Here is a 72,089-nt window from a genome sequence, read left to right on the forward strand (position 1 = left end):
TTATGGCTGGTATATACAGGGATGGTGGCTGGTATATGCAGGGATGATAAGGGTTATATACAGGGATGATAAATGTTATATACAGGGATGATGGCTGGTATATACAGGGATGATGGGGTTATATACAGGGATGCTGGGTAGTATATACAGGGATGATTTGGGTTATATAGAGGGATGATGGGGGTTATATACAAGGATAATGGCTGGTATATATATATATATATGTATGGATGATAGGGGGTTATGTACAGGGATGATGGGGGTTATATACATGGATGATGGCTGCTCCAGCTATCACCCCTGTATATAACCCCATAATCCCTGTATATACCAGCCATCATTCCTGTATAAACCAGCCATCATCACTGTTTATAACCCCCATCATCCATGTATATAACCCCCATCAATTTATATAATCCCCATCATCCCTGTATATACCAGCTATCAGTCCTGTATATACCAGCCATCAGTCCGGTATATAACTCCCATCATCCCTGTATATAACCCCCATCATCCCTGTATATACTAGCCATCATCCCTTTATATAACCCCCATCATCCCTATATATACCAGCCATCACTGTATATACCCACCATCATCACTGTATATAACCCCCATCATAACTGTATATACCAGCCTGGCTGGTATATACAGGGATATTGGAGGATATATACAGGAAAGATGTCTGGTATATACAGGGATGATGGGGGTTATATACAGGGATGATGGGTAGTCCAGCCATCATCCCCGCATAAACCATTATCCCTGTGTATAAACCCGATCATAACTGGATCCTTTTGGGGAAGGGTGCTTGCTCACCATCTAATCACACGCAGGCTTCTTCTGCTCCTGGCAGGCAGCGTCAGAAGCGTGCTCTAGCGGACGTGCCTAGTGTGCGGCACGTCTGCAATCTTGAATAATAATACAGCGTGGCCACGCGCGGTCCTGGTGAGAGCAGCAGGAGCCACCATTTCAGTGGGCCCCACCATCTCAGGGGCCACAACCCCCCTCTGCTACCTACGCTACTGTTTCATTTAGAACAATGAGCTCTGCCTTAGGTATTCCCAGAACGTAGTCACAATACAGATAATACTTTACAGGGGCCTTCTGAAGGAAAGCTTCAGTGTCAGGTAGCTTTCAGCAGACTTCCACACCAGATTCAGAGCCGCTCTGTTCCCAGCCTTAGTACTGCACTTAATCTCGTCTCTCACTCTCTCACTCTCTCACTCACTCACTCACTCACTCACTCACTCACTCACTCACTCACTCTCTCACTCTCTATCTCTCTCTCTCACAGGGTGCCGCAATTTCCCATGTCTACATGTGACAGGACCCAACAGAAAACACAGCACAGGTACATAGGTCGAACACAAACGCCCAATGTTCAGACAGCATGGCGGCATTTTACAGTTCTCTTAAAGGGGCAGTACCAACCCCCTTTAAACTTACCTATACCCACTGTTAGCTTCTCTGTACTTCAGAGCAAGTGTCTGATGCTGGACAGTGTCAGGACCTTACCTAAGGCAGCAGACATAACTAAAAAATGTGTAAAAGTTAATAAAACTATGTCTGAGTGTGCCAACGCTTCCCCGCCTGAGTGCCGTCATAGGCACTGGATTTTCAGTGCTTAGAACAAAATACGGCCCATTTAGGCCAATCCAATTTTTCATCCAGGAGTCTGGAAAAGCTGGTTAAGGGCCGGTTCACATCAGCGTTCGCTTTCCGTTCAGGGGTTCCGTCTGAGGTTTCCGTCGGGTGAACCCCTGAACTGAAAGTGAAACGGAAACCTTAGCTTCCGTTTGCATCACCATTGATATCAATGGTGACGGAAACATTGCTAATGGTTTCCGTTTGTCACCATTCCGGCAGGTTTCCGTTTATTTGACGCAATCAATAGCGCAGTCGATGTGGAAACCGCGTCGGAAAACGCGCCAAAAGATGTCCAAAAATGCCTCCCATTGATTTCAATGGGAGGCGGAGGGTTTTTTTCCCCCGCGAGCTGTAAAAAACGCAAGCAGGAAAAAGAAGCGACATGCCCTATCTTCGGGCGTTTAGTCCTCTGACCTCCCATTGACATCAATGGGAGGCAGAGAGCATATTTCGCTGCGTTTTTGCCCGTGGCGCTCAATGGGCACGAGCGAAAAACGCGGCAAACGGTGTGCAGGCAGATCTGCCTGAGGCAGAATTTTCTGCCTGCAAAAAAAGTGTGAGGAGGAAAATGGAATGATTTGTATTTACTACAATTTACTTTTTATTTATATTACTAGCTAAGTGGAAGACAAACTGCTTCGTCTGCTTTTTCTACAATTTATTTCAATGAAGAACACGAAGAAATCCTAGGGAGTCCTAAAATCACATTGTGCGCATGCGCAGAGTTAATCACTTTCACACAGCCGTCTGACATTGAGCCGCAGGGCATGCGCAGTTTGAGTTTGTAGCACGGCGCCTGCGCAGAGCGACTACAGTACTTTGACGTGTCCCGGAAGCGGATTTGGGAATTTCTGTAAACAAACAACGGGGTCAACCTGGTTCCAGTGATGGCGGGGACGGCTCTAAAACGGCTTATGGCCGAATATAAACGTGAGTCGTGTAGGAAAATTAAGTGGAAACCAGAGCTGTTATTTGTGGATAGAGGTGATATTTATATGTTCGTCAACACACGTGTGGAATATTCAGAGCGGTCACTGTCACTGTCACACGGCAACATCCTATAAAACACTATAATAATAGTGGCAGCCGCAAATTCCGATCCATATTCCATGTGCCCCCCATATATACTTACCATATACCTACCTGTAGCACACTCCTGCTCTGTGCCCTCTGCTGCCAGGAAGCAGAACATGGTCTGTCTACTGTGTCTGTCTACTGTGACTGTATACTGTGTCTCTGTATACTGTGTCTCTGTATACTGTGTCTCTGTATACTGTGTCTCTGTATACTGTGTCTCTGTATACTGTGTCTGTATACTGTGTCTCTGTATACCGTGACTGTATACCGCGTCTGTATACCGCGTCTGTATACCGCGTCTGTATACCGCGTCTGTATACCGCGTCTGTATACCGCGACTGTATACCGCGACTGTATACCGTGACTGTATACCGTGACTGTATACCGTGTGTCTATACAGTGACTATACTGTGTCTCTATACTGTGTCTCTATACTGTATGTTCACACGTAGTCAACAAAAACGTCTGAAAATCCAGAGCTGTTTTCAAGGGAAAACAGACCCTGCTTTTCAGACGTTTTTTTACCAACTCGCATTTTTCACGCCGTTTTCGCAGTGTTTTTTACGTCCGTTTTTGGAGCTGTTTTCATTGGAGTCTATGAGAAAACAGCTCCAAAAACGTCCAAAGAAGTGTCCTGCACTTCTTTTGACGAGGCTGTATTTTTACGCGTCGTCGTTTGACAGCTGTCAAACGACGACTCGTAAATAACAGGTCGTCTGCACAGTACGTCGGCAAACCCATTCAAATGAATGGGCAGATGTTTGCCGACGTATTTGAGACGTATTTCCAGACGTAAAACGAGGCAAAATACGCCTCGTATACGTCTGAAATTTGGCCGTGTGAACATACCCATACTGTGTCTCTATACTGTGTCTCTATACTGTGTCTCTATACTGTGTCTCTATACTGTGACTCTATACTGTGACTCTATACTGTGACTCTATACTGTGACTCTATACTGTGTCGTCTGTCTACTGTGACTCTATACTGTGTCTGTCTACTGTGACTCTATACTGTGTCTGTATACTGTGACTCTATACTGTGTCTGTATACTGCATCTGTATACTGCGTCTGTCTACTGCGTCATGTATCTTCTGTCCTGCTTCTATTCCAATGTATATTAGGGTATGTGCACACGCTGAGCCAAAAACGTCTGAAAAAACGGAGTTGTTTTCAAGGGAAAACAGCCCCTGATTTTCAGACGTTTTTTGAGCAACTCGCGTTTTTCGTGCCGTTTTCGCTGCGTTTTTGCACCTTTTTTTCCTGCCATTTTTGGAGCTGTTTTCAATAGTCTACGAGAAAACGGCTCCAAAAACGTCTCAAGAAGTGTCCTGCACTTCTTTGACGAGACTGTGATTTTACGCCCCGTCTTTTGACAGCAACGGTTTTGAGGCTTTTTTTCAGACATATTTCGAGGCGTAAAACGCCTCCAATACAGCTGAAAATAGGTCGTGTGAACCCAGCCTTAGAGATAGAGCCTGCAGAGGGGAAAACTGCTAAACAATGTAATATGCAAGTCATATAATGGCCAGAAATCGTGTTATTCCTCATGTACACACATATGACAGGTTATTATGAAAAGTCATCTGAAAGTTTATGTGCGCTATATTAAAGAGGCTCTGTCACCAGATTTTGCAACCCCTATCTCCTATTGCATCAGATCGGCGCTGCAATGTAGATAAGAGTAACGTTTTTTTTTTTTAAAAAACAAACATTTTTGGCCAAGTTATGAGCATTTTTATATTTATGTAAATGAGGCTTTCTAAAGTACAACTGGGCGTGTTTAAAGTAAAAGTACAAGTGGTCGTGTATTGTGTTCGTTACATCTGGGCATTTTTACTTCTTTTACTAGCTGGGCGTTGTGACTAGGAGTGTATGATGCTGACGAATCAGCATCATCCACTTCTCTTCGTTACCACCCAGCTTCTGGCAGTGCACAGACACAGCGTGTTCTCGAGAGATCACGCTGTGACGTCACTTCCTGCCCCAGGTCCTGCATCGTGTCGGACGAGCGAGGACACATCGGCACCAGGCGACAGAGGCTACATCGACTTACCTGCAAACGCCGATGCTGCTGCAGAATCAACTGTAGCCTCTGGTACCGATGTGTCCTCGCTCGTCCGACACGATGCAGGACCTGGGGCAGGAAGTGACGTCACAGCGTGATCTCTCGAGAACACGCTGTGTGTCTGCACTGCCAGAAGCTGGGCGTTGTGAAGAGAAGTGGATGATGCGGATTCGTCAGCATCATACACTCCTAGTCACAACGCCCAGCTAGTAAAACAAGTAAAAACGCCCAGATGTACATACATAATACACGCCCAGTTGTACTTTAACTTTAAACACGCCCAGTTGTACTTTATAAAGCCTCATTTGCATAAATATAAAAATGGTCATAACTTGGCCAAAAATGCTCGTTTAAAAAAAAAACAAAAAACGTTACTGTAATCTACATTGCAGCGCCGATCTGCTGCAATAGGAGATAGGGGTTGCAAAATCTGGTGACAGAGCCTCTTTAACCTCTTCCCGACATCCGCCGTATATATACACGGCGCTCGTCGGGTGGGGGAGTATGGAGCAGGCTCACGGGCTCCATGGAACGAGCGTGTCGGCTGTGTGTTACAGCCGACGCTTCTGAGTAACGAGCGCGATCCCGCTTGTTTAACCCGTTAAATGCCATGGGGGGGGGGGGCAATCCCCTGTAATGTTCCAACGCCCCCCCTGCCGCGGCGAGAGCAGGGGGTGCCATTGGTTGGCATGGCAGCCTGGGGGCCTAATGAAGGCCCCTAGGTCCGCCAGCTTTGTACTCCTGCCTCCGGGGCTTCATAGGAGACTGTCAGTATCACGATATGCTGCAATACATTAGTATTGCAGTATAATGTGAAAGCGATCCAGCGATCGCTGGTTCAAGTCCCCGAGCGGGTCAAATAAATAAAAAAACTGTAAAATAAAGTTTAAAAAAAAATAAATAAATTAAAAGTTAAAAAAAAAAAACCTTTTTGCATTTTCCCTCAGGGCCCATTCACACGAACGTGAATCTTGTCCGTGTGCATGGAAATCAATTGATTTCAATTGGGCCGTTCACACATGCAGGAGTTTTCATGCAGCGAGAGTATGCTGTGTGACACTCACTGCATGTCCTATACTGGCACGTTTTCACTCACCTACGCACCCATTAAAATCAATGTGCTGTGCGTCATTTGCGCATCAATTCCATTAAAAAAAAAAATGTGCTTTGCGACTGCGTGAAAAACACATGCCACTCACAAAGCACAGATGCAATAACGCAACGCACACAGACCAGATTTACGCGCGTTTTTTACACAGGTAATTCTGTCACGCTCGTGTCTATGTAGCCTCAAGCACAATGTAAGAAAAATAAAAAATTTACGTAACTGGTATCGTCGCGTCCGTAAAAGTCTGAATTATTACAATATATCATTATTTAGTCCGTGTTTGGTATAAAAAAATGTAAAAGGTCAGAATTGCAGTTTTGTGGTCAATTCATCTCCCACAAAAAAATTAAATAAATAGTCTCATGTACCCCAAAATGGTACCAATAGAAACTACAGCTCGTCCTGCAAAAAATAAGCCTCCCTACTTCTAAATCAACAGAAAAGTAAAAACATTATGGCTCTCAGAATGTGGCGACAAAACTCAAATGTTATTTTTAACAAGTAGTTTTTTCCTTGTGAAAGTTGTAAACATAAAAAAAGTTATAAATTTAATATCGCTGTAATCGTATTGACCCGCAGAATAAAGATAACTTGCCGTTTTTACCGCACGATGAACACCATAAAAACAAAACTACCCAAAGGATTGAGGAATCTCAGTTTTTTTTTCCTATTCCACCCCACATACAGTGAAGGAAATAAGTATTTGATCCCTTGCTGATTTTGTAAGTTTGCCCACTGTCAAAGACATGAACAGTCTAGAATTTTTAGGCTAGGTTAATTTTACCAGTGAGAGATAGATTATATATAAAAGATAAAATAAAAAAATCACATTGTCAAAATTATATATATTTATTTGCATTGTGCACAGAGAAATAAGTATTTGATCCCCTATCCACCATTAAGAGTTCAGTCTCCTCCAGACCAGTTACACGCTCCAAATCAACTTGGTGCCTGCATTAAAGACAGCTGTCTTACATGGTCACCTGTATAAAAGACTCCTGTCCACAGACTCAATTAATCAGTCTGACTCTAACCTCTACAACATGGGCAAGACCAAAGAGCTTTCTAAGGATGTCAGGGACAAGATCATAGACCTGCACAAGGCTGGAATGGGCTACAAAACCATAAGTAAGACGCTGGGTGAGAAGGAGACAACTGTTGGTGCAATGGTAAGAAAATGGAAGACATACAAAATGACTGTCAATCGACATCGATCTGGGGCTCCATGCAAAATCTCACCTCGTGGGGTATCCTTGATCCTGAGGAAGGTGAGAGCTCAGCCGAAAACTACACGGGGGGAACTTGTTAATGATCTCAAGGCAGCTGGGACCACAGTCACCAAGAAAACCATTGGTAACACATCACGCCGTAATGGATTAAAATCCTGCAGTGCCCGCAAGGTCCCCCTGCTCAAGAAGGCACATGTACAGGCCCGTCTGAAGTTTGCAAATGAACATCTGGATGATTCTGAGAGTGATTGGGAGAAGGTGCTGTGGTCAGATGAGACTAAAATTGAGCTCTTTGGCATTAACTCAACTCGCTGTGTTTGGAGGAAGAGAGATGCTGCCTATGACCCAAAGAACACCGTCCCCACTGTCAAGCATGGAGGTGGAAACATTATGTTTTGGGGGTGTTTCTCTGCTAAGGGCACAGGACTACTTCACCGCATCAATGGGAGAATGGATGGAGCCATGTACCGTCAAATCCTGAGTGACAACCTCCTTCCCTCCACCAGGACATTAAAAATGGCTCGTGGCTGGGTCTTCCAGCACGACAATGACCCGAAACATACAGCCAAGGCAACAAAGGAGTGGCTCAAAAAGAAGCACATTAAGGTCATGGAGTGGCCTAGCCAGTCTCCAGACCTTAATCCCATCGAAAACTTATGGAGGGAGCTGAAGATCCGAGTTGCCAAGCGACAGCCTCGAAATCTTAATGATTTACAGATCTGCAAAGAGGAGTGGGACAAAATTCCATCTAACGTGTGCAAACCACATCATCAACTACAAAAAACGTCTGACTGCTGTGCTTGCCAACAAGGGTTTTGCCACCAAGTATTAAGTCTCGTTTTGCAAAGGGATCAAATACTTATTTCTCTGTGCACAATGCAAATAAATATATATAATTTTGACAATGTGATTTTCTGTTTTTTTTTTTATATATAATCTCTCTCACTGGTAAAATTAACCTAGCCTAAAAATTCTAGACTGTTCATGTCTTTGACAGTGGGCAAACTTACAAAATCAGCAAGGGATCAAATACTTATTTCCTTCACTGTATATTTTCTTTCCAGTTTCCCACTACATTATATGGTACAATAAACGGTGCTGTGAAAATCTACAACTCGTCCCGCGAAAAACAAGCCCTCATATGGCAATATTGATGGAAAAAATAAAAAAGTTACGGCATTTGGAAGGTGGGGAGGAAAAAAAAAAAGTGAAAATCTGAAAAATGCCTGCGGTGGGAAGGGGTTAAATACTATGCCAGACATTGACTTCAGCTGCATGACTCCATTGAGTCTGCAACACCGGGACATGCCAATATTGCGCTTTCATGGAACTGGTGCAACGCTTTCTTGTTCACTTTCTATTGGAGCTCAATTTAAACAGGGGAACAAAAATGAATGTCTCAAACCGCAGATGCTTCTTTGTAAATATATCACTGGGGCTAGTGGATAATACAAATTAACATCATCGAACTTGCAGCACATTACCACTAGATGGAGACATCACCCAACTAAGAGTGTGATGTCTCATGTCACATACATTCCTATGTACCGATAGAATCATGAGCGGCTTAGAGGGACAATCTTAAAAGGGGCATCTTGTGTTAAAGAGAAGACTTCAAATATAATTCAGTGGTCAAACAGAATTTAATGCCAAAATTAGTTGTTGTTTTTTTTTGCACAAGCACTCATTCTATCCAGAGGTATGTAGAATGGAAGTGACTGGAGTGACTGGACAAGTTACTAATAACTACATCTGTGCATTGTTAAAGCGGATATATTAGGGCAGCATATTACAGCTACAGGTCTGTGCTCCTAGTAGCCAATAGGAGCGCTGAAAAAGTTAAACGGATTAATTGGGGCTAATGTATAAACCTTTCTACGCCATTTTTCTGGGATAGAATTGTGGCAAAAGGGCCAAAAGTTGCAATTTGCAGTGCACTTTTGTGGAAAGGGGCATTGTTTTGGAAAAACTGGTGCGGTCACAGCAGCATGACAAATTTTATTTTATAAGAAACTGGTGTAAATTATAATGGAAATGTATGCCAGCTCCTAGTTGGTGTACATTTCACTCCATGGTTCATAATAAGGCAAAGGCCTGTGCTGGGCCCTTACCTTGCCCACAAAAAATAAATATAAAAAATGATACTATACTTACCGCTCCTCTTCTTCCCTCCAGGTCTCCCTATCATTACAGCGTGGCACATTTACAACATACTGACACCATGCCCGACTCTAACTTTTCCTACTACCAACGCTGGCGTGTGAAACGCCAGTCTTAAAAAATTGCCCCCATAGTTTCCAGCATATTCATGAGGGCATTGCTCCCCCCACCTTTCACTGCCCCTCTCTGCAGTGATCGACAGGCTGCTGTATATACATGCGTATTCACATCAATGGGAGGAAGTTGTAATAGGGTGAATCGCCGCTACTGCTGTGTCGGTGATTCACAATATGAGCAATGACCGGAATGAAGGGGAAGCAGCGCTTGTACGAGCACTGCAGTCCCTTCAAAATAGCTGATCGGCAGGGGGCCCGGCAGTCGGACCCTGAGCGATCACCTATTGATGGCCTATGCTGAGGATAGGCCATCAATTTTTAGGGATTGAAAAACCCCTTTAAAATACACAGTTTCCTATTGATTTAAATGGAAAATACCCTGTGATGTTCAAGCGTATTTTTACGCTGTTGAATTTAAAAAAAAAACGCCTTGTAAAAAGAAGTGAGATGTCACTTCTTGAGGTGTTTTTGGAGCTGATTTTCCATTGACACTACAAAAAAATGCTTCAAAATACTCTTGCAAACACCAAAAACACTGGAAATCGGCTACAAAAACGCCTGGATTCAGAGGTTTTTTCCTCTTGAAATCAGCGTGTGAACATACCCTAATTCTGATTTGCGTTGGATTTTTTCTCTGCATTTTTCTCCCTCCTCCCCTTCTTCCTCGATCCTCCTCCCCCTCTTCCTCGATCCTCCTCTTCCTCGATCCTCCTCTTCCTCGATCCTCCTCTTCCTCGATCCTCCTCTTCCTCGATCCTCCTCTTCCTCGATCCTCCTCTTCCTCGATCCTCCTCTTCCTCGATCCTCCTCTTCCTCGATCCTCCTCCCCCTTCTTCCTCGATCCTCCTCCCCCTTCTTCCTCGATCCTCCTCCCCCCTCTTCCTCGATCCTCCTCCCCCCTCTTCCTCGATCCTCCTCCCCCCTCTTCCTCGATCCTCCTCCCCCCTCTTCCTCGATCCTCCTCCCCCCTCTTCCTCGATCCTCCTCCCCCCTCTTCCTCGATCCTCCTCCCCCCTCTTCCTCGATCCTCCTCCCCCCTCTTCCTCGATCCTCCTCCCCCCTCTTCCTCGATCCTCCTCCCCCCTCTTCCTCGATCGTTATTTTTAACAATCAGTTTTTTCCTTGTAAAAGTAGTAAAACATAAAAAAACCTATATCAATTTGGTATCACCATAATAGTATTGACCCACAGAATAAAGTTTACATGCCATTTTTACCGCACGATGAACGCTATAAAACCCCCCAAAAGATTGAGGAATCCTATTCCACCCCACAAATATTTTTTTTCAAATTTCCCAGTATATTGTCGACTCCGCTATTGATTCCGTCGGAAAACCGGAAACCTGCCGGAATGGTGACGAACGGAAACCATTAGCGATGTTTCCATCACCATTGAGATCAATGGTGACTGAAATGGAAGCTGTGCTTTCACTTTCCGTTGCGGGGTTCACCCGACGGAAACCTCCGACGGAACCCCGGAACGGAAATTAACAGTGATGTGAACAGGCCCTAAGGCCTTATTCACACGACAGTGACAAACGGCCGAGTGACGGCCGTTCTTTTAACGGCCGTCACACGGCCTTTTTCAGAGCAATGATGTTCTATGGGTGTATTCACATGGCAGTTTTTTTAATGGCCCGTGAATAATGGCCATCAAAAAATAGGACATGTCCTATTTTTGGCTGTTTTAACGGCCTGACGGCCCCCATAGAAGTCAATGGATCTGTTTTTAACAGCTGTCAATACATGTAACAACCGTTAAAAACGGATCAGTGACATGAGGATTTGCAAGGGAACTACTAGTTCCCTTGCTGGCAATCGGTGGCGCAATGACACACTCACCGATGCAGCGCCAACTTCATCTGGTCACTAGTCTCACGGGTTCTGCAAAGGTGATGCGATGACGTCATCGTGCCGCCTTCGCAGATCCCGTGAGACTAGCGACCAGACCAGAAGACAGCGCTGCATTGGTGAGTATGTGTCGTCGCGCCGCCGATAGCCAGCAAGAGAACTAGTAGTTCCCTTGCAAATCCCCATGTCACAGATCCGCTTTTAACGGTTGTTACAAGTATTGACAGCTGTTAAAAACGCCTTGGGCTATATTCACACGACAGTGAAAAAAAATGTCCAACCGTCAGTATTTCATGGCCGTTTTGCATCAGTGTCTCCAAATTTTCATCCATTTCCAGTCCGTCTGTCCGTTTTTAATGGCCGTTTCACATCCGTTTTGCATCAGTTTTTCATGGCCGTTAAAAAAACTGGTGAATTTCATTGGTCAGGCTTTTTTTTTTGTCCCAACCCCCTGAAAACAGCCAAAGGAAGGTCACATGTTCACCTAGATACTATTTACAGCCTCCCTGTATATGATGCCACACGCCTCCCTGTATATGCTACACACCTCCCTGTATATGATGCCACACACCTCCCTGTATATGATGCCACACACCTCCCTGTATTTGATGCCACACACCTCCCTGTATAGGATGCCACACACCTCCCTGTATGTGATGCCACACACCTCCCTGCATGTGATGCCACACACCTCCCTGTATGTGATGCCACACAACCTCCCTGTATGTGATGCCACACACCTCCCTGCATGTGATGCCACACACCTCCCTGTATGTGATGCCACACACCTCCCTGTATGTGATGCCACACACCTCCCTGTATGTGATGCCACACACCTCCCTGTATGTGATGCCACACACCTCCCTGTATGTGATGCCACACACCTCCCTGTATGTGATGCCACACACCTCCCTGTATGTGATGCCACACACCTCCCTGTATGTGATGCCACACACCTCCCTGTATGTGATGCCACACACCTCCCTGTATGTGATGCCACACACCTCCCTGTATGTGATGCCACACACCTCCCTGTATGTGATGCCACACACCTCCCTGTATGTGATGCCACACACACCTCCCTGTATGTGATGCCACACACCCCTCCCTGTATGTGATGCCACACACCCCTCCCTGTATGTGATGCCACACACCTCCCTGTATGTGATGCCACACACCTCCCTGTATGTGATGCCACACACCTCCCTGTATGTGATGCCCCACACACCTCCCTGTATGTGATGCCCCACACACCTCCCTGTATGTGATGCCACACACCTCCCTGTATGTGATGCCACACACCTCCCTGTATGTGATGCCACACACCTCCCTGTATGTGATGCCACACACCCCTCCCTGTATGTGATGCCACACACCCCTCCCTGTATGTGATGCCACACACCCCTCCCTGTATGTGATGCCACACACCCCTCCCTGTATGTGATGCCACACACCCCTCCCTGTATGTGATGCCACACACCCCTCCCTGTATGTGATGCCACACACAAGTCGACATGAATGCCCTACATACTCACCGATGCAGCGCTGTCTTCATGGGATCTGCGGCGACGCGATGACACTCACCGTTGCAGTGCTGTCGTCTGGTCGCTAGTCTCACGGTATCTGCGACGGCGGCGCGATGACATCACCGCTTTGCCTTCGCAGAACCCGTGAGACTAGTGACCAGACCAGAAGAAGTCGGCGCTGCATCGGTAAGTATGTGTCGTCGTGCCGCCGATAGCCAGCAAGGGAACTAGTAGTTCCCTTGTAAATCCCCATGTCACAGATCCGCTTTTAACGGTTGTTACATGTATTGACAGCTGTTAAAAACGGATCCATTGACTTCTATGGGGGTCGTCAGGCCGTGAAAACGGGCAAAAATAGGACATGTCCTATTTTTTGACGGCCATTATTCACGGGCCGTTGAAAAAATGGCAGTGTGAATACACCCATAGAACATCATTGTTATGAAAACGGCCGTTAAAAGAACGGTCGTCACTCGGCCTTTTATCACTGTCGTGTGAATAAAGCCTAAGGGAACTGACCACTGTCCCTCTAGACAAAAAGCATTAAACAGGCAGCACTCGCAAAGGCTTATAGTGAAAAAAGAGGGTGCTTTATTGACCCCAAAAGTGCAACGTTTCGGCTCACACAACCTGAGCCTTTCTCAGGGTGTGAGAAAGGCTCAGGTTGTAATAGCCGAAACATTGCACTTTTGTGGTCAATAAAGCACCCTCTTTTTTCACTATAAGCCTTTGCGAGTGCTGCCTGTTTACTTAATTTTTTAACATTTTTAATATAGATCTAAGATTCTGTGTAAAAAAAACCACCAAATTGATTTTTTTTCAAATCGGCATAGTATCACCACTTATCACCAGAAGAGGGAGCCATAACACAGTTACATTCATATATCTAATGAGTCTTCTAAAGCAACTTTTATTTTATTTTTTATTTTACTCTAACTTCATATAAATGCTTCACTCTGGCATTGTTTACTAGGTTTTTGAGTCCTAGACGAATCTATTCCTATTCATACATAATGTAATATAACACAGTGTCTAGCCTAATATCTTCTGGGTCACAAGTTTAATGTGGACCTCAAAGCAAAAACAAGTGCTAAGTAGGCAGCATTGTATTGATTATTACTAAATGATGTATGGCGTGAATCACCCGACTTCCATTAACCTCCACAATATGTTCTAGAGAACCAGAGCTCCAACTATCGTTCACATCTATTGGTAAACAAGCTTCTTTTTAGAGAACCGCAGCTCAAGTTCTGATAAGACAAATATTTCATTGCTATTATGCATGTTCTTTTACTTATGTCTAGGGTCAAAGTTTGACTGCAGGAAGGTGGGGTGGAAAGAGGACCTTAAAGAGGCTCTGTCACCAGATTTTGCAGCCCCTATCTGCTATTGCAGCAGATCGGCGCTGCAATGTAGATTACAGTAACGTTTTTATTTTTAAAAAAACAAGCATTTTTGGCCAAGTTATGACCATTTTTGTAGTTATGCAAATGAGGCTTGCAAAAGTACAACTGGGCGTGTTTAAAAGTAAAAGTCCAACTGGGCGTGTATTATGTGCGTACATCGGGGCGTTTTTAATACTTTTACTAGCTGGGCGTTCTGACGAGAAGTATCATCCACTTCTCTTCAGAACGCCCAGCTTCTGGCAGTGCAGATATGTGACGTCACTCACAGGTCCTGCATCGTGTCAGACGAGCGAGGACACCGGCACCAGAGGCTTCAGTTGATTCTGCAGCAGCATCGGCGTTTGCAGGTAAGTAGCTACATCGACTTACCTGCTAACGCCGATGCTGCTGCAGAATCAACTGTAGCCTCTGGTGCCGATGTGTCCTCGCTCGTCCGACACGATGCAGGACCTGGGGCAGGAAGTGAGTGACGTCACAGCGTGATCTCTCGAGAACACGCTGTGCGTCTGCACTGCCAGAAGCTGGGTGTTAACGAAGAGAAGTGGATGATACTTCTCGTCAGAACGCCCAGCTAGTAAAAGTAGTAAAAACGCCCCGATGTACGCACATAATACACGCCCATTTGGACTTTTACTTTTAAACACACCCACTTGGACTTTTGCAAGCCTCATTTGCATAACTACAAAATAGGTCATAACTTGGCCAAAAATGCTCGTTTTTTAAAAATAAAAACGTTACTGTAATCTACATTGTAGCGCCTATCTGCTGCAATAGCAGATAGGGGTTGCAAAATCTGGTGACAGAGCCTCTTTAAGGGGGGCTTAAGATCACAAAGAATCTTCCTGTCGACAGATCAAACATCAAGTAGATGTTTGAATCCATGGAACTTAGAACATGTCAGCCTTGAGAACCTTAAATTACAATAGTTTCTTATCAGAACGGTGCCGCTTGAGGAAAACCAAAAAACTTCCCATTTTATATTTTTTCCCATTGAAGTCAGTGGCATACAGTTAGTCATATATTTGCTAGAGTTCGAGAAAACCACAGCATGCCCTAAAAACAAAAAAGGGTTTTCGCACACATGTGACTCATTTGCAGCTATGTAACAATTGACCATAAAATATCTGAAGCTTGGGCGAAACGCGTCGGGGTGTAGAGCACCTGGACATACTTCATATGTTAGGCCCCATTCACGTAACGTTTTTGTCCTACTTTTAACATATACACCGAAAAAAGCTCCAGACGTATATGTTAAATGTAGGCTGTAACGGATGGCATCTGGCACCCATGGATTAAATACGTTCAACATATATGTTATGAACTTTCATCACCGTTTCATGAGATATACGTTAAATGGATGCCGTAATAAACTCTTGAATATTATGGGTGTGCACCCTTTAGTTCCGGTCTGTCGTTTGTAGCTTAGAATTATAGTCTGTATTGGTTCAGAGCGCACAAGACTGAAGGAGGTGCACGAATAGGGTCCCAACCCAATCGTATGTGAAGAAGTATCCGGCACACAAACAAATGTGGTTCAATTTTTCGGTTTTATTAAATTTGATGCCATGGGCAATGTGCGTGCAACGTTTCGGTTCAATGACCTTCGTCAGGCACTAGATCCCACTTGGCGTTCGTTTATTCAGTTATGTAGCGCTGCAGTCAGTATGGCGGCTTGCCGCTTCGTTCTTGGCGCTCAAGGTCATTGAACCGAAACGTTGCACGCACATTGCCCATGGCATCAAATTTAATAAAACCGAAAAATTGAACCACATTTGTTTGTGTGCCGGATACTTCTTCACATTAGTATTATAGTCTGTTAGACGCCAGTGTTGCACCCCTAGGGACTGATTGTCGAAATGGAGCCCGCCACTTCTTTATGGTTTTTGACTTCTGTCCTACGTCGGGCTAATGGAACCCTATGGACACGCCTAGTGTGTATAATATATATGTCTTTTAATATACTGCCGTACAGTACCAGAGAAATGCGCAATTCTTAATTGCAGTTCCCCACATTTGTCTTGTGTACGGTTCACCATTTCAACATGTCTAGCTTAATGTGGTAAAAATAAAATCGTGTATTCTAGCGCTGTAATACGGTTGTTTCTCCTCTTTTTGCATATTGGGGTTATTGTTGTATGTGTGAAGATGTAGATCAAACGAGTTATTTTGGGAAGATCAATAGGAGCTGCGTACTGTATAGGCATAGATTTGCATACGTCCGTCTATTCTTTCTTCAGGTCCATTTCCAATGGGTATAAATCGTTTCCATGAGTGCAAATTTTTATGCAAAAAAAGCACCAGTGACTTTGATTTCCCCATTGCTAAGTTTTTGACTGTTTATTAACAGTGTCAGAGGGTGCGATATCATTTATTTTGTACACCCCTATAATTAGGATGCTGACTCAGACGATTGTTAACTTCCCGTTGGCCGTCTGTTACGGACTGCTGCTCCATATCTGAAGAGTCCCCATCTGGACTGAGCACATTTGTAAGTGTCCAGCCATGTTATACCGTAGCCAATGAGTCACAGGTCTGGTACTCATGTCCTGCAGCTGAGAGACTAACAGCTGACTGTACTGCTTGCCCAGCGCGTTCATCCACTCTCTGCTGATCTCCTGGCCATTAAGTCACGAAAGCTCTAAACTTCAAAGATGTAGGGTAAAGAGTTAAAGGCTGGAAACCGCACAAAAAAGCCTTCCGCTAATAATGCATGGAAACAAGGCACTTCAATATAGTCATTATAAATGGGATGTGGGAAAGAGAGTAGGAGCAAGTCTTTGATATCTGTCTCTTCTCTACCAGCTCATGATCTGTAGACGTTGTATGACTGCAGTTTTGTATTTTATAAATTGCAGCATGAAGAAAAATATGGAAAGAAATGTATGAAATTTTTTTCCAACCCAATAATGATGTATAATAAAATATTCTCAGACATTTTTATATTTCACATGGGTATAGAATATTGGAAAGATACGACAAGAAGGTAGTTCTCCAGCATCTGTTAAGTGAATTCTCTGAATTTTTGGAAAACGACTTTCTTGTCATCTGACGAGCAACTTCGTGTTTTCCTCCGCACACCAAAACCACTGAGGACTTGGCTTAGGACACACTAAACCCCATTCTGCATTTGCCTCTAAAGGGAACTTGTCAATAGTTTTGGAGCCACTAAACCGCCAGCGTGCCGGCATGTTCTGCAGCTGGAGTTTAGTGTTCCAAACACGCCTCCCTCAAAAACAGCTCGTTCGGAAATAGTTAGTAAAGTAAATTGCAACTTACCGAAAGGAGTCCGGTAAGAGGTATTGTCGCATTGGGAACAGAGCAGCTGTATCGTGCGCTAAGACCTGAATCCGTCAGGTCTGCGGGACTGACTGGTTCAATGAATGCGGGTCACACAGGATCCACCTATCATCGATCACATCTAAGTTTTTTGAACTTGGATGTGGTCAATAGCAGCTTGATTGATCACTAAACCCATCAGTCCCGCGAACCTGACCGATACAGGTTTCAGCACTAGATACAGCTGCTCTATATACAGGAAACAAAGCAGCTGTATCTCAAAAGTAAAAATATTTTTTCTTATAAAAAAGTATTTTGAAAGTTGCACCAGTCACACTGATAGCCTTTAACCCCAGCTGCATAACTACAAGCTGGTGGTTTAGTGGCTCCAAACCTAGTGACAGGTTCCCTTTAAACCAAGTATCACAAGTCGTTGATGGGGCTACCTTTAGGCCAAATGCACACGATGTGTATTGTTTTCGGATTTGCCGCATGTATTTTCGTGCGTCAAATCTGCAGCGTAATACAGTACCAGCAAAGTTATGAGATATCAAGTAATTTTTCTGCACCTAAATTGACCTGCAGTGCGTATTTTAAAACCCGCAGCGTGTCAATTTATCTTATGTTTTCTGTTTGCGATTTTTATCTGACTAGTTTTAAAAAAACGTGCCAAAATCTGCAGCATAAAACCGGCCTATTTCCACATCAAGAGTTAATAACAGCATCAAAAAACCGCACTATAAGGTGCTAATTTTACCTCTAGGTATTGATGCAAATTTTCTGTACCAAAACAGAAGCATTTACGTAGGATATTTGCAGGTAAATACCGCATTTTTCTATGCGGTTTTCAGTGGGGTTTTTACATTTTGATGCGTTTTTCGGCGCTTGGTCAAGCGGGTTGTGGTGCGATTTTCTACAGCACTAGACAGATACAATTCGCAAGCGGAAACGCAAGATAAATTAAAATACGCAGTGCAGGTCAATTTCCGTCTAGAAAAATACATCAGTGTGTACATGAGATTTCCTGGAATCTCATTGACTACGCTGGTACTGTATTACTCTGCGGATTTGCCACATGCAAATCCGCGCGGCAAAACTGCATGTAATATGCAATGTGTGCATTAAGCCTTAGGCCAGAAACACACATGAAGTTTTTGTTGCTGCTTTTGTTTCCGTTTTTTAACATAGGAGTAAATAATAATGAGGGGAGACCTATTGGTCTTTGCTGTATACTTTTCCTTCTTTTGCTGCCACTCCTGTGTTTGATTAACCCCTTAAGGACGCAGCCTAGTTTTGGCCTTAAGGCTCAGAGGCCATTTTTCAAATCTGACATATTTCACTTTATGTGGTAATAACGTCGGAATGCTTAAACCTATCCAAGCGATTCTGAGATTGTTTTCTCGTGACACATTGGGCTTCATGTTCGTGGTAAAATTTGGTCGATATATTCAGTGTTTATTGGTGAAAAATTGCTAAATTTAGAGAAAATTTTGAAAAAATTGCATTTTTCAGAATTGAAATGCATCTGCTTGTAAAACAGACGGTTATACCACCCAAAATAGTTACTAGTTCACATTTCCCATATGTCTACTTTAGATTGGCATCGTTTTTTGAACATTCTTTTATTTTTCTTGGACGTTACAAGGCTTAGAACATAACCAGCAATTTCTCATATTTTTAAGAAAATTTCAAAAGCCTTTTTTTTAAGGTACCTCTTGAGTTCTGAAGTGGCTTTGTGGGGCCTATGTATTAGAAACCCTGATAAAACACCCCATTTTAAAAACTAGACCCCTCAAAGTATTCAAAACAGCATTTAGAAAGTTTTTTTTAACCCTTCAGGCATTTCACAGGAATTAAAGCAAAGTGGAGGTGAAATTTGCAAATTTCATTTTTCTTGCTGAATTTACATTTTATTTTTTATTTTTTTCTGTAACAAAGAAGGTTTTACCAGAGAAACACTACTAAATATGTATTGTCCAGATTCTGCAGTTTTTAGAAATGTCCCACATGTGGCCCTACTGCGCTCGTGGACTAAAACACAAGCCCCAGAAGCAAAGAAGCACCTAGTGCATTTTGAGTCCTCTTTTTTATTAGAATATATTTTAGGCAGCATGCCAGGTTTGAAGAGGTGTTGAGGTATCAAAACAGTAGGAATCCCCCAATAGTGACCCCATTTTGGAAACTACACCCCTCAAGGAATTCATTTATGGTTGTTGTTGTTACCATTTTGACCGCACAGTTTTTTCACAGCACGTATTTGATTTGGGCTGTGAAATGAAAAAAATTTCATTTTTTCCAATAAAATGTCATTTGTGATCAAAATTTCTTATTTTCACAGGGAACAAAATACCCCATTTTGTTTCCCAATTTGTCCTTAGTGTGGCAATACCCTATTTGTGGTGATAAACTGCCGTTTGGGCCCATGGGAGGCCTCAGAAGGGAAGGAGCGCTGTGTGTTCTTTAGAGTACAGATTTTGCTGGTTTGGTTTTCTGGTGCCATGTCGCATTTGCAGAGCCCCAGAGGTATCAAAGCAATGGAAACCCACCAGAAGTGACCCCATTTTGGAAACTACACCCCTCAAGGAATTCATTTATGGGTAATTTGACCATTTAGACCCCATAGTTTCTTCACAGAACTTATTTGAATTGGGCTGGGAATGAAAACAAAATTATTTTTTTCAAATAATATGTAGTTTTGGCTGAAAATTTCTTATTTTCACAAGAAACAAAATACCCCATTCTGTTGCGCAATTTGTTCTGAGTGCCGCAATACCCCCTTTGTTGTGATAAACTGCCGTTTGGGCCCATGGGAGGGCTCAGAAGGAAAGGACCACCATTTGGCCTACTGGGGATTTTCTAGTGCGAAGTCATGTATGCAGAAGCACCTGAGGTACCAGTACAGTTGAAACCCACAAGAAGTGACCCCGTTTTAATAACTACATCCTTAAGGCATTCATCTAGAGGTGTAGTGAGCATTTTGACCAGAGACCTACACCCCATAAACTGTAATGTGGGTTCTCCCAGGTATGGCAATACCCTACATGTGGCTGTTATCAGCTGCCTGGGCACACAGCAGGGCTCAGAGGGGAAAGACGAGGGGGGATAAGCTGTGCGGAGTGCATCAGGGTAAGTAAAATTGGGGTAAATTATAAACCAAGGGATGTATGATACATTTTAAAACTGACTTTCATACAGAGCTCTGGTTATTCGGGACACGTGTCACATTGATATATTGTGTCATCCCTTATAGCCCTCTTATAGCAGACTTTGCACCTCTTTTGACTTTTTCCCTTCTTGCCAGTTTGGGGAACTTCTCCTGGAAAGTGTTGCCGCCCTGGTACGATGCGTGTGGCCCCGCTTCCAGAAGTACTGGGTGCCCCCCCTTCTTGGTCCCTAAAAATTAGGTTCTTGATAATCACCTCTTGAAATTCCAGGAAAGTTCCCGTCTGGCCTGCACATCGACGTAGCACGTACGCATTGTGCAATGCCATCTGTATGATGTGCACGGCCAGCTTCTTATACCACACCGCATGGCGCTGTAGGGCTTCAGGATTTGATCTTACAAGTCCATCCCTCCCATGTACCTATTGTAGTCCAGGATGCAGTCTGGTTTGGGGGTGGCCTTTCCTTCATATATCCTAAACCTGTAGGTATACCCTGATGCACTCTCGCAGCTTATACATCTTCACGCCATACCTTGCCCTCTTACCCGGCAGGTACTCGCGGAATTGAACCCTCCCTTTAAAATGTACCAGGGACTCATCAATAGAAATACACTTCTCGGGGGTGTATGCTTGGGAAAACCGGGCACTGGAACGGTCTAATAGGGGTCTCCGTTTATACAAACGGTCAAAACTGGGGTCATCTCGGGGTGGGCACGACTCATTATCAGTATAATGTAAGAAGCGAAGTATTGCCTCATTTATTTATTTTTTTAGGTTCCAGTTCAGTTCTTAAGTTGCTTTGAGGGGCCCATATATTAGAAACCCCTATCAAATACCCCATTTTAGAAACTAGACCCCTCAAAGTATTCACAACAGCATGTAGAAAGTTTATGAACCCTTTAGGTGTTTCACAGAAATTTAGAGCAAAGTAGAGGTGAAATGTACATTTTTTTTTGGTCAGAAATCCTCTTTATACCATGTTTTTTATAACACAAAAGGTTTTACCCGAGAAACGCAACTTAAAGAGGCTCTGTCACCAGATTTTGCAACCCCTATCTGCTATTGCAGCAGATAGGCGCTGCAATGTAGATTACAGTAACGTTTTTATTTTTAAAAAACGAGCATTTTTGGCCAAGTTATGACCATTTTTGTAATTATGCAAATGAGGCTTGCAAAAGTCCAAGTGGGTGTGTTTAAAAGTAAAAGTCCAAGTGGGTGTGTATTATGTGCGTACATCGGGGCGTTTTTAATACTTTTACTAGCTGGGCGTTCTGACGAGAAGTAACATCCTCTTCTCTTCAGAACGCCCAGCTTGTGACAGTGCAGATCTGTGACGTCACTCACAGGTCCTGCATCGTGACGGCCACATCGGCAGCAGAGGCTACAGTTGATTCTGCAGCAGCATCAGCGTTTGCAGGTAAGTCGATCTTACCTGCAAACGCTGATGCTGCTGCAGAATCAACTGTAGCCTCTGGTGCCGATGTGGCCGTCACGATGCAGGACCTGTGAGTGACGTCACAGATCTGCACTGTCACAAGCTGGGCGTTCTGAAGAGAAGAGGATGTTACTTCTCTTCACAGCGCCCAGCTAGTAAAAGTATTAAAAACGCCCCGATGTACGCACATAATACACACCCACTTGGACTTTTACTTTTAAACACACCCACTTGGACTTTTGCAAGCCTCATTTGCATAATTACAAAAATGGTCATAACTTGGCCAAAAATGCTCGTTTTTAAAAAATAAAAACGTTACTGTAATCTACATTGCAGCGCCTATCTGCTGCAATAGCAGATAGGGGTTGCAAAATCTGGTGACAGAGCCTCTTTAATACGTATTACTCAGATTCTGCAGTTTTGAGAAATATCCCACATGTGGCCCTAGTGCGGTAATGGACTGAAGCCCCGGCCTCCGAAGCAAAGGAGCACCTAGTGGATTTTGAGGCCTCTTTTTTATTAGGCACCATGTCCGGTTTGAAGAGGTCTTGTGCTGCCAAAACAAAAGTGACCCCATTTTGAAAACTAGACCCCTTGAGGAATCCATTGTAGTTTTCTTGGGGTGCATGCGGCTTTTTGATCAGTTTTTATTCTATTTTTAGGTGGCGTGGTGACTAATAAACAGCAATTCTACTATTGTTTTTTTATTCCTTTTTTTTTTTTTTACAGCGTTCACCGTGCGCTATAAATGACATATTCACTTTATTCTGCGGGGCGATACGATTACGGCGGTACCAGATGTTTATCGTTTTTTTTTATGTCTTATGGCGTTTGCACAATAAAATACGTTTTGTAAACAATCATTTACTTTTTGTGTTACCTTATTCTAAGAGCCATAACGGTTTTATTTTTCAATCAATAAAGCCGTGCGAGGACTTATTTTTTGCATAACGAACTGTAGTTTCGATCAGTACAATTTTTAGGTACATGCGACTTTTTGATCTCTTTTTATTCCATTTTTTGGGAGGTGAAGTGACCAAACAATTGTGATTGTGGTACGGTTTATTATTATTTTCCTTTACGGCGTTCACCGTGCGGGATAAATAACTAAATAATGTTGTAGTTCAGGCCGTTACGGACGCGGCGATACCAATTATGTATAGTTTATTTGTTTGTTTATATATTTTTATTAATAATAAAGGACTGATAAGGTAAAAAGGGGGATTTTTACTTTTAATACTTTTAAAACTTTTATTTTCTTATTTTTACACATCTTTTTTTTAACTTTATTACTTTGTCCCACTAGGGGACTTGAGGGCAGGAGGCCCTGATCGCTATTATAATACACTGCACTACATGCGTAGTGCAGTGTATTAGAACTGTCAGCTACTCACTGACAGCAAGCATAGTGGGTCCTGACGTCAGGACCCACTAGGCTTCCATCTATGGCATAGCCGGACGCCATTGTTTGGTGTCCGGTTTCCATAGTCACCATCGCCGGCCGCTATCGCGTAGCAGGCCGGCGATGGCAGCTTAACCCCTAAAAAGCCGCGATCTCTATAGAACGCGGCTTTTAAGGGGTTAATCAGCGGGGACACAGAGATCGGTTCCCGCTGTAGGAGCTATGACAGCTGCTGTACGAGACAGCAACTGTCACAGCTCCTGTATGTGTCGGGAGGACGGCCGAAACGGCCGTTACTCCCGAGACGTACTATTAAGTCATGGAGCGCGAACGATACAGCTGCCATGACCTAATAGTACGTCCAGGAGCGGGAAGGGGTTAAGAAAACTGCCCCTGAAATTGCTTGTGTGATTTCAGCCTTAGCACAAAGTTTGCCAGTTGTACAAATTTTCTTTTTCTTTTTTTTTGTTAAATCTCTTTTTATTTGCTTAAATCACAAAATACAGAGTTCTAGTAATATACAATTAAGAAACAAGAAACGAGAATGAACATTTCAAAATCAGTACAGTATCGTTGCTGGATAGCTTGACAATATGAAAATTCTAATATTCATCAGCTTAATACTATATCATGCAAAATAGTATAGAAATTTCCAAAATGCTCGCCTCGCATGTAAATGGAAATAGTTAAAGAGGCTCTGTCACCAGATTTTGCAGCCCCTGTCTGCTATTGCAGCAGCAATGTAGATTACAGTAACGTTTTTATTTTTAAAAAACGAGCATTTTTGGCCAAGTTATGACCATTTTCGTATTTATGCAAATGAGGCTTGCAAAAGTACAACTGGGCGTGTTGAAAAGTAAAAGTACAACTGGGCGTGTATTATGTGCGTACATCTGGGCGTGTTTACTACTTTTACTAGCTGGGCGCTCTGATGAGAAGTATCATCCACTTCTCTTCACAACGCCCAGCTTCTGGCAGTGCAGATCTGTGACGTCACTCACAGGTCCTGCATCGTGTCGGCACCAGAGGCTACAGTTGATTCTGCAGCAGCATCAGCGTTTGCAGGTAAGTAGCTACATCGACTTACCTGCAAACGCTGATGCTGCTGCAGAATCATCTGGTGCCGATGTGTCCTCGCTCGTCTGACACGATGCAGGACCTGTGAGTGACGTCACAGCGTGATCTCTCGAGAACACGGCTGTGTCTGCACTGCCAGAAGCTGGGCGTTCTGAAGAGAAGTGGATGATACTTCTATACACAACGCCCAGCTAGTAAAAGTATTAAAAACGCCCCGATGTACGCACATAATACACGCCCAGTTGTACTTTTACTTTTTAACACGCCCAGTTGGACTTTTGCAAGCCTCATTTGCATAAATACGAAAATGGTCATAACTTGGCCAAAAATGCTCGTTTTTTAAAAATAAAAACGTTACTGTAATCTACATTGCAGCGCCTATCTGCTGCAATAGCAGATAGGGGCTGCAAAATCTGGTGACAAAGCCTCTTTAACTAAAAACTATATACCAATGTCCCTATCCTCAGAGGTGCAGATGAATAAGATATATCTACTTTGTAAGGAATTGCCAATTAAATAATGTGAAGTGATAAATTATGACAGTAAAAACGGGTTCCAAATCCTAGCAGCCTAAATCTAAGCTCTGGGGGAAAAACAAGAGCATTCTATAATCTACCAGGGCGCTTGTTTTACTAGTTCTGAGCGAGTAACTTTCCATGGTCTCCAGGAATTTTTCGTGTCTACCTAATTCCCAACTGTATAATTCCTCCATTCTGGACATCATATCAAGCTTGGCAACCCATTCAGTGATGGAGAGGATCTGCTCAGATCTCCAATGTGAGGGAATGAGCATTTTTGCCGCAGTTAGAAGGTGGGTGAAAACTCCTGAAGGCAGCCATAATAGGATCAGAGAAGGTGTCAGTGCAATCTGGTGATTGGTAATCAAATTACAGCAGGATTCGATCCCTGCCCAAAAGGGTTGTATACGGGGACAGAACCACCATAGATGAGAGATAGAACCTCTGTGTGTGTATCTCCAGCATGTGTCAGACACCGTCGGATACATTTTGTGTAGGAACTCAGGAGTCCTATACCACCTGGCCACCGTCTTATAAGATTTCTCTTGCACTATTACACATCTTGAGAAACCATGAGAGTTGCTTAGATTTCATCTTTAGTAAAAGTCCTATCATCTTCCCAGGCAAAAACAAAGTTTGGCGTAGTTTGATCTCCAGAATATAGTTTTGATAGTAACCCTTATACTGGGTTAGGGAGTAAGATATAGGTTTCAATACAATATTCGTATGTAAACGAAGCCTAAGAGTCGGTACAACCAGTCCAGGAGCAAATCCCATTTGTTTAGTGCCCTAATGGAATCTTCATAGGCATTATAGAAAACTGTTAATTTTTTTTTCCTTTTCTAATTTTTTGTAGTTTTTTTATTTCCTCTGTGATCTAATTTTTATGTTTTTATTGCAGAGCTGACACTGAATCCACCAGAAGGGATTGTGGCAGGTATGTTTTCTTCTATAACCTCACAGAAGTCATTCCTGCATTTTAAAACGAATGTAAAAAAAAAACGCCATGCGTTTCAAGCTTATTTTACGGTGTCAATACGCTGTGTGTGAAACCCGCCTTAAAGTGATTTAAGTGATATTTGAATTATGGCCAATCCTCTTTGAGTAGTAGCCAAGAAATTATGGGTATGCAGAACTGGCAATAGCACTGGCACTAGAATTCTATACTAAATTTGTTTTTCCTTTTCCTCTAGAAACAGTATCATATCCATAGCCTGTCTGTTAGTTTAGTGGTGGAAGTTTCTTGAGGGTGGGTGAGATTAGAAAGCAGCTGTCCGGTACAAGGGTATGTTTACGTGGTCGGATATGCTGCGGATTTTCTGTGTGAAAAGCCACAAAGTTTTACAGTAGCAGCAAAGCGGTTTTACAAAAGCAGCAAAGTTGTTGAGATTTGAAAAAATCTCATTCATACACTGTGGAAAATATCTGCTGAGAATACCTGCGTAAATTGGCCTGTGATTTTAAATCCACGGTGTGCTAATATAATTTGCGGAATTGCTGTGGATTTGTTACATGTTTCCCCGTTGAGTTCAATGGGGAAGTCAAAATCTGCAACAAATGGCAATTGTTGCAGATTAGCTGCATATCAACAGCAAAATCCACAAGTAAAAAAATAAAAATACCACCATGTTCAAAGTTAAAAAAAAAGTTAGACTATACTCACCTCAGAAACTGCAGGGAAGTTGTCCTTAATCCGTTAGTGACCGCAAATATGCATTTTAACGGCGGCCACTAATGGGATTTATTCTGATGCATACGCCTTTTCACGGCGCTGCATCAGGATAAAGTAAACAGAGCAGGGAGTGTCAAATCTCCCCGTTCTCAGCTGCTAGAGGCAGCTGAGGGCTGGGAGCGTCCCTGCTCTGCCGGGTGAGATCGATATTAGTATCGATCTCACCCGTTTAACCCTTCAGATGCGGTGCGCAATAGCGTGCACCGCATCTGAGTGGTTTTGGAGAGAGGGAGGGAGCTCCCTCTCTCTCCCACCGACACCCGGCGATACGATCGCCGAGTGTCTGTGTCTCTAATGGCAGCCGGGGGCCTAATAAAGGCCCCCAGGTCTGCCTGGAGCGACTGCCTGCTAGATCATGCCGGAGGCATGACCTAGCAGATGCCTGTCCGTTTTAAACGGACAGGCAGTTATACACTGCAATACAAAAGTATTGCAGTGTATTACAATAGCGATCAGAGAATCGCATATTATAGTCCCCTAATGGGACTAGTAAAAAAGTAAAAAAAGTTTAATAAAGTTAATGAAAAAAAAAAAGTGAAAAAAAATGAAAAACCCAGCTTTTCCCCTTACACCATGCTTTACTATTAAAAAACCAAAATAAAGTAAAAAAAAGTTACACATATTTGGTATCGCCGTGTCCGTAACGACCCCGACTATAAATCTATTACATTATTTAACCCGCACGGTGAACGCCGTAAAAAATTAATAAAAAACTATGGAAAAATTGCTGTTTTCTGTGAATCCTGACTTTAAATTTTTTTTATAAAAAGTGATCAAAAAGTCGCATCTACTCAAAAATGGTACCAATAAAAACTACAAGTCTTCCCGCAAAAAAAAAACAAACCCTCATACAACCGCATCGGAGAAAAAATGAAAACGTTACGGCTCTTCAAATATGAAGACACAAAAACAAATAATTTTGAAAAAAAAGCGTTTTTACTGTGTAAAAGTAGTAAAACATACAAAAACTATACAAATTTGGTATCGTTGCAATCGTAACAACCCGCTGAAGAAAGTTATGGTGTTATTTATATCACACGGTAAACGCCGTTGATTTAAGACGCGAAAAAGAGTGGCGAAATTTCAGGTTTTTTTCTATTCCCCCCCCCCCCAAAAAAAAGTTAATAAAAGTTAATCAATAAATAATATGTCCCCCAAAATGGTGCTATTAAAAAGTACAACTTGTCCCGCAAAAAACAAGACATTATACAGCTGTGTCGACGCAAAAAGAAAATAGTTATAGCTCTTGGAATGCGACGATGGAAAAACGTAAAAAATGGCTTGGTCATTAAGGTCTAAAATAGGCTGGTCATTAAGGGGTTAAGTTAGTGCGGATTTACAGCTACAGAAAAGAGCTGACAAGAAAAAAAAAACCATTACTCACCTCCCCTGCTGCTCTTGTAGCAACTTTTCCCCACTTCCCTGGCTGGTCTCAGGAAATGTCATCACAAGAGGCCACCTTTACAAACACCTGCTGTGAAACGTCATCACAGGAGGCCCGCCTGTAGTTTTAGTGCCACTTCCTTTGTAGATAGCAACACCCCTCCTCCCCCCGGAAATAGCACCCCCTTCCTGTTGATAGCACCACTGTAGCTCCATGTAGGAGCGGAATCCCTCTGGCCGAGGGTTACGCACCTAGAGTGAGCCCCTGATGTCTCTGTCCATATATGGACAGTGACATCAGGGGCGAACTCTAAAAGCGGAATCCCCTGCCTGAGCGTCGGCAGCGCATTGGCTGGGGATTCTGCTCCAGGAGTAGCCCCTGACGTCACTGTCCATATATGGATAGTGACACCAGGGGCTTCTCCAGTACCGGAATTCCCGGTCAGAATGTCGGCGGGGTTTCCACTCCTAGAGAGAGCCCTGACGTCACTGTCCATATATGGATACTGACGCCAGGGGCTTCTCCAGTAGTGGAATCCCCGGTCAGAATGTCGGCCGGGGATTCCGCTCCTAGAGAGAGAGAGCCCCTGACGGTGGACAGTGACGTCAGGGGCTCTCTGTAGAAGCGGAATCCCCGACACAGAGCGATCTAACACTAGGGATTCCGCTCCCAGTGTGAGTTTAGGTGGCGCTATATGCAGGGGGAAGGGGGGTTTGATGCGATCTATAGCGGGGGTTGCACTACAGTGGGGGAGGCACTATTTACAGCGGGGATGTTGAGACGTCGGGGTCTCCCTCTAGGAGGGGAATCTGCGGCCACAGCTTAGGTGGCACTATATACAGGGGGGTTTTCAGGTGTTGTGTGTGGCACTATCTACAAGGGGGGGGGGTGTATTCCGGCCCTCTTAAAGCCCTGGCAGACATGAGAGTGCAGCGCTGCTTACACTGAAGCAGCACTGCACTCATTGAACCCCGTCCCAGGCTGCCAACGTTTATATACGTGATAACTGCATGGGGCATCGGCAGTTTGAATGTATATAGCCATATGGCAGTCGTGAAGGGGTTAAAGGACCTGTTTTTTCTCATTTTGAAAAAAAACCAGTACGTTTCAACAGCATTTAAAAACATAGTGTGAGCGGTTTTCTACTGCATAACCATTTACAGTTCGTAAAGGATGCAACATGTTAAAACTGGGTGCCTATCTCACGATGTGTGCTGTTCCTCTTTCACGGGCTGCAGGTTGTGCACCCAAGATGCTATTGACTGTAAAAAAACAACAGGATATGTCTGGATACTGTTTTTTGAGCAGAAAAGTTCTACTTGCTATGTTGTTTCTGTACTGTTATAAAACGGTGTCCAGATGAGTGCGGTTTTTATTTTATTATGGAAGTAAATGGCAATGAGATCCAACTGTATAGGCATCCTGTTGTATCCTTTTCTAGCAATATACCTGTGGAGTAGAAAATATGTGCCTCAACTGTATTGCCAAAACGTGTGAACCCAGCTCAAGGCCGGGTTCTCACAAGCATGTTCGGTCCGTAAAATACGGACTGTATGTCGGCCGCATTTCCCGGACCGAACACACTTCTGGGAGCCGGACTCCTAGCATGATAGTTATCTATGACGCTAGGAGTCACTGCCTCGCTGCAGGAAAACTGTCCCGTACTGTAATCATGTTTTAGTTTACACATTTTGTGTAATACAGTTATCAATTACTTGTTATCACTAGTCTTTTAATCCTCAGTAAACCTTTGTGTTATATTTCCAAACCACATTTATTTTTCATTTTGGTTTTATCCTGCAGGCCCGATAAATGAAGAAAATTTCTTTGAATGGGAAGCCCTAATCATGTGAGTTAAACTTAACTATCCGTATACTGTAAAATTCCTATAAACCAGCATTGAGACTTGACAGTTTCTGGGTTTTCTATCATCCTGTATTATTGAACACTATATAGAATTGGCTTTTAAGGGTTGACATTCTTCATGTGTCTCAGTCAGGAAGACAGTCCGAAATAACACATACATACATACATACATACATACATACATACATACATACATACATACATATCTCTGGCCAGATTAAGGTTTTGTGAGATTATAGATTATGTCTACTTTCACAGGGGTGTATTTTGCATTTGGAAGCCAAAACCAGAGAACAAGTATAATGGAAAGATTTGCACCTCTTCCATGTTTTGGACCCACTCCTGGTTTATTTCTACAAACACTAAGGCCAGGTTCACATGGCCGCGTTTGGTCCGTGATTTACAGACCGTATGTATGTAGGCTGTAGTTCCTGGGCCTACCACAGTTCAGGTAGCCAGGCTCCTATCATCATAGTTCTCCATGGTGCTAGGAGTCCCTGCCTCCCCTGCGGGAATTGTGTCCAGTAATGAAAACGTGATTACAGTACGGGATAGTTTTCCCGCGGGGAGGCAGGGACTCCTAGAATCATAGATAACTATCATGCTAGGAGCCCGGCTCCCTGAACTGTGGTCCGTCTGGGAAATTCGGCAGACAAACAGATCGTGTATCACAGACCAAACACGGTCGTGTGCATGAGGCCTAAGAGTGTATTTACGTGAGTCGTTTTTGCCACGATTTTTGTAATCGTGGCATTACCGTAGAAGTTTTCACAAAATTGGTGCAAAAAGCCCTGGCAGAAACTGTGACAAAAACAACTTAAATAAATACACCCTAAGGCCACTTTAACATGGCAGTATTTTGCTTCAGTATTTGTAAGCCAAAAACTAGAAGTGGATCCTTTCCACGGAAGAGGTGAAAATCGTTGTACTCTTGGTGGAAAGTGACCTGTCGTGCAGTTCTGTCCTGGAGACAAGTGCTGGGCCAGGATTTTCAGCCAGGGTCTGGATACCAGATAATTTTTTTTTACTGTATTATGTATTGGAACAGAAACACTATTGTGCAGACAATGCCACGTACATAAAGACTATGCTAAAGCAGATAGATCTGTGTTTGAAATGATCCCAAAACCCATTGATTTTCTCATACTGGGAGCTGAAGCACCTGAGTAACAGGCCGTGCTTGTCCGCTCTGTGGGACTGGCGGTTATGTACCCTTCTCACCCTCTTGTCTGGAGGTTGTAATAATTCTCTTTGTTTTTCCCCGTCACTTAGGAATTCCCCTTTGCTGGAATTGTAAGTTACAATTGCTGCTGGTATGTGTCCAAATTCTTTACAAACAGTTGGGAGGGGAAATAAAAACATCTTTAATATCTTTAAAACAATCATTATGTTATTAGATGTATCATCCTTCGTTTTCCAGCCTACACCTTGTTACCGTAGAGTTCATTCATACTCAGAATAAAATGATTTGTGAACAGGCTGTAAATTTGCATCAAAACTTTTTTTTTTTTCTTTTAATCGCAGTACGTTGTCATTTTATTCGTGTCGTTTGTCTGTGAAATTGTACTTTAACATTCATGAATTATAGTTTTTAGATGGAGAAGGTCCCACATGCATTCTCAAGTGTGGAAAGCTGAGCTGCAATAAGGGCATTTATCTTATATCGCATTCTCTCCCAAAGCTGCAACACAATTGTACAGGCTTCTGAGCTGTACCAGTCTTCACTGTCAGAAAATGTCATTAATGGGGGGGGGGGTCTATGCCTTGTGACCGTTCGCTAGTTCGCTGTGGCGCTTCAGTTGGTTGACATCATTTCAACACCCATCTAAACGTGATGGCACTGTAACCTCCTGATGATTGCCGGGTATAGAGCTTTCACCCACACAATCGCTTATAAGAGGCAGCCACTGCAAAAAGAAGCCCTACCTCTGTATATCCTTGCTTGTCCGTTCATTACAAAGGTGGAACATGGGTTTTTATGGGCATGGTCTCATGTAGCATGTTTTCAGCTTATTAAATAGACACTAAATTTTCAAAAAACTTGTGCTAATTTTATAGTATACTTGATATAGATCATCTTGGTAATTTACTTACTGTTCAAATTTAGTTGTTTTTTAAAATGTTGTTGTTTTATCTGTGCAAATTCTATGTGAAGTTATTGCCATTAGGTGTCTCCCTTCCTGTAAATTTCTGTCGACCCCTGTGGTAAAGCAAAATCTCTCCCCAGTTACAGAGCAGAGGAGATGGACTACAGGAAGTGGGGGGTCTGTTTCCTCACTGCCTGTCAATAGAAGTCTATGCAGAGGGTGCAAGATAGACACAGGTTGCTGGTAAGAGTTATATCTCAACCCAATGCTGGATACTCAGCTACACTGGTCTGTACTGCTGTTTAATCTCTTCCATGCTGATGCAGCTTCTTTATATGTGATAGGGATAGGAGAGCAGAATTCTCTTCTCTATGTGTGCAGTGTATAGAAGACATGATAGCAGTTAGGCTCCACCCACTAGCTCAGGGACTAATAATTAGAGATAGAGCCTGCAGAGGGGAAAACTGCTAAATAATGCAGAATACAAGTCATATAATGGCCAGAAATAGTGTTATTCCTCATGTACACACATATGACAGCTTATTCTGACAAGTTGGGTACACTTTAAGGGACCGGTGAAAATGAGAGAAATTTTCTAAACCGAAAAACCTTGTTAAAAACGCAGTGAATACAGATTGTGTGGAGGTAATGTGTTGGGTAATGGTAAACTCCATCGAAGTTATCACAGACTCTCTTGCTTATATATAGGTAGGGCTTCCTGCATATGCTAGCAAGATAAATAAGGCCTCACAGCGTGTCCGATTTGTGTCCCGAAAAAGGGTAGTTTTACAAGCATATGACTGTCCGGTTGCGTCAGTGTGGTTTCCGTGTGTTATCCGGTTTTCTCGTCCGTGTTTCTCCTCTGCAATCACTTCCTGGTTTTACTTCCTTTTTTTTTCCTCTGCATTTCCTTAGCAACTGATGTGTGAAAAATGGACAGCACATGGATGTCATCCGTGTTCAATTCGTTGTTTTCACACAGCATTTGATTTCAATGGGTGTTGTGGTCAGCAAAAACGGACCAGAATAGGACATGCAGTGAGTTTCACGCAGAAAGACGGACGTGTGAACAACCCCATTGAGTAGCGTTGGTCAGTGTGCTGTTATCTATAGCAATGTACAGCACACTGATGGGAAATACGTTTGTGTGAATAAGGCCTATAAGCAGTGTGAACCTAACATATATATATATATTAGGGAATTATATAAATCGCAATTCTGTAAAAAATACTTACCATCAGATTCTCTCCATTTACAAGTCTAAGCAGCATAGATCACACGGCTGCGGGTTATTCTAATTCCCCGCTGTCATTATACAATTTCCTTAGCAGAAAAGAGAAAAACAAGGTCTCTGCTGACAGGGAAGCCATGTGGAATTTGTAGCCAAGGCTTTATTACTCTATAATCTGTGCGCTGCTTGTGAAGGGAATGATTCTGATTACTGGTATACATTAACCCCTTAATGACCAGGCCATTTTGCGTGTTAATGACCAAGGATTGTTTTTTGTTTTTTCACGGTCGCATTCCAAGAGTCGTAACTTTTTTTTTTTTTATTCCGTCTACATAGCCGTATAAGGGCTTATTTTTTGCGGGACGAGTTGTATTCTGTAATTGTACCATTTTTAGATGCTTGTAATATTTATTGATTAACTTTTATTAACTTTATTTTAGGAGAGAATTGAAAATAAGCCGCTATTCCAACATTGATTTTCATGTTATCATTTTACGCCGTTTACTATGCAGCGTAAATAACATGTTAACTTTATTCTATGGGTCGACACGATTACGGGGATACCAAATATGTAAAGGTTTTATGTTTTCCTACGTTTTCACAATAAAAAGCCTTTTAGAAAAAAAAATTACTTGGTTTTTGCATCACCGCATTCCAAGAGCCGTAACTTTTGTATTTTTCCGTCAATGTGGCCCTATGTGGGCTTGATTTTTGCGGGCCAAGGTGTAGTTTTCATTAGTACTATTTTGGGGTACATGGGGCTTATAGATTAACTTTTATTTTATTTTTTTATGGGAGAAAAGAGAGAATTTTGCTGTTTTTTTTGCGGTTTAATTAATGTGTTAATTTTATTGCTCAAGTCGTTACGATCGCGGGGATACCATATATGTGTATGTGTGATTTGTTTTGACACTTTTACTAAATAAAACCACTTTTTGGGCAAATTCTGGGCAGTTTTATTTCATTTTGACTGTAAATAAAAAAACATTTTTCACAAACTTTATTTAACTGATTTACATTTTTTTTTTTTTAGTCCCACCAGGGGACTTCACTATGCGATCTGCTGATCACATATATAATGCTTTGGTATACTTAGTATACCAAAGCATTATTGCCTGTCAGTGTAAAACTGACAGGCAATCTATTAGGTCATGCCACTGGCATGATCTAACAGGCATTTGCTGAAGACAGACCTGGGGGTCTTTGTTAGGCCCCCGGCTGCCATGGAAACCCGACGGCGCTCTGCGATTTCTTTGCGGGGGAGCCGATCGGGTGACCGAGGGAGCTCCCTCCCTCTGTCAAACACATTAGATGTCGCTATTGACAGCGGCATTTAATGGGTTAAACTTCCGGAATCGGAGCGCGCTTCAATTCCGGCAGTTGTGGCAGGAGCCAGGCTGTGTGTAACAGCCGTGCTCCTGCCGCGAACTAGCAGCTGCAGAGGATGGATATATCCGTCCTTCGGCGTTAAGAGGTTAAAGGGGTTGCTGGGTTTGTGGACATGTTCACTATGGATGCAGAGTTACTGTGGCCTAGTCATAACAGAGGATGGAGTGTGACTGGTGGAGTTGGACGGGAAGAATTCGGACTGTAAGTATACTAAAAAGTTTTTAATGTTTACAGGTTTTAGTGGCTTTTCAAAAAACAGATGCCAGACGACCCCTGTAAGGAATGACTACTTATATAGCTCACTAATACTTTATATATAATGTGCCATGGATGGTCCTACCGGGCAATGGGCAAAGCGGGGACGTTCTATCTGCATAGAAGCTGCATGGAAGTCGGGGGGCTGACTTTTCAGGTTCAGGAGTAGCTTGTTTTTCTTAAGGCATCTAGATGCTCTAAGTTAAAGGGCTTGTCCAATTTGGGGGCTGTTCGGTAAGTTGCTTTACTCACTATTCCCAAAAGTCTGTTTTTGAAATGGGCAGGTTTGGAATATTTCAAGGGGTTGTCCGAACACGGGGTGTTTTTTCATACTGATGATCTATCCACAGGATAGGTCATAAGTATATGATCCGTGGGGGTCCGGCCTCCTGACCCTGCACTGTTCAGCTGTTCCAGCTGCCTCTGGGCACTGGATGTCCGTGTTGGAAGTAGATGGCTCCGTTCACAGTCTAGCGGCTGTGCTGCTGTACTTCAGCTCTGCTACTATTCACTTGAATAGGAGCAGACCCGCAGTACTGCAGCACAGCCGCTTTACAGGGCAAGCAGCTATCTTCTTCCGACACTGGCCACTGCATGTAATCCGGTGCCCGGAGGCAACAGCTGATCGGTGCAGGGTCTGGGTGTTGGACCCCTACCGATCATACACTGATGACCTATCCTGTGGATAGATTATCAGTATAAAAAACAGCCCCCAAACAGAACAACCCCTTTTAAAGGTGTCTGTCCCAGTGGCAAATCTTTTTCTAAATTCAGAGTTAAAGGGAAACTGTCTGATTATTGTCGATCCTAAAGTTCCTGATTTAAGGTATTTTACTATACATTTTTGCTGAGCACTTTTTTTTCGGTTTAAAGTGTTGAATGAGAATTCAAAATAAAAGTCCCCCCCCCCACAGAAACAGTGCCACTCTGTCTGTGTCTGGTATTGCAGCTTAGCCACACTTAAATCTCATACAACCCCCCTTTTTAAGAAATTGAGGTGTCCTACGTTTCTCATCATTCTTCCTTTATGCCTTGTATTCTTTCACTACGCCGTTTGTTCCTGCATTGTATGTATTGTTGGTGTTATGAACATCAGTATTTTTGCATTTACTTAGCACCACTAGAGATCGGACCAATATTCTACCAAAAGTGTTCATCTCTGTTGACGGTTTCTGATGTGGAACCTCTGTCCACTTGAAACAATTGTGCCAGCTTTTCCAAACAGCTGCCTCTCTCTTACATGACGTGTATCCTTTAAGACATGCCTTACAGGCAGATCGTTCAATTATAGCCTCACACACCCTGCCTATTAAGAGGAGCGCCGTGACCTCGCCATTACAGCATGCTTTGATTTCCTATGATGCGTTGTTTTGTGCGTGTGTTATTTTTATTATTTTTTTTAAAAAAACCTCTTAAGTCCTTTAAGAAAAAAACACAAAACAGGCAGAGACTTTGAAGTGTGAGTGTTTTTAACTGAAACTGCTTTATTTTTCTTCCTTTCATTTGTAATAGGTGAAACTGGCCTGTATTTTCAAGAGTTTGTGTCATGAGATTGTGTAACACTTGCCGCGGCTCCACACCTGGAGGTTCACAGATGTTTACTACGAGGATAAAACTATAGCATGATTTATGTGGCTGTTAAACGTTTCTATTCAACCATATATTAGTTATATCTGTTTCTGGAGAACCTGGGCAATAACTGGATTAGTGGCGATTAAAGTTTCCCCAGGTTTAGTCATCCAGCTTTCCTTGGGTTGTGAATGGTAAATGTGTAGTTTAGGCAATGTTAGAGATGTTTCCTATCTTTCCTATTTAGCAGCGTGGGAAAGCCACTTGGTAAGCTTCGTAGGGACCGGGATGGTGGCCATATTGGTTGTGACAACATTTGACACACTGATAGTAATTGTGATGCCCACAATTTCTCAATGTCCACACATTTAGGCCCCATGCACACGACCGTGCCCGCAATCACGGCCCGCGATTGCGGGCACGGCCGGCCGCTGACTGACAGCCGCATTTTCGGACCGTGCTCCCATGCAAAGTATGGGAGCACGGCCCGCAAAATGCGAAAGAACGCACATGTTCCATAATTCCCGGAACATTTCCACGGCACTGACACCCTTCCGTAGTGCTACGGAAAGGTGTCAGTGTTCAATGAAAGTGAATGGCTCCGTTTTTGCGGACCGCAATTGCGGTCCTCAAAAACGGAGGTTTTTTGCTGTCGTGTGCATGGGGCCTAACACTTATAACCGCATCTGTTTAATCTCGTTAAAGGGCAACTAAATGTTTAAAAAACGTTTGACATGTCACGATGACATGTGAGAAGTTTTGATCGGTGAGGTCCGAACACTGAGACCCTGAGCGATCGTGTCGCTTGGTTTCTGATCGGCTTTGAGCGAGCGGTGTACAGGCTCATAGACTTTCTATTGATCCCGTACACTGCGCTGAGGAAAAGCAGATCAGAAACAAAGTGGCACAGTGCTCACCCGAGAGCTTCTGCCACTTCGTTTTAGCGATCAGTGCTTGAACCCCCACCGATCAAAACTTACGACGTGTCAAATGTTTTTTTAAAATTTTAGTTACTCTTTAAGGTTTGGAGATTAACACAAATGGGAATTTGGATCTTGACAATGTCGATACAACATTGAACTTGCCAGTACATCAAGAAGGAAGTGTTGTCATGGGGACACATGACTAGAGGTGCGTCTGTTAGTTCAAACATTCATAACAACGTAACACATTACAACTTTTGTTTTCAACTTTCCATTTACTGTGGGTCATTAGGACAACCCCTTTCTATATGCCCTCTTGGGGTATATGAATGTCATAGAGGGGGTCCCCTATTAGAGAAGTCTGTCAATAAGCAGAGCGGAAAGCCTCTGGAAATAATGGGTCCATCTCTGGCACAACCATGTATTAGCTGGGGATTTCGGGTCAGCTGGTCACCGGGTGGATGAGGCCGACGTTTAAAAGGGGTTGTCCTGATGAGTCAAACTTTATTATAATGTATGTAGTTTTTATTAATTTGTACGGCTGCAATAGTACTGAAAAATATTCATTACTTATAACAAGTCGGTAAATATACATAATATAGGCAGTCATAACCGAGAAATCAGTCTAACCTCTCACATAAGTATGTGGATAACAGTTACAACTGATAAACTCATTTTCCATGAATATAAAACAAGTTGTCATCTTTTTTCTTGAAGTTAGAGGCTCGGGCTAGAAGTTGTACATAATTTACTCGTCTGACAGACACTTTATACACAATGTAAGGCTAGAGGTCAAGCAAAATGATTGTCCCCTGCAGCTTTTTGTCTGACATGACTAATAACTTGAACTTTTTGGTACATTTCCTCTTGATGGATGTGGATGTTGCGGTGTCTGTATATAGGAGTATCGGGTTATGTAATGATCATGTGTGACAGTCGCATCACAGACTACATTTAGGTAAAATTCGGGAACTATCACTAGAGGAATATTTCTTTTTGTGATCTATATTATCTCACAGAGCAGACATAGTAATTATTCAGTGTGAAGAACTTTAGAAAATGTTCTGTATAACTTCATATGCTTATAATGTTTCTTCTATGGCTAGTCCTTTCCTCACTGTTTATATTAAACCATTGTTCCCAAGATCACATTGGTGGCTCAGTATGGTCTTGTCCGAAATGAAACTTCTCAAATACATTTATTAGTCAAAAAGTGCCCCGTTACTACTCCCCCCCCCCCCCCCACCAAAATCCCATGGCACCTCAGTCTTTTCCTTCCATTACCTCTGGAGACGCGGCTTTCCTTCAGTACAGATAAGCATGCGCAGTAGTTCCTCTATCTCTTCTGTTGGATCTCCATCGCTTGTTCGTGTAGGAAAACCGCACATGCGCAGCTTCCCCTCCTTCAGCCTGCCGCACAGAGGAGATACCGTGTGTTGCTGGGAAATTTAGTTTCCCGGCGGTCACGTGGTGTGGAAAGTTAGACTACAGTTTTGTATATACAGCTGCTATGCAGACATATGTGTATACAGAATAAAGACAACTCATGTATAGTCGGATTTTGCTTTTTATACTCCCTCCCGTCTGTCCCCTACTTGTTATCCTACAGAATTAATCTGATCAAGAATAATAATAGTCCAAAGTGAGTTCATATACCTTGGTCATGTGACCTTGGCGCCTAAGGGTTGCCCATACACGTAGCAGCAGCATGTCGTAATAGTACCAATAATCGCGCTGCAAAAATCACATACGGTTTTACACCGAATTGCCGCAGTTGTTAAAATCACATGCTTCCTCTGTACATGCCAAAAACAGCTTGGGAAAACTGCAGCAATCCAGCCGGCTGCCGCCGCGTGATGGATTTAGCGCTGGACATTGTACTGGGAAGCGTTTTATTTTCATGAAAGGAGCACAATATATACCTGTATGTGACAAGTGTGCAAATCCTAGGCTTTTATACTCTGAAAGATACTATGTTGTGCTATTATCCTGGTGTGCCTATTTGTCCTTTTTCAAATATTTATCCATTATGTGCGCTCTGGGTATTTGCAGAGGAATTTCTTAGAACCTGGATGTCTAACCAAACATAGTATTGAATTTCTTGTGATCCTCTGTAGAACAGGGATATCCACCTTTAAAACAGACCGTGCCTACATCACGTTTTAAAAGTAGTGCGATAGGCGTTTTTTGTCTTTTACATAGTTTTTTTTTGGCTTAGTGGTGGTTTTGGAATACTTTTAGCACTTTTTACTTTTCTCCATTTTTATTATTTCTGCTTTGAGTTATACGGTAATGTTTTCTACACCGGCATTAAAAATGTGCCATTATTTGTAATGTCTGTGCAGGGGCCCAGAAGACACGTGTTTTGAGTGCGGAGTGTTCCCAGCAATTCTCAGCTTTCCTCTAGATTATCCTCTGAGTCCTCCTAAAATGAGGTTTACCTGTGAGATGTTTCACCCAAACAGTAAGTACATTATGTAGTATATATTTATAGTATATACTGTCTTTAAATGCTTATCTTTTATATCTTTTTCTATACTTATATATAGAATAGAATGCTCAGAATCTCTTCTTGCTGTTAGTGAATGAGAACTTTCTTGAACGTTTGCTACGTTTATATCCAGTCTAGGCAATTTTCTTTCCGTTAAATACATCACTTAGGCCGAGTACACACGTTCAGGATTCTGGATTTAAATGCAGTTTCCATGCGTATATATGACAGAATCCTCTAAGGGTCAGTTCACATGTTCAGGATTTGATGCGGATGAAGTCTGCATCAAAACCGCATATTAATCCGCATTTAGAAAACCGCAAGTGCGGATTTCTTATGGTGCGGATTTCATTGCAGATTTTAAATGCTAATTGATTTCTAGGATGAAAATCCGCAATTAATACGCATTTAAATCCGGCGTGGAATGGGCGTGCTGCGGATTTAAAATTGTGAAATAATGAACGAGGTTCTAAAATCTGCAGCATGTTCATTATTGCCACAAATTCCAGTCTGAAAAGCTGCGGATTAGCTACCTTGATTCATAATGGGGCTAATCCGTGTGTAAATTCAAGTGCCAATCCACAGCAGAAATGCAAGTTTCTGTTACGTTTTTATTTTATTTTTTTTAATTCACAGATCCGTGAAAATCATGGTTGTTTGCATAAAAATGAATGGCTCCTTGTTCTTATCCGCAAAATTGCTAACTGCACGCGGACAACAAACCACGGTCGTGTGCATTAGGCCTAAATGTGAATAAGAGCTTAATACACATCTATAAAATGGTGTGAAATTAAAATATACAAAGGGTCAGATTTACTATTGTTGCGCCAGAATTCTGAATTTGCATTTTTTTTTATTTGCGCAAATAATTTTAGACTATTTATTATGAATTGGCTTGAAAAAAGAAAAGATGTTTGCGCCTCACTAAACGCTTTTCAAAAGTATCTAGAAAGGGGACGTGGCTTCATGGAGAGGGGTGTGGCTTTAAAAGCCACAAAGTGTGCCAAAATTTTGGTGCAAAAAAAACTGATGTAAACTAAGCCAAACCTAGAGGTGGTATAAGGAAGAGAAAAGTGTCTAACGTGTCTAGCCATATGCACCAAGTTTATCATACAGCGTGCGCCACTTTGATAAATTTGGCGCATCTTCTGAAGTTTACAATGTTCAAACTTTAGACCGCAATAATAAATCTGCACCAAGCTGTATTAGAACGTTAATCTTCAGATTAGTGACAAGTTGGTGGATTTATATTCGTGTGCCTAAGGATCTGTTTAAATCTGCGTTGTTGCTTCCTATTTATGATGGGAGCCACGACGCAGTGGCAGATCCATCGCATGACCGATATCAATGCCATTCAGTGTCTCAGGTTCCTTCCGCCAAGGAGTCTGTCATTTATGTAATTTATGACAAATGGCCATGCATGCAGTGCTAATTTTTCTCTCAAATTTGACAATCTGCAACGGAGGATCCAAGGCAGATGTCGTCATAGCCTGAGATGTAGCGGTCTGTGATCGTGTCCCTACCTCTCCAGTCTCCTACGCAGCAGCTCTTCCTCTGCTCCTACTTCCTGCTTCAACGATCATGGCTGGTTTAGTGACTACCATTTAATCTCCTGCAATCATGTGTATAATGGTAGTCGCTACCGGCCATGCCTTCTTGCCTATGTGGTTCCATTACGATGACATAACATACTCGCTGTTTAGTCTATAGGAGGTGGTTGAGGGGCTCTTGGGTTGCAGCTTAACTACAGCGTGGGGTTACAACTCCTGTAGATCTCATCATTAGAACAGGCAGCGTGGTCATGCATGAAACCTCAATCTATTTGCTTGAAACTGAGTATTAGGAGCAAATATAGGATAATTCTAAATCTCCACACTTACACATATACACATGTATATTAAAAAATGTAGTGCCAGGGGATTGTAAGAAAAGAGATCATTAATGTACTGACATCAAGAAAAATGTTGTCATACTTTTATGTTATCAAGACACTTTTTTTCTTTTATTGGTTGGAACGATTTCTCATGCATGCTGGTTATTCTGTGATGTGCTTTTTTTTTTCTTGCAGTATACCCAGATGGCAGGGTGTGCATCTCAATTCTGCATGCTCCAGGAGATGACCCCATGGGTTATGAGAGCAGTGCCGAGAGGTGGAGTCCTGTGCAAAGTGTTGAAAAAATATTACTCTCGGTTGTCAGCATGCTGGCAGGTATGGTGATCTGGTCTCCTAGGAAAGTTACTTCTGCTTTAAAGGGTAACTAAACGTTCGATAAACTTCTGACATGTCATAGTGATTGGTGGGGGTCCTAGCACTGAGACCCCCACAAATCGATAAACCGAAGCGGCAGAACCGCTCATGTGAGCGCTCAGCCACTTCGTTTCTGTTCGGCTTTTTCCGGAAATCAATGTATCGGACTACGGGCTCAATAAAAAGTCTATGAGCCCGTACACTGATACATCGTCTTTCCGGAAATAGCCGAACAGAAACTAAACAGCTGAGCGCTCACACTAGCGGTTCTGCCGCTTTGTTTTAGCGATTTGGTGGGGGTCTCAGTGCTCGGACGCCACCAATCAAAACTTCTGACATATCAGAAGTTGGTTAAACATTTAGTTACCCTTTAAAGTGTTCTGTCCACCTCTTGCCTTTTTATTTAGATCCAGATAAACCACTCTATTTTACTATGCCATATGTGTGTATGTATATATATATGTATGTGTGTGTAATGTATGAGACATAGTTACATAGTTACATAGTTAGTACGGCTGAAAAAAGACACATGTCCATCAAGTTCAACCAAGGGAAGGGAAGGGAAGGAAAAATTTCTACACATAGGAGCTAATATTTTTTTGTTCTAGGAAATTATCTAACCCTTTTTTAAAGCCATCTACTGTCCCTGCTGCGACCAGCTCCTGCGGTAGACTATTCCATAAATTCACCGTTCTTACTGTAAAGAAGCCTTGTCGCCTCTGCAGCTTGAACCTTTTTTTCTCCAGACGGAGGGAGTGCCCCCTTGTTTTTTGAGGGGGTTTTACAAGGAACAGGATTTCACCATATTTTTTGTATCTGCCATTAATATATTTATATAAGTTAATCATGTCCCCCCTTAGTCGTCTTTTTTCAAGGCTAAATAGGTTTAATTCTTTCAATCTTTCCTCATAACTTAAATTCTCCATGCCCCTTATTAGCTTTGTTGCTCTTCTTTGTATTTTTTCCAACTCCAGGGCATCCTTTCTATGAACTGGAGCCCAGAACTGAACTGCATATTCTAGATGAGGCCTCACTAATGCTTTGTAAAGTGGTAATATTACATCCCTGTCCCGCGAGTCCATGCCTCTTTTAATACACGACAATATCCTGCTGGCCTTTGAAGCAGCTGACTGACACTGCATGCTGTTATTGAGTTTATGATTTACAAGTACACCCAGATCCTTCTCAACAAGTGAATCCGCCAGTGTAGCTCCCCCTAGGACATATGATGCATGCAGGTTGTTGGTACCCAGATGCATAACTTTACATTTATCTACATTAAACTTCATCTGCCAAGTGGACGCCCAAACACTTAGTTTGTTTAAATCTGCCTGTAATTCATGAACATCTTCCATAGTCTGAACTATATTACATAGCTTGGTGTCATCTGCAAAAATAGAAATCGTGCTATTAATCCCATCCTCTATATCATTAATAAATAAGTTGAATAATAGTGGTCCCAGCACTGAACCCTGGGGTACACCACTTATAACCGGGGACCATTCAGAGTAGGAATCATTGACCACAACTCTCTGGATACGGTCCTTGAGCCAATTCTCAATCCAATTACAAACTATATTTTCTAAACCTATAGTCCTTAATTTACCTATTAGGCGTCTATGGGGGACAGTGTCAAATGCCTTTGCAAAGTCCAAAAACACTAAATCCACAGCGGCCCCTCTGTCTAGACTTCTGCTCACCTCTTCATAAAAACAGATTAGGTTGGTTTGACAACTTCTGTCCTTAGTAAAACCGTGCTGGCTGTCACTTATAATGCTATTTATTGTCACATAATCCTGTATATAGTCCCTCAATAGCCCCTCAAACATTTTCCCCACCATGGATGTTAAGCTTACTGGTCTATAATTACCCGGGGAAGACCTAGAGCCCTTTTTGAAAATAGGCACCACATTTGCGCTGCGCCAGTCCCTTGGCACTATACCAGTCACTAGAGATTCTCTGAATATTATGAAAAGGGGGACAGAAATAACTGAACTAAGCTCTTTAAGAATTCTAGGGTGTAACCCATCTGGTCCCGGGGCCTTGTGCACATTTATTTTATTTAATTTAGCTTGGACCATCTCTACATTCATCCAATTCAGTATATCAACTGATATATTAACAGCACTGGCACCGGCTACATCAGCTGCTCCTTCTTCAGTTGTATATACAGAGCTAAAGAACCCATTTAGTAACTCTGCCTTCTCTTGATCCCCTGTGATCAACTCCCCATTACCATTATCTAGGGGTCCTACATGTTCAGACCTGGGCTTTTTTGCATTTATATGCTTGAAGATTTTTTTGGGATTTGTTTTACTATCCCTGGCCACCTGCCTTTCATTTTGTATTTTTGCTAATTTTATTACATTTTTACAGATTTTATTAAGCTCTTTATATTTTACAAAGGCTACAGCTGTACCCTCAGATTTGTATTTTTTAAATGCCCTTTTTTTGTCATGTATTGCCCCTTTCACAGAAGGTGTAAGCCATGTGGGGTTTAATTTGAGTCGTTTATACTTGTTACCTGTAGGAATAAATTTTGCACTATAATAACTCAAAGTAGATTTGAAAATCTCCCATTTATCATTTGTTCCATTATTTGACATTAGTTCTTCCCAGTCCATATCCTGAATTGCAGCCCTCATCCTGGGGAAATTGGCTTTCTTAAAATTAAATGTTTTTGCCCTCCCAGCCTGCGTTTGTTTTTTACAGTATAGGTAAAATGTAACTATATTATGATCACTGTTACCGAGGTTTTCACGAACATTGACATTCCCAACAAGATCTGCATTATTAGAAATGACCAGATCCAACAGAGCTTCACCTCTAGTCGGGTCTTCCACAAACTGGCCCATAAAATTTTCCTGCAACAGGTTGAGGAAATGTCTCCCCTTTGCAGTTGAAGCCGAACCATGACACCAATTAATATCCCGGAAATTTAAATCTCCCATTATCACTACAGTACCCGCCTGTGCAGCCCGCTCGATCTGTTTATATATCTGACCCTCCATCTCCTCAGTTATATTGGGGGGTCTATAGATTACACCAAAAGTAATTTTTTCAGTGTTTACCTCCCTTTCTAGTTCCACCCACAAGGTTTCAACCTCCTCACAGTATTCACCCACTATTGTCTCTTTCACACTCGCCTTCATATCATTTCTCACATACAGACATACACCACCACCTTTCCTATTTGTCCTGTCTTTACGAAAAAGTGTAAAACCCTGTAGATTTACAGCCCAGTCATGTGAAGAGTCCAGCCATGTTTCAGCAACACCAACTATATCTATATTTTCTTCCAGTATCAAGGCCTCCAGCTCCCCCATTTTGCTTGCTAGACTTCTAGCATTTGTGAACATACACTTTAACTTGCCTGTCAGTTTTTCACTTTTATTATCAGAAATGTGATTTGACATTAATTGGGCCTTTTTATTTACACTGATGTCTTGTAACGAAAGGATCTCCTTATCTTGTTGTCTAGTCCTCTCCCCACATTCTGTTTCTCCCCCCACCAATATAGTCTGACCCCTCTCTAACCTGGCTACCCCTTTTTTTTCTACATTGACCTCCCTCCTCAGCCCTAGTTTAAATACTCCGCCACCCCAGCTAGAATTCTCTCCCCCAGCACAGCGGACCCCCTTCCATTTAGGTGCAAATCATCTGCAGAATACAGTTTGTACCCCAATGAAAAGTCAGCCCAGTGCTCTAGGAACCCAAATCCTTCTCCTCTACACCAAGACTTCAGCCATGCATTTAACTCCCTGAGCTCCCGCTGTCTTTCCTGTGATGCGCATGGCACAGGCAGTATTCCTGAGAATACTACTTTGGAGGTCCTTCCCTTCAGCTTGTAGCCTAGTTCTTTAAAATTATTCATAAGGCTCCTCCACCTACCATTTATTCTGTCGTTGGTACCGACATGGACCACGACAGCTGGATCATCACCAGCCCCTCCCAGCAATTTGTCCACCCGTTCCACCACATGCCGAACCCTGGCACCAGGGAGACAGCAAACCATTCGGTTGAGGTGGTCTTGGCGACAAATTATTCTATCCGTCTTCCTGATTATAGAATCCCCTACGACTATCAATTGTCTTGGCTTACCTGCATTACCATCCCGCCGACTACTAGCTGGGCTGTTCTCCCGGCTGTTAGGGAGATCAGTATCCACTAGGGCTGCCATTTCTGAGACTGACACCCTCGCATCATCACCCAACTTGGCAATTTTGCCTGGAATGTCAGAAACCGGATCGGCCTTCCTTTTCTTTGACCCCTTTCTACTGCCCCTAACTACATTAACCCAGCTACTTACCTGATTCTGCTCACCCATGTCTTCACCCTCCAGTTGTAACCCACTAACTGCATGCTCTGTGAGCAGCAAGCTCCGCTCAAAATTGTCTATCCTCCTCAGTGTTGCATTCTGCTCCTCCAGATCTCTAATACGAGCTTCCAGGTGAACAACATGCTCACATCTGCCACAGAGATATTCACCCTGGAACTCCGGCTCCAGTCGTGCATACATATGGCAAACTGTGCACTGAAGAAAACCTCCAATCTTGCTATCCATTATCCAAGTTACCAAAAAAAAACAGCGAACAGGTGTTAATCAAAAAGAAAAAGAAGTAGAAGAGCACTTACTGGGACTTTAACTCCTCTTTTCAACTCCGGTTTTTGGAACTCCACTTGATATACAAACCACTTGTTTTTTCAAGCCACAGAGCACATAAAAAGTCACATCTGTGGCAGTCATTTACTAGCCTGTGTCTACTGGTTTATATGTAATTATAAGTGTTTTTTAACGTACTTCGTGTTTTTTACGCATTTATGTATTCATTCACTGACCTTTTAGTCCAGGTATATATGTTTTTATGGAGACATTTGTATTTTATATTTATGCATATTTGTACTTTTGACATGGAGGCCAATTCTTGCACCGTTGTGAAACGGTTTATATGTCTACCTCTTTTAATTTGGTTATGGTTTTTTATGCAGACATCAGTTTCTGATACACATACATGAATGCATCATTTTAGTCATCCATTTCCCTGATGTACATCCTGGAATTTTATGGTTAATTTATTATTAGCCCATTTAACCTCTTAACCTTCAGGCTGACTGTTTGATCCATATTATCCTTATTGTACACACCACATTTCAATTTACATATCTGACTTTTTATGTCATCCCCTAATTCAGTATATCCTCAGCAGTTTATATAATAAATTTTTTATTCTTTCTCGGTTTACATGTTGCCATGGCAACGCTTTGCGGCGCACATTGGGCTTGGTATAACTAGTGCTGATGTGTTGATATGCGGTCGAAATAGATTCCCTGCATTCTTATATGCCCATACATCGGCTCTGACAACCCAGGATTCCGTTCTGCACTAAATCTCTCATTGACACGGCAGTCAGCTGCTCCCAGTGTTTACAGGTTGCCATGACGCCCTGCCTCCGCATTCAGTTTTCGACAGCTTTTCTACTACCTGTTAGACTTTGACCCCACTTTATCCACCATTTTCACAACTGCATTTGTCTGTGTATATATATTTGCAGCTGCCTGTTCAAATGGGCTGGCACTAGGACCTGATGAAGGCTCCGGTTCAGAGCTGAAACGCGTTGTCCGTTATTTCCCATTAAATACTGTTCTCTTTACCTGGAAGTCTGTTTGTGATGTTTAGCAGTGCTACAATAGCCCTGTTTTTTCTTTCTATTGTTTGCATCAGTAACCGCCCAGACACGAGTAGGCATTTTTTTTTAGCCTTTGGCTACTTAGCTCCTGAAATGTGTGCAACACTGAAGAAAAGCTACGCAATCTGTTTTTAATGTCTATTTATTTTTGCTCTCAAGCACAAAAATCTGAGCTGAGTTGTTTTTTTTTTTGCGTACTTTGTTCTGGAGGGAATATGGAAAAGCACTGTGAACTAATTAAGGCCCTTTTACACCAGCCGATAAGCGGCCAGTGCAGCGAGCAACGAGACATCATTGATCGGCGCTCATTTGCTCCTGTCACATGGAGATATGGATGGGGACGAGTGGTCGTTCCTCCGATCACTCGTCCCCATACATTATTATAATTTCAGCAGCGCATCTCCCTGTTTACCAAGGGAGATGTGCTGCCATCAACGATAATATTTCACATTTTTAACTGGATCCCGACAGCTGGCTGTGTGTTTACGGCCAGCGGTCAGCGTCCTTAAAACCCGCGAAATAGACTATTTACGGCGCAGGTTTTAACTTGATGCCCGAGCGATCAGGCAGCTGAATGTCGGGTCTCCGGCTGTCAGTGACTGCCGGGGACCCTGACGAGAAGATAGAAGCAGCTTTCGCTGCTTCTGTCTTCTGCGATCTCTTTTACACAGCGCTCAATGAGCGCTGTATATAGGAATAGAGGCAGCGGCCAAGCCGCTGTCTCTATTGGTCCCGGTGATCATGTGACTGGTCACATGATCGCCGTGATGCTGTTAGTGGCAGACTGATGCTGGGTCTTACTAGACCCAGCACAGCCCTGTTAGTGACAATAGTCACTATGAGAGGGCTGATTTCCCCTGTAACTGGGGCTGCTGTGCAGCTCCAGTTACAGTGGAAAAGATGGTGTAAAAGAAAGAAAAAAAATATATAAAGTCCCCCAAAGCTCTTTTCTGACCTTTGAGGGACAGTAATAAAAAAATAAAACCAAAGTGCAAAAAAAATTACTAATAAATACACATAAAATACCCATTCCAAAAAAATGTTTCCCCCCGTCAATCATTGCCGTAACGCTGGCCCTGAGCCAATTACCCTAATATAGACATGTAACATATTAAAATTTCCGGTAGACAATGACGATCACAAATAAAAGGTCTATTTTAGGGTAAAACTATGCATTTACCCAAAAATAAAAAAATAGCTGAAAAGTTAAAAAGCTTATTTTTTTACTATTATTTTCAAACTTTAAGCCGAAAAATTCTAAAATAGCAAAAAGGATCTGTATAAAAATAATAAAAAAATAAACCTGCATTGTCTACGGAAAAAACATTGCCAAAATCACTTCACTAGCCCAACAAATAAAAAAGTTATGGCCATTTAACGAACGCGTGCTAAAAATGGCTAAACGGTGTCTGGTCCTGAAGGCTCAAAATAGCCCGGTCCTGAACTGGTTAAAACGATACGAACAGCAGATAGATGATCGAGCATTTGCTCGTTCATCTGCTGATCGTTCCCCTGTTTACAAAGGGCAATTATCGGCAACGAGCTCTTATGCCCAATAATCGTCCAGTGTAAAATCCCCTCAACTGCAAACAGTTATTAGTCAACTTTCATGTGAAATACTTCCTGCAGCACCTCCAAGCTAGCATGGTACAAGCGAGCTTCTGATCCTTGCCAGTCAAAGCATGTCCATATATTGAGCCTGATCACTCCAGACATCATTTGCCCTGTTTGTGCAGTTGGAAGGTAACCGCATTCATAGCATTATTTTCTTGCCGCATTTCTGGCATGCCCTCTGACAGCCTTTATGTATACATTTTCAAATTCTAGACTTAAAGGGGTTGTCCAGGCCCTAAAAATTGATTGCCTATTCTCAGTATAGGCCATCATTATCTGATCGGTGGGGGTCCGACTACCGGGACTCCCGTCCGTCAGCTGTTTTGAAGGGGCCTTAGTGCTGGCACGAGCGCTGCTTCCCCTTCATTCCTTATCTTCTTGTACTGTGAATCGCCGACGCGTTTGTAGCCGCGGTTCACAGTATTACAGTCTTCTCCTTGTATTTGACAGTTGTCTTTTATTCATACTACTACACTATAGTTTATTTGTTTATTTAGTCCTCTCTTTTGTTGGACAGGTCATTTATTAAATGACTTAGTCTTCGTTCACATCTGCGTCGCCATGAAAGCAAACCATAGGTTTCCGTTTGCATCAACATTGATTTCAATGATGATGGATCCGGTGCAAATGGTTTTCCGTTTGTCTCAGTTGTGTAAGGGTTCCATTGTTTTGACCGAATAAATAGCGCAGGCGACTACAGTATTTATTCTGTCAAAATAACGGAACCCTTACACAACGTTGACAAACGGAAAGCATTTGTATCGGATCCTTCACCATTGAAATCAATGGTGATGCAAACAGAAACCTATGGTTTCCGATTGTTTCAGTTTGGATTCCATCCATGGGTTCCCCTGACGGAAAGGTCAGGCAGAACTCCTGAACGGAGATGTTCACAAAGCCTTAAATGTACATTTATATGAACATACTGTGTTGTTCTGATGGTTTAACCCCTTAATGACCAGCCTATTTTAAACCTTAGGCCCTGTTCACAAGGAGGTTTTTTTTTACGCGGAAACCGCGTCGGAAACCACGCAAAAAACGGCCGAATATGCCTCCCAATGGGATTTCAATGGGAGGCGGAGGCGTTTTTTTAACGCGAGCGGAAAAACAGTCTTGCGGTAAAAAGAAGAGTCATGCCCTATTTTCGGGCGTTTACGCCTCTGACCTCCCATTGACATCAACCAGCAGAGAAGGCGTATTTCGCTGCGTATTTTTCCCGTAACACTCAATGGGCGCTAGCAAAAAAAGCGCTGCGAAATTCGCAACAAACGGCGTTCAGGCAGGTCAAAATCTGCCTCAAAATCCCAAATGGAATTTTGAGGCAGAATTTTCCTCCTGCAAAAAAACTCTGTGTGAACACAGCCTAAATGACCACGTTTTTTTTTACGTTTTTCCATAGTCTCATTCCAAGAGCTATAACTTTTTATTTTTGCGTCTACATAGCTGTATAAGGTCTTGTTTTTTGCGGGACAAGTTGTATTTTTTAATAGCACCATTTTGGGGTATCGCCACACTTTTTTTGCGTCCTAATTCTACGCCGTTTACCGTGTGGTATAAATAACACAATAACTTTATTCAGCGGGTTGTTACGATTGCAACGATATAAAATTTGTATAGATTTTGTATATTTTACTACTTTTACACAGTAAACGCGTTTTTTTTTCAAAATTATTTGTTTTTCTATCTCCATATTTGAAGAGCCATAACTTTTTTTTATTGTTCTGCCGATGCAATTGTATGAGGGTTTTTTTTTTTTTTGCTGGACGATTTGTAGTTTTTATTAGTACCATTTTGGAGTACATGCGACTTTTGCGACTTTTTGATCGCTTTTTATTACTTTTTTAAAGTCCGGATTCACAGAAAACAGCAATTTTCCTCTTGTTTTTTTATGGAGTTCACCGTGCGGGTTATATAATGTAATAGCTTTATAGTCGGGATCGGTACGGATGAGGCGATACCAAATATGTGTAACTTTTTTGCTTTATTTTGTTTTTTTAATAGTAAAGCAATTTGTAAGGGGAAAAAGTGATGTTTTCATATATTTTTTTCGTGTTTTTTTTTATATTAACTTTATTTAAACTTTTTTTTTTAACTTTTTACTAGATTCTATAAGATAAGATTATTTTAGTTGACATATGTAATTTCTTTACTTTGCAGAGCCCAATGATGAAAGTGGTGCAAATGTGGATGCCTCCAAGATGTGGCGAGAAGACCGGGAGCAGTTTAACAAGATAGCCAGGCAGACTGTGCAGAAGTCACTGGGATTGTGATGAGATTCCTCACTATTGCACACCAAGAACAAGGATTTTTGTGTGTTCGTATTACTACCTAAGAGATACTATCAAATATTCCTTGCAATTCTGGGATAATCAAATCTGTTGGAAAATTGCTCGTTTGGAGGTTACGCTGTGACTTTGATTCCAATTGATATGTTCCATTTCTGCACATTTCTGGGTGTTGTCTAATGGAGAATTCTCATTAGTTATCCCACAATCCTTTGTATGTATCAGAATCCATAGTAAATTCAGAACATTTAAGCTCCTATATTCATACAGGGACTTTGGACTCTTAAACTTGTTACTATAAAGTACAATCCATAACAGTATTCTTATATAGCACATTGCCATCTAAATGTAGTGGAAATTGCTTTATTCCGCTCAGAAATTGGGTGTTGCAAGTGATTTTCTATGGATTAATTTTTGCAGATAGACACACTTCGGAGAATTTTGTCATTCATGAAGGATAATGACCTGTTGTGGGTATAGCTAGAATAGGTAAAAATTCCTATGCATTTGACACTCTTCTTTCAGCATCATGTAAAGGGTCCACAGACGTCCACATAGCGTTGGTGGCATTTTATGCTGTTTGTGCTCAAACACTTTATTATCCAGCATTGTTAGTATGTGGAAGGTCTGAGCAACTGTATTGTTTTGTTCTGACTCTTCTTTCTGTAATAAATGAGTGATATAACGTGTGTTTGTATACATGACTGTACAGCTTTAAATTTGGGCAAACCTGTAATTATGTGTTTTTAGTTACTGACCAAATAGAATCTCTGAATATCTATAGAGGAACATTCACTAGGACATGATACTAGTAGAGATCTTTCACACTGGAATTCTGGAGATCTGTTCTTCTGTCCGCCATTGCCAAAATTGGTAGGCATCCTTCACATCCTACGTTTAACGTATACATCGGGAGCTCTTACGGCATATATGTATTAAATGTATCCAAATAACATGTGAATTAGCCCTTTGAAAGATAATATTATTACAGAAAAATTACTCCTTCTCCACTTATCAGAACCCCCTCCCCCTTTCCTTCCCTGCATCATGCACTGATCATTCGCTTAATTCACTGGTTAAATTGATCTTCGGTGAAGCAGTGATGAAGACAGATTATCAGCCTCACTGAGAGATCAGGTTACACCTGCTGTTCATAGATGTCTATGGAGAGGGGAGGCGGAGGAAGAAGACTCAGTGACACTGCTGCAGCCTCTAGTAGTGTTTTACTATCTCACCCATGCTGGATTTACTTCAACACTGCTTATTACTGCTGTACAATGTCCTCCATGCTGCTGCTTCTGTGTATTACTAAGGCCTGATTTACACGAACGCTGCGCATCTCGGACGTGAAAAACTACAGTTTTGCACGTCCGAGGTGCATCCATGCTCAGTGCTGCGGGACGCGATGTCACGCACCCACAATAGTTGAGAGTCTATGGACGGATGCGTGAAAAAAATAGGACATGTCCGATTTTCCCACGAACCCTTCAAACGGTCCGTTGAAACAACGGCTGTGTGAACGGCCACATTGAATTACATAGGTTCGCGGGACGGCTGCTGTTTCAACGGCCGTCCCATGGACGTTTAACACGTTCGTGTCAATCAGGCCTAAGAATGATAGGGGAGCAGGATCTCCTCTTCTCTCCATGTGCTATGTATGGGAAACCTCATAGAAACTAGTCTCCGCTCCTTTCTGGAGCTGATCTTGGGGAAACTGGCAATAAGATATGGAATCTGCAGAGGGGAAAACTGCTGAGAAAAGCACATACAAGCAATAGTGTTATTCCTCATCCACACACACACACAATGGTTTATTCTGAAAATTCACATGCAGTGACAGTTTCTCTCAAGTTTAATTATTATATATTTTGCGTATTCCTTTTTCTTTCTTTAATGCCCTGATCACATTTTTGCAGCAGTTACCATAGATTCTCATTCCCGGAGATGTCTTCCTTGCTCTATTAAGCAGCCTGATTGTTTTTCTTAATTATTAAAGGATGATGCACTGTTCCAATTAGACCATTTTTTTTAAATGAAACCGTTAATCAGTCAGACGTTAAAGAGGACCTACCAGCTCTACTCACTTGTCTGTTTTAGTAAATACTTGTATTCCCCAATTCTGGTACTTTTATTACAATTTTGTTGTCAGACTGTGTAAGAACACGCCACAATGACAAGGGGAATGAAAATAGACCGAAAGGGAACACTTATTATTTTTTATTTCGGCAGTACTACGTAATTGAAATTTAAATAGTAAATATTTTTCTTCTGTAGCAGTGATCACAAAGTGTTAAGCCTCCTGAATGGAAAGGTAAGGCCTCGTTCAAATCGTTAGGAGCCTCCGTCGCAGATCCGGCTCAGAATACTAAAAACAATAGAGCAGCATGCTGCGCTTTCCAGTAAAACCACTGACAACCCGATTGAACCGATTTAAATCAATGGGTTCCATCGGTGGTGTCCGTCGTGCAACGGAATCGGTGCTTCCGGTTTTTCCATTCTATAACCGCAGACTAACGGAAAGCCGAATGCAGATGGGAATGAGGCCTAACTTATTGTTAGTTTACTGCTGCTGTAAAGGCTCTTGTACATTGGGCGATTATCGTACAGACGAGCGTTCATATAACGCTCGTTGCCGATAATTGCCCTATGTAAACAGGGCAGCGATCAGCAGATGAACAAGCAAATGCTCGATCATCTGCTGATAGTTTCATTTTAAAAAGCTAAAAGATTATCTTTGTCGGCAGCACATCTCTGTGTAAACATGGAGATGTGATACCGACATCATAATAATGGCTGGGGACGAGCGATCGGAGTAACAACCACTCATCCCCATCCATAGCTCCATGTGAGAGGAGCAAACAAGCGCCGATCAACGATGTCTCGTTGATCGGCACTCGCTGCACCGGCCTATTGTCGGCCGGTGTAAAAGGGCCTTAAGGGAAAGGTTTTATCTGCATGGTAATTCTTATTAGAATAGAAGCTGGAGGATTAGAATGAAAGCTCTTTTATGCTATGGCTAGGCCCAGATAAACATGGCCTAGACAGACAGGAGTATTGACAAATGTGTGCCCATTCAGCCAAAATAGCATTTGCTAGGTCACGCACTGATGTTTGGCGAGAAGGTCTGGCTCATAATAATCATTCCAATTTATCCTGATGGGGTTGAGGTCTGGGCTCTTTGCGGGCCACTCAAGTTCCTTCACACCAAACTCCTCAAATTATGTCTTTGGACCTTGTGCACAGGGGCACAGTCATGCTGGAACAGGAAAGGGCCTTCTCCTAACATTAAAGTTACTCTTAATTGGAAATAAGGGGCCTAGCTCAAATCCTGAAAAACAGCCCCAGAACAGTACTATGCATTCCAGTAGGTAGCGTCAGACCGCCAGATAGTGAAACGTGATGCTTCACTCCAGAGAAAGTTTCAACTGCTTCTGAGCTCCGTTGCAGGGGGTTTTACACCGCTCCAGCTGATGCTTAGCATTGTATGTGGAGACCTTAAGTGGGGTTTGACACTGGGCGATTATCGGGTAGACGAGCGTTCATAGAATTGCCCTGTGTAAACGGCAGCGATCAGATGAACGAGCAAGTGCTCGATCATCTGCCGATCGCATCAATTTAAAAATGTAAAATATCGTTGTCGGCAGCGCATCTCTCTGTGTAAACAGGGAGATGCGCTGCCGACATGATCATAACGTATGGGGACGAGCGATCGGAGTAACGACTGCTCGTCCCCATCCATAGCTCCGTGAGACAGGAGCAAACCAGCGCCGATCAACGATGCCTCGATCGGTGCCCGCTGCATTGGCCAATCATCAGCCGGTGTAATAGGGCCTTTAGGCTTGTGTGCAGCTGCTTGACCGTGGAAACCTATTTCATAAAGCTTCCAAAAAAAACAAACGTTCTTGTCCTTACAAGACAGGTCTAGTAGATCAGAAAGTAAAAAAAACTGACTTGAATGCAAAGGTGGCATCTGATGACAGTGCCATGTTTAAAGCTCTTCAATATGACCCATGCTACTAGTAATGTTTGTCTATGAAGATTGCATGGCTGTGTGCTTTTTTTTATGCATTTATCAAAGAGTGTGGTAGAAATATCTAAACGTAATAATAAGTAGGAGTGTCCACATACTGATGGCCGTATAGTGTGTATCATCTACTGACCGCCTTTGAACCCTCTTCATTTCTTCTATATAATTTTTTGTTGAAAACATGGAGCTTCATTGCGTATATGTGTTAAGTGTGCAAATGTCAAGTCACCACATCCAGAAACAAGCGCTCAATACACACTGTGCTTTACGGATTCCGACTATAGTACCCATAGCCTGCTAAAAACCCATACTGTACCTATGTGTGACTCTGATTTAATACGGTGCACAGATATGTTCTTTCTCATGGATTAATTCTAAGGCTACATTCAAGTGAAGGTAGATAACCTCGGACGTGAAAAACTGCAGTTTTTCACGTACGAGGTGCTTTCGTGCGGAACGCGTTATCACGCATCCCCCATAGACTAGAATCGATGGCGTTATGCGTGAAGTGCAAAAAAAAATAGGACATGTCCTATTTTTTCACGGACTCTTCACACGCTCCGTTGAAACAACGGTCGTGTGAACAGCCCAATTGAAGTACATCTGTCCGTGTAACGGCCGTTGTTTTAACCGGCATCACACGGACGACTTATACGCTCGTCTGAATGAGCCCTAAATCTGAGAAAATAAAGCTGCATGTTGAACGAGGGAAGAATGTGGTGCCTTAAAAGGTCTTTGCACACAGCTTTGAAGTGTACATATGAGCCGGGATGGTTTTCTGATGTTGCGTCAAAGGAAGACGTTCTTAAAGGAAATGTTTGGCTACTTGTTCCCCTTCTGATAATTTAATCCTGTTTTAGTGAACAAAAACAGAAGGAGCAAGAACTGTTAGAAGCAGAAGCGGAGTCTAAATCATGCAGGGTTTTTTTTTTCCCGCCATGTCATGAATGCTGAGTTGTGACCCCTTTTAGCCTCGCTGTAGTGCACCGCGCCTTCATTACAAGACGTGTTGATGACTGTTACGTCTCTCACCAAATCCTGATTAATATATCTAAAATCCAGCAGCTCAGCTTCTAAAGGTCTCATCTAATTTTGATCACCCACTGATCCATTAATATGTATGCAGTTATTGTACAATTACTATGTTAAATATGTCGAAATTATAGTCAACTGCTCAGTGTCTCTTGCTATCAATTTTGCCAACGTCTATATATTCCAGTTCAAACTGATCCTTTCAGTGACTTCTAGTTCTTGATCACTCAGTTGGCCCTTCACATTATGCCTATTAGACTAGGGCTTCGGGGTGACTTTTGGTCACGCAACATGGTCGAAACTTGTGAAGTTTATGTCGCCCTGATTGAACAAGTGAAGTTTATGTTCCTCTCCCTGATTAAACAAGTGAAGTTTATGTCCCCCTGCTTCCTCAGTGACGGACATTGGGGGAGATTTATAAAGCTGTCTTATTGTAAGAATGTCCTTTGTCCCCCATAGAAACCCCACAGCTTTCATATATTAATGAGCTCAGGTAAAATGAAAGCTGAGATCTGATTGGTTGCTATGAGCAACAATGGACCTTCTTACTATAAGGCCCCGTGCACACGATTGTAAAAATCGTCCGTAATTGTGAACCATAATTGCGGTCTGCAATTACAGAGCAATTCACATCTATTGGCCACGGACACCTTCCCGTATATTTGCGGGAAGGTTTCCGGGCCGTAGAAAACCTCCGCAAACGATAGGACATGTCCTATCTTTTGCTTTTTACGGACTGTGCTCCCATAATCTGTATCGGAGCATGGGCCTGAAAATGCGGTTGACTGTCCGCGGCCGGCTGTGCCTCCTAATCGCGGGCCGTAATCACGGCCGTGTGCATTGGGACTTAAACAGCTTGATAAATCTCCCAAATTAAAGAGGCTCTGTCACCAGATTTTGCAACCCCTATCTGCTATTGCAGCAGCAATGTAGATTACAGTAACGTTTTTATTTTTAAAAAACGAGCATTTTTGGCCAAGTTATGACCATTTTTGTAATTATGCAAATGAGGCTTGCAAAAGTCCAAGTGGGTGTGTTTAAAAGTAAAAGTCCAAGTGGGAGTGTATTATGTGCGTACATCGGGGCGTTTTTAATACTTTCACTAGCTGGGCGCTCTGATGAGAAGTAACATCCTCTTCTCTTCAGAACGCCCAGCTTGTGACAGTGCAGATCTGTGACGTCACTCACAGGTCCTGCATCGTGACGGCCACATCGGCACCAGAGGCTACAGTTGATTCTGCAGCAGCATCAGCGTTTGCAGGTAAGTCGATCTTACCTGCAAACGCTGATGCTGCTGCAGAATCAACTGTAGCCTCTGGTGCCGATGTGGCCGTCACGATGCAGGACCTGTGAGTGACGTCACAGATCTGCACTGCCAGAAGCTGGGCGTTCTGAAGAGAAGAGGATGTTACTTCTCTTCAGAGCGCCCAGCTAGTGAAAGTATTAAAAACGCCCCGATGTACGCACATAATACACGCCCACTTGGACTTTTACTTTTAAACACACCCACTTGGACTTTTGCAAGCCTCATTTGCATAACTACAAAAATGGTCATAACTTGGCCAAAAATGCTCGTTTTTTAAAAATAAAAACGTTACTGTTATCTATATTGCAGCGCCGATCTGCTGCAATAGCAGATAGGGGTTGCAAAATCTGGTGACAGAGCCTCTTTAACTGCAATTTTTTGTTGCCCTTAAATTAAAATAGATTGACATTTCTTTGAGAAGACGCTCCAGCCTATTATAGCTGGTACGAATAAAACCAATGACGTCAAATTCATGAAACAGCACTATTTACTTGCAAACAATCTGGACTTCGAAAACTGCCAATAAACCTCTGCGTTCGATCGCTCGTCGCCCATGTTGTGATGGATATTCTTGGAAGTGTATTTACAAGAACTGTGCGTCATCATGGGTATCCATCAGAAACGGCTCTTTGAAAAGTCGCACGTTTCTTTTTTCCCAATAGAAAAATATTTTCCTTGATTTTATATTATACCATCAAGAAAGGAAAGAAAATGCAGGATCCAATGGATGCAACCAAATCAGGAGAGTAGGGGGATCAATCACTGAAAAAGAATATTTATTCCACGTACTACGCCTTTCGAGGTCGTTCTGACCTCTTCTTCAGGTAGACCTCGATTCTGGTCTCTGAATCGAGGTCTGCAGGTGGAGCAGCATCCATGCTGATCGGAGGGTTGGTATTACATCTACGGGTATGTTCACACAGCCTATTTTCAGACGTAATTCGGGCGTTTTACGCCTCAAATTACGCCTGAAAAGACGGCTCCATTACGCCTGCAAACATCTGCCCATTGCTTGCAATGGGTTTCACAATTTTCTGTTCAGACGAGGTGTAATTTTACGCGTCGCTGTCAAAAGACGGCACGTAAATAGACGCCCGCGTCAAAGAAGTGCAGGACACTTCTTTGCACGTTTTTGGAGCCGTTTTTCATTGACTCCATTGAAAAACAGCTCCAATTCCGTCCGTAATGGACGCAGTGAAAAACGCGAGTACTTTCAAAAACGTCTGAAATTCAGGAGCTGTTTTCACCTGAATTTCTGTAATTTCAGACGTAATTTGTTAAGACGTGTGAACATACCCTACATGTGTATTCCAGAGTTATGCGTGTGTATTGCACAACTCTGCTTAGTGAGTGCAGCTCGGTCCGCTCAGTGGATTACCTTCTATTCATTTTTCATACTGCACTATGGAGCACTTTCCAATTTTTCATTCTTGATTTTATATGGACTCTTGTCGCCATGGAGCCGTAGCCTGAGAGTACGAGTGCTAGCCACTTATACAGTATGTGCTATAAACTGTCAGCAGTTCTTGCCCTGTGTTATCCGTGTTTATCCTTACTTGCCTTAGTCATTCGAGCATTCTTAAAACGTAGCTGCGGTAAGCTGTCAAACAACCATCTGTATATGTGTCATTACTTTTATTTTATTTCAACTCTTTGACGCTTTTATGCCGCTCTCCCTACTTTTCTTCCACACCCATAAGATTAAAAAAATGATGGAAAGTTTGACAGAAGCTTATTTTGACGTTACATACATCAGGTTATTTTTGTTTACCCAGATTAATGTTGCGGAAACGTTTACGTACTATAATCTTATTGTGTTATGTAGAACTACACGCATTATATCGTTTGGGGGTATTGCAAGTAACATTTACTGAGAATATATATATATTTTTATTTTTTTTTTATATTTGTCATTTATGTTTGTCTTAGGCTCTGTTCACACTAGCATCATGGCTTCCATTCATAATAGAGGCATGACAGAAATGACCTAAACTGGTGTCTGTCAGGTTTCTGTCAGAGCTCCATTATTTTTGACTGCGAGAGCGGTGCTGTACTAAAATCTCAAAACCCCTAAACGAATGCGGAAAAACACTAATGTGAACAGGGCTTTAAACTAAAGCTCTTTGCTTGTAAAGGCAGCTTTTGCTTCTTGTAACGTTTTTGCTTAGTAGAATCTACTCTACGTTTGTGAGGTCTGCATTTGCAGAGGGTGGTGGGAGTAAATACATGGGTAATAAGTTGTTTTTCCTTCATATGACATATTGCTCTTTTACCCGACATAATTTCTGCTGCAATTTTCAGAAGTTGCGGGTGGGTGAGGAGGTCAGTAACACAAAGAAATACTAAATGAGAGAGGAAATGAATTCCTTAATGAAAAAAGATAACGGAATGAACAGTTTGCTGAATAAAGCACGGTCTGTAGTCATCTATATACACTAAAGCTGGTCATATACAGTGGGATACAGACACCAAGATGTAGTATTTTCAAATAAGAGATTTAACAATTATGTTTTTCCTTATAGAATTTTTCTGTTTGATTTTTTCATTCTAGTGACGGCTTGTTTTGATTATTTAGAACAGGAATCGATTCAATGTCTCTTTGCCTGAATCACGGACGTATAGGAGAGCTGTACCCATTCTGACTGTGGTTCACACCACCCCCAATACAAGGACACATAGGTGTAGGGTGCAGGTTTTTTTTGTTTGTTTTTTTAGACGTATTTTCAGACTTTTTTATTTTGTGTGTGCACATACCCTTAGGCCTTATTCACACGACGCTAATATATCAACTGCAATTATCCATAGTTTTGGTAATTTATATTTGTGGTTCAGGGAAACCGTAAACGTCCCGAAAAATGGCAGAAAAATTGGAAGTAGAATGCCTCCAAACATCTGTCCATTGATTTCAATGGGAAAAACGGCGTTCTGTTCCGACGGGGCATTTTTTACGCGGCCATTTTTAAAAATGGCCGCATAAAAAACGGTCGCGAAAAAGAAGTGCATGTCATTTTTTCAGCCGTTTTTGGAGCCGTTTTTCATAGACTCTAGAAAAACTGCTCCAAAAACGGCCGTTAAAAACGCAGCGAAAAACGCAACTTTGATTAATAAACGTCTGAAAATCAGGAGATGTTTTCTTTTGAAAACGGCTCCGTATTTTGAGATGTTTTTTATTTTGTGTGTGCACATACCCCTAGGGTATGTTCACACTGGCTATTTTCGGCCGTTTTTCGGTCCGTAAACGCCCGAAAAACTGCTGAAAAATCGGAAGCAAAACGCCTCCAAACATCTGCCCATTGATTTAAATGGGAAAAACAGCGTTCTGTCCTGGCGGGCCGTTTTGTTACGCGGACGTTTTGAAAAAGAGCCGCGTAAAAAAACGGCCACGAAAAAAGTGCACGTCACTTCTTCAGTTTTTGGAGCAGTTTTTCATAGACTCTATAGACAAACAACTCCAAAAACGGCCGTTAAAAACTACGCGAAAATCGCAAGTGGCTTAAAAAATGTCTGAAAATTAGGAGCTGTTTTCCCTTGAAAACATCTCTGTATTTTGAGCCGTTTTTTATTTTGTGTGTACACATACCCTTGGGCCTTATTCACACGAACGTATTTTACGTCCGTGATACGCACGGACCTATGTTAGGCAATGGGGACGTTCAGACTGTCCGTGATTTTCACGCAGAGTGTCCGCTGCGTAAAACTCACGACGCCCTATACTTGGCCATTTTTCGCGCAGCACGCACCCTTTGTAGTCAATGGGCGCAGGAAAATCGCGCATGGTATACGGATTCGTGCTACAGTTGTAAAATAAATGAATGAAAAAATAAAAGCACCTCCTGCTTTTATGTTTGTAAACATAAAAACAGTGTCATAACGATGCCATATGCGCGAAAATCATGCAGGCACGCACCAAATACTGATGCCACACGGAACTGCTACGCACGCAAAACGCAGCATCTTTTGCGCGCGCAATATGCACACGCTCGTGTGAATAAGGCCTTATAGTTGAAGGCAGTGAACGGTTTTATGCTTTCCCCATTCTTACACACTGTCTCGGTTCTTGTATAACCTTTCCATGTCTGTAGGTGTGATAGATGGCAGGAATCATGTTTTAAGGGTTGGAAGGATGGAATTCTAGGGTGTGTAGGGTTTTGATTAGGAAGCCTAAGAGCTTAAGCAATAACCTAATAAACTAATAAAGCAGGGAGCCAGGCCAAGCCATAAAAAGGCATGAACATTATTACACCCAGTGATTCCCATCCTTTATTAGTACAGAAACAAGTATCAGGGGAACACCCAGTCTTGGCAAAAAGGGGCCTCCAGAAACATGATGTGAAATGGAGCATAATTGCGTGGCCACAGGGCAAGATACAGTAACATTACAGAAGTTGCTGTTACAACATGTACACAAAGTATCGTTGGGCCATTACATGTAACTATTGTTTATATTGATGATAACGTTTATGCACGAGAACTTTGCTGTTGCGATGAGAAGTCTACACATGTGGCAAAGATTTGGAGCTTGCAGTTTGTGAAAATTCAGTCCTACCATTAGGGTATGTTCACACGGCAGCCTCCGTTACGGCTGAAATTACGGAGCTGTTTTCAGGAGAAAACCGCTCCGGAATATCAGACGTAATGGCATGTGCAGGCGCTTTTCGCTGCGTCCATTACGGACGTAATTGGAGCTGTTTTTCCATGGAGTCAATGGAAAACGGCTCCAATTACGTCTCAAGAAGTGACAGGCACTTCTTTGACGCGGGCGTCTTTTTTACGCGCCGTCTTTTGGCAGCGGCGCGTAAAAAAAATGACGGTCGGCACAGAACATCGTAAAGCCCATTCAAATGAATGGGCGGATGTTTGCCGACGCTTTGGAGCCGTATTTTCGGGGTTAAAACGCCCGAATTACGTCCGTAAATAGTGTGTGTGAACCCAGCCTTAGGCCTCATTTACACGAGCGTATGCGTTTTGCGCGCGCAAAAAACGCTGCGTTTTGCGCGCGTATGCATGGCGTATGCACTGCGTATACGCAGCCTTGTTGCGTTTTAAACGCGCAAAAGGCATTTGACAGCTCCGTGTGTCATGATGCGCGGCTGCGTGATTTTCACGCAGCTGCCATCATAGAGATGAGGTAGTCGAGGCCCGTCACTGTCCAAGGTGCTGAAAGAGCTAACTGATCGGCAGTAACTCTTTCAGCACCCTCGACAGTGAATGCCGATCACAATATACACCAACCTGTGAATAAAAAAAGACGTTCAGACTTACCAAGAACTTCCTGCTTCCCCCAGTCCGGGCTCCCGGCCGTTGCCTTGGTGACGCGTCCCTCTCTTGTCATCCGGCCCCACCTCCCAGGATGACGCCGCAGTCCATGAGACCGCTGCAGCCTGTGATTGGCTGCAGCCTGTGCTTGGCCTGTGATTGGCTGCAGCTGTCATTTGGACTGAACTGTCATCCCGGGAGGTCGGACCGGAGTTATCGGTAAGTCAGAACGTCTTTTTTTTTTTACAGGTTCATGGATTTTCGGAGCGGAAGTCACTGTCCATGGTGCTGAACCAGTTTAACGCTTTCAGCACCGTGGACAGTGACTGTCTCCTGACGTCGCGTACCCGAACATTTTTTACCGGTTTCGGTCAAAACGAGTTTGGCCGAACCCGGTGAAGTTCGGGGCGCTCATCTCGAATTTGACACTCCGTTTGGATGTTTGTAAACAGAAAAGCACGTGGTGCTTTTCTGTTTACATTCAGGAGTTTGACAGCTCTTGCGCGAATCACGCAGTTCGCACGGAAGTGCTTCCGTGCGGCATGCGTGGTTTTCACGCACCCATTGACTTCAATGGGTGCGTGAGTGCGCGAAAAACGCACGATTATAGAACATGTCGTGAGTTTTTTTCTGCGCACACGCAATGAGCGCAATTCACGCATCGTCTAAACAGCCCCATTGACTAATATAGGTGCGTACGACATGCGTGCAAAGCACGCGCGTCGCACGCGCGTATAATACGTTCGTGTAAACGAGGCCTTAGGGTAAGGCCACACGGTGCGGTCACGGTGCGTTTATGTTGCGTTTTGAAACCGCAGCAAGTCATTTTTCAATAGAAGTCAATGGTGAAATGTTTGTTATGGACAGACTGCTGCTATTATATTACAATGTGTTTTTTGTGCAGTTAACTGCATCTTCATAATGTCCGACCTCATGCAGTTAATGACCGCACTGACAATGTTGTTGCCGAATTGCTTGTGTTTTTGCTAACAGTTCTGCAATGCCTTGTAATGAACTATATACAGGAAGCACCGAACAAACTTCAACACGGGTGAAAACTATGTCCAACAATTATTTCCTTTAAAAACGCAACAGAACTGCAGCATTACAAAAAACACATTCAGTAGACCGCATGCGGTTTTCAAACGCAACAAAACCGCGTCAACGACGCACCGTGTGGCCTTACCCTTACAGTTCTAGGAACATTTTGCAGGTAGAAGATAAAATAAAAAATGTAACCTATAAAAGCATAATATAGAGAAAAAGTATTCTATATGCAGCCAGTAAAAAATGTTCTGGCTTAGTGTCTTAACTCTATATATAAGATTGTTTGGAATCTAGCAGCCTGGTGATTTTTGGCCCAGAATAAGTGCAAATAAGCGGCTCTTCAATGTGACTTTATCCAAATAAAAGTATTTCCCAAAGGCCACATCGAGTATGAGCACCAATTTTTCTTGGTTTATCTGTTAACCTGTTTAAAATTTTAATCCGATGTGCAAGATACTTAAATGCCTAAGGCCTGATGCTAACCGCAAAGCAGTGTGCACCGAGCCTGTACAGCGGCAGTAAAAGTTCGTACAACGCTATATTTAGGAGCTGTAGGTACTCCGTATACTACCATATGGTACCTCCATGAGGCACCATATTTGAGAATACCACTGTATTACAGCATGCAATGGAATTTGCCACAATTTTGTTTCTAGTGGATTCCATCTTAAATCAGAAGCATAAGGAGGCACAACATGGACCCATAGATTTCTATAGGCGGCATATAAGGGTATGTTCACACAGGCTATTTTCAGCTGTTTTTCAGGCCGTAAATTCCCCCGAAAAACAGCTAAAAATGCAGGGACTGAACGCCTCCAAACATCTGCCAATTGATTTCAATGGGAAAAAAAAATGGCAGCGTAAAAAAAGCCTCGTAAAAAGAAGCGCATGTCACTTCTTGAGCCGTTTTTGGAGCCGTTTTTGATTGACTCAATAGAAAAACAGCTCCAAAAACGACCATAAAAAACGCCACAAAAAACACAAGTTGCTTTTTTCAGCCATTTTTTGTTAAGCGTGTGAACATAGCCTTACAGGCTGTGTGCATGAGACTTAAAGGGGTTTTCCCATCAGCGACATGTCATAAATGTCAGATAGATGCGGGTCCCACCTCTAGGACATGCACCTATCTCTAGAACTGGGCCCCTAAACCCTGTTCTACCTCTCTGTGTTGTGGCTGAATCACGTGATTTCCGACCATGAATTATGGAAACAGCGTAGGTCGCTGAGCTACGCTGTTTCCGTAAGTCCCATAGAACTTAATAGTAGTTACAGAAACAGCGTAGCTCACATGCTTCGCTGCTTCCATAACTGCCATTCACTACTTTGGGAGTTACGGAAACAGCGTAGAGGTGGGACCCGCATCTATCTGACATTTATAACATATCCTGTGGATATGTCATAAATGTCTCTAATAGGAAAACTCCTTTAATCTATTATTGCTGTCAGCCACCCTCCCAACCCTTAACATACACAATGTGTATGCATGGGCTCGTCAGTCTGTTGACCTGCAGGCCCATGCATACAAATTGGCCACCAATATTTCTTGGAAATGTGCTGCATTGAAGTACTCCTATTGTATGGCTCATATAGTAGTAATACATGGTCTGTCCTGTGGTGCTCACATAGCACAATGTGTTCATGTAATACTGCCGTACAGAACCTTTTATATGAATTTAGTACAAGGAGGCATATACAAGTGTATTAATAGAACCCTATTCCCCATAATCCTACATACAGTACCTTCTGGCAGCTATACTTTGAGCTAATGCAAAATTCTGACATCTGCCTGATCAGTGCCGATATAAGACAGGATACAGTATTTGTACATCACAGGACAGAAGGTAAGTAATGTTAGATGTGAATGTGTTTAGGGAAGTCGGTCCATCTTTGGGAAAAAAAGCAAATCCGTAATATGACGTCCATAGCCTTCTATGGGCCAATACTTTACCTCTTGGTGCTTCCAATTCCAAAAAATGGTGGCATGCTCCATCAAAAACACATTATGCAGGTATTCTCCCCTAGTAGCATTGATTCTATGGAAGAATACAGTGCCTCATGTAGGCACCATATGGGAGCACATTGAGTATCTACTGGTCCGTAAAACGAACCTACAGGGCATGCATTTTCTTCTGTATAGGGTTCGTTCACACTGCTTTGCCATCCGCATGAACCCTTATTTGCTCAGTTATTTTAAATGTAGCTGCATCAAAGCTAAAACTAGTTCTATGTAATAAGGACTTCTACGACAAATTGTAGTTTCTGTCAAACGAGTATCTATGGCTATGATCTCCCATTGCAGGCCCTTTAATCATGTAAAGCTCTCAATATTCTTTAATTATAGGGAATGTTAAAATGCAGAAAGTGAAACTTCATGGTTCCTAGTTTAAAAATTAACTTGACTGTATTATCAAATCAATGGTTTGTGTCCCTATCCTCACCCTGATTTTTGATAAAATTTACAGGAAGGAAGTTTACAGGAACTAAATATTATTTAAGAAAAAACATTCGATCAACATTTTTTGGGGACTGAGGCATTTTTTAGTTTTTTCATTTTTGTTTTTCACTCCCTGCCTTCCAAGAGCCATAACTTTTTTTATGGTGTGAGGGCTTATTTTTTGCGGGAGGAGTTGTAGTTTCTACTGACATAATTTAAAGTACCATATAATGTACTGGGAAACAAAAACAGATTTTTGCGGGCTGCAATTAGCAAAAAACTGTGATTCCTTCATTGTTTTTTGGGTTTAGTTTTTATGGCTTTCACCATGCGGTAAAAATGTCAACTTAACTTTATTCTGCGGCTCTATACAATTACGGTATTACCAAATTTATATAGTTTTTTTAATATTTTACTACGTTAAATAATGGTGTATTGTAATATTTCTGACTTTTACGGACGCAGCAATATCAATTTTGTTTATTTCTTTACATTAAAAAGAGGCCGCCCCCTCTTTTTTAACGCCTCAGATGCCACGTTCACGATTGACCGCAGCATTTGAGGGGTTAAACGGCCAGGAACAGCGTGATCTCTGTTCCTGGCCGTTAGTCCCGCGTGTCAGCTGTGTTTTACAGCATGTGAGCCTGCTCCATACATCACCCCCCGCACCACGACATGCTATTACGTCGTGGTGCGTGAAGGGTTTAACCCCTTAGTGACCAACAATACGCCTTTTCACGTTCGTCACTAAGGGGCCTTAGGCTAGGCTGACGCCTTGACGCTGATGACAGCTGAGCTCCTGCTCCAACGCCCGCGATCGAAGTTTACTTCGATTGCGGCCGTTTAACCCATTAAATGCCGCCGTCAATAGCGACCGCGGCATTTAACTTTGTTTACAGAGGGAGTGAGCTCCCTCTGTCACCCATCGGCGGCCCGCAAATGCAATCGCGGGTATCCGATGGGGTGCCATGGCAGCCGGGGGCACGTCCTAACAGATTGCCTGTCAGATTTACACTGACAGGCAATAATGCTCTGGTACACGAAGTATACCAAAGCATTATAGCAGCGATCTGAAGATCGCACAGTAAAGTCCCCTAGTGGGACTAATGATATAAATAATAAATGTGAAATAAAGATTAATAATAAAAATTACAGTAAAAAAATAAATAAAACCATTTTTTCCCATAAAAAGTGGTTTTATTTAGTAAAAGTGTAAAAAATAAATAAAAGTACACATATATGGTATCACCGCGACTGTAATGACTCCATTAATAAAGTTAATATGTAATTTAAACCGCAAGGTGAACACCGTAAAAAAAAAACGCAAAAACAATGGCGAAATTGCAATTTTTTTCCATTGCCCCCCAAAAAAGTCATAATAAAAATGAATCAATAAGTCCCATGCACCCCAAAACAGTACCAATCAAAACTATGTCTCGTCCTGCAGAAAACAAGCCCAAAAAATCACTACATTGATGGAAAAATAAAAAAGTTACGGCTCTTGGAAAGCGACGATGCAAAAACAAATAATTTTAGTTCAAAAGTGTTTTTATTGTGCAAAAGTCGTAAAACATAAAAAACCTCTACATATGTGGTATCGCCGTAATCGTACCGACCCATAGAATAAAGGTAACATGTTATTTACATCGCACAGTGAACAGCGTCAATTTAAAAACGCATAGAACAATGGTGGAATTTCAGGTTTTTTTTATAATCCCCCCAAAAAAAGTTAATAAAAGTTTATAAAAAAATTATATGTACCCAAAAATGGTGCTATTAAAAAGTACAACTAATCCCGCAAAAAACAAGTCCTCATACAGCTATGTAGACAAAAAAATAAAAAGGTTATAGCTCTTTGAATGCGACTATAGAAAAACGAATAAAATAGCTTGGTCATTAGGGCCTAAAATGGGCTGGTCACTAAGGGGTTAAACAACTTTTCACATAGTAGGGAAAGTTATGTTTACAGTTTGCATTTTAAAACCATTTTGTACACTATAAGTCCAAAAATATGTGAACCTCACCCATTTTGCGGCAATAACTGCCTCCACTCTTCTGGGAAGGCTTTCCACAAGATTTTAAAGCGTGTATGTGGAAATTTGTGCCAATTCAACCAAAAGAGCATTTGTGTAATCAGAGACTGATGCTGGACACGAAGGTCTGGCTTACAACTGGCGTTCCAATTGTTCGGTGGAGTTGAGGTCAGGACTTTGTGCGGGCAGTAAAGTTCCTCCACACCAAACTCACCCAACCATGCCTTTATGGACCTCGTTATGTGCATATGGACACAGTCATTTTGGAACAGGAAAGGGCCTTCCTAAAACTGTTGCCACAAAGTTTGAAGAATCTAGTTTTCTAAAATGTCTTTGTATGTGATAGCATTAATATTACCCATTGCTGGAAATAAAGGTCCAAACCCTGAAAATCAGCCCTATACCATTATGCATGCTCCACCAACTTTTACAGAAGGCACTATGCATTCCAGTAGGTAGTGTTCTCCAGGCATCTGCCAATCCCAGATTCATCCATCAGGCTGCCAGATAGAGAAGGGTGATTCATCACTCCAGGGAACACATTTCTACTGCTCCAGTTGCGGCATGCTTTACACCACTCCACCTATATCGTTTTTGTCCCTTCAAGGGGCAGTTTGGAATTCTGTAGTGAATGATGTAACAAAGGATATGTGATTTTTACATGTCACGCTTCAGCACTCTGCATCCGCGCTCTGTGAGTTTTCATGATCTACTGTTTTGTAGCTGAGCTTTTGTTGCTCCTAGATGCTTCCACTTTACAATAATAGCACTTACAGTTGACTGCGGCAGATCAAGCACAACAAAAATGTCTGAAAATTATTTGTGGCAAAGGTGGCATCCTATGATCAAGGCTGTGCCCCCCCTATACTACGGGGGATAGGGATGTGGCAACAGAAAGTGGCAGGAGGGGAGCAGGGGTAAAACGCAAACTGGCAGTGGCTCTGTGGCTCACAGGACAAGGGGGAGAGACTAGGTGGGCAGGAGCTCTATGGGGGGGGGGGGTGGCTAAGAGAGGGGAAAGTGGGGCCAGGGGAGATACGCACCCCGATAGGGACTCTATGGGGTGGCAGTGGGGGGAGACAGGTGGGCAGGCGCTCTGTGGGAAGTCTGGGGAGGCAGTAGGTATGCAGGGGGGGGGGCAACATAAAATCATTGCACTGAAGCTGCTGCTTTTACACAGCAGAGTCACTAAGTTGCCGTGCTAGCCGCTGCTTCTGGTTCCTGCAGGCTCTAAGATAACCACCGCTGAGACATGCCTGGATGAAGTCTATGCTTCACACGTCGCTCAGATGTCACCTGGGTAGATACCAGACCAGATGACAAAATAAAATCAGACCCTAAGCAAATACACAAGAAAGGGAGAAAAAACAAAGAACGCCCGGCACACATCGTGCATCATCTCTTGTTTAGGTGAAATCCAGAGTCCGGGCTAATGTCCGAACACAGACAAGTAGCCAGAAGGATCTATCCAGCTGAAACTTTCCGCTCTCATGATGTCACTCAGCGTCTCATTTAAAGGAGAGCTTCAGCTGGATTGATCCTTCTGGCTACTTGTCTGTGTTCAGACATTACCCCTGACTCTGGATTTCACCTTTGTCTTGTTCCTTCTGGTTGTCTGAAGATTTCTGGCACGTTTTCTGAATTTCTGACGTCTCCGGCTGTTTTACAAAGAGGTTACAGCAGCGGCTGCTGGGTCACAGGACTGTATGCCTTGGATTGATTTCCTGAATTCAACAATTACTGGACAGCGCTGGAGAATATAATCCTTTTTTCTTCACCTATTCCTAAGTAAATACAGACTCCCGAACAGACCCTTAAACAAATACAGCCCCCGACTAGACCCCTAAACAAATACAGAACCCCAATTAAACCCCTACAATAGTTCAGACCCCAGACCAGACCAGAGCCCAAAATAAATAGAGACCCCAGACCAGACCCCTAAATTAATACAGACCCCAGACTAGACCCACCAAAGAAATCCTGACGGCATATTGGTCCAGTCCTAAAAAGTACTGACAGGTTCCCTTCCAAGAATCTCTCCTATTCAATTTGAACGATCACATCCTATACCATTAGCTTGGAGCAGCACAACCTTCGAGCAGAAATAACAGTAGCTGCCCCCCCCCCCAGTTGCAATTAGCTGCATTGCTGATGTTAAAGTTCTCTAAAACCCCGAGTAGGGTTGCCACCTTTTCCAACAAAAAATAGGGGGGTGGCTTCATGCAGACTTTTCATTATCTAATATACCTGGGGTCAAGAGTAGTGAAAGGGTTAACACCAACACTGCTGGTAGTCTAGAGCAGTAAAGGAGCTAATGTAAGCAAACCCTGGTTACCTAGGGCAGTGGTTAATGCCAACATCCCTGGTGGTCTAGAGCAGTAAGGGATTAAAGGGAACATCCCAGGTGGTCTACGGCAGTAAGGGGTTAATGTCAGCATCTCTGTGGTATAGGGCAGTAAGGGGTTAAAGTCAGCATCCCTGGTGATTGAACAGCCACAGAGTTCTCTGTGTGTTCAGGCAGAGCAAATCTCAAGGACAAAATTGAAAATAATTTAATAAAGAGCGCCGCATCTGAGTGGTTTTGGAGAAAGAGAGGTAGCTCCCTCTCTCACCCCACCGGCATCCTGCGTAAGATCGCAGAGTGTCGGTGGTTTCTATGGCAGCCAGGGGGAATAATAAAGGCCCCCAGGTCTGCCACTAGTTATGGCATGGCCTAGCAGATGCCTGTCCGTTTTACACAGACAGGCACTAATACACTGTAATGGTATGTTCACACGCACTAATTACGGACGTAATTCGGGCGTTTTTGCCCCGAATTACGTCCGAAAAATGCGCCTCGATAGCGTTGAAAAACATCTGCCCATTGAAAGCAATGGGCTGACGTTTGTCTGTTCACACGAGGCGTATATTTACGCGCCGCTGTCAAATGACAGCGCGTAAATAGACGCCCGCGTAGAAGAAGTGACCTGTCACTTCTTTGGGCGTAATTGGAGCCGTTATTCATTGACTCCAATGAAAAGCAGCGCCAATTACGTCCGTAATGGACGCGGCGTTCAAGCGCCTGCACATGCCGTTACGGCTGAAATTACGGGGATGTTTCCTCCTGAAAACATCCCCGTAATTTCAGCCGT

The 72,089-nt window shown here is 42.6% G+C and overlaps 1 protein-coding gene across 3 annotated transcripts; it reads left to right on the forward strand.

Annotated features, from left to right (window-relative positions):
• Positions 1-2,449: 2,449 nt before the first annotated feature.
• UBE2G2 (ubiquitin conjugating enzyme E2 G2) lies at positions 2,450-52,508 on the forward strand. 3 transcript variants are annotated; one of them, XM_075829707.1, is made up of 7 exons: positions 2,450-2,580; positions 25,964-25,999; positions 29,982-30,027; positions 31,317-31,337; positions 39,844-39,962; positions 42,058-42,198; positions 51,696-52,508. In XM_075829707.1, exons 1-7 carry the CDS (start codon positions 2,538-2,540, stop codon positions 51,806-51,808), a joined length of 519 nt encoding a protein of 172 aa, XP_075685822.1. In that variant the 5' UTR covers positions 2,450-2,537; the 3' UTR covers positions 51,809-52,508. The 3 variants fall into 3 exon arrangements, with proteins under 3 accessions (XP_075685822.1, XP_075685823.1, XP_075685824.1); XM_075829709.1 differs by having other exon boundaries at positions 2,527-2,580; positions 31,317-31,357; XM_075829708.1 differs by lacking the exon at positions 31,317-31,337.
• The last annotated feature ends 19,581 nt before the right edge of the window (positions 52,509-72,089 follow it).

Source organism: Rhinoderma darwinii, chromosome 6, assembly GCF_050947455.1.
Source record: "Rhinoderma darwinii isolate aRhiDar2 chromosome 6, aRhiDar2.hap1, whole genome shotgun sequence".
NCBI lineage: Eukaryota > Metazoa > Chordata > Amphibia > Anura > Rhinodermatidae > Rhinoderma > Rhinoderma darwinii.

What these genes read in the sequence shown, in the direction of transcription:
- UBE2G2 (XM_075829707.1), top strand. Translation starts at nt 2,538, where the DNA reads ATGGCGGGGACGGCTCTAAAACGGCTTATGGCCGAATATAAAC. An exon ending in GCTTATGGCCGAATATAAAC is followed by an intron (nt 2,581 to 25,963) that starts GTGAGTCGTGTA and finishes TTTTTATTGCAG; the next exon opens with AGCTGACACTGAATCCACCA. An exon ending in GAATGGGAAGCCCTAATCAT is followed by an intron (nt 30,028 to 31,316) that starts GTGAGTTAAACT and finishes CCCGTCACTTAG; the next exon opens with GAATTCCCCTTTGCTGGAAT.